At 47.1% G+C, this 69883-nt stretch overlaps 3 protein-coding genes across 8 annotated transcripts; 1 reads left to right on the forward strand and 2 right to left on the reverse strand.

Annotated features, from left to right (window-relative positions):
• The first annotated feature begins 805 nt into the window (after positions 1-805).
• Tekt1 (tektin 1) lies at positions 806-26367 on the forward strand. 5 transcript variants are annotated; one of them, XM_041664797.1, is made up of 8 exons: positions 806-1249; positions 2807-3013; positions 11591-11756; positions 15682-15810; positions 16201-16344; positions 18748-18970; positions 25298-25494; positions 26131-26367. In XM_041664797.1, exons 2-8 carry the CDS (start codon positions 2824-2826, stop codon positions 26339-26341), a joined length of 1260 nt encoding a protein of 419 aa, XP_041520731.1. In that variant the 5' UTR covers positions 806-1249; positions 2807-2823; the 3' UTR covers positions 26342-26367. The 5 variants fall into 5 exon arrangements, with proteins under 5 accessions (XP_041520731.1, XP_041520733.1, XP_041520735.1 ...); XM_041664799.1 differs by having other exon boundaries at positions 806-1205; XM_041664801.1 differs by lacking the exon at positions 806-1249 and adding an exon at positions 2574-2709.
• A 6988-nt stretch (positions 26368-33355) lies between these two features.
• Fbxo39 (F-box protein 39) lies at positions 33356-36915 on the reverse strand. The gene is made up of 3 exons (XM_041664796.1): positions 35890-36915; positions 35008-35184; positions 33356-34433 (listed from the first exon to the last, which is right to left on the reverse strand). The coding sequence occupies exons 1-3, from the start codon at positions 36913-36915 to the stop codon at positions 34305-34307; spliced, it is 1332 nt and encodes a 443-aa protein (XP_041520730.1). The 3' UTR covers positions 33356-34304.
• An 8195-nt stretch (positions 36916-45110) lies between these two features.
• Xaf1 (XIAP associated factor 1) lies at positions 45111-56534 on the reverse strand. Of its 2 annotated transcripts, XM_041665182.1 has the most exons (7): positions 56522-56534; positions 56129-56200; positions 54371-54506; positions 52310-52505; positions 51288-51370; positions 49262-49582; positions 45111-45798 (listed from the first exon to the last, which is right to left on the reverse strand). In XM_041665182.1, the coding sequence occupies exons 2-7, from the start codon at positions 56158-56160 to the stop codon at positions 45757-45759; spliced, it is 810 nt and encodes a 269-aa protein (XP_041521116.1). In that variant the 5' UTR covers positions 56161-56200; positions 56522-56534; the 3' UTR covers positions 45111-45756. The 2 variants fall into 2 exon arrangements, with proteins under 2 accessions (XP_041521116.1, XP_041521117.1); XM_041665183.1 differs by lacking the exon at positions 56522-56534 and having other exon boundaries at positions 54371-54643; positions 56129-56202.
• Between the last annotated feature and the right edge of the window lie 13349 nt (positions 56535-69883).

A 69883-nucleotide genomic window follows, 5' to 3' on the forward strand; every position in this document is an offset into this window, starting at 1 on the left:
CTCTGTGAGTTCGAGGCCAGCCTAGTCTACAAAAATTAGTTCCAGGACAAGCTCCAAGGCTACAGAGAAACCCTGCCTCGAAAAACCAAAAAAAAAAAAAAAAAAAAAAAAAAAAAGACGTTCTACCAGAATTAAAAACATACATATATGAAAGGTGAGTGAGTGCTAATTTCAAATAGGTCTTTCAGATTTGAGTCCTCACCTTAGGTGTCTCTTTCTGGTGAGCTGAGATGACAGGCGTGGGCTGCCTCACCCAGCTTGTTACTGCTTTTACACTGTTTTTAATAGACATTAAATTTTATGCCTTTCTTTATGGTTGCTTTCTACCACACTGCCAGCTCTAATTTCCCATTTCCAGTAGTAGTGCAAAGTCTTTTAAAATAAACGTACTGGGGGGCTGGAGAGATGGCTCAGCGGTTAAGAACATTGCCTGCTCTTCCAAAGGTCCTGAGTTCAATTCCCAGCAACCACATGGTGGCTCACAACCATCTGTAATGAGGTCTGGTGCCCTCTTCTGGCCTGTAGGAATACACGCAGACAGAATATTGTATACATAATAAATAAATAAATATTTAAAAAAAAATAAAATAAACGTACTGCCTGTAAAATGAACGTGTTTCAAAGCGGTGCTTTTGACTGTCCTAAAACTCCAGACCATGGCACTGAATGGTTGACGTCCCAACCCAACAGTTTCAAGATGACTTAGTAGTGCTATCTTGACCGAGGAAACGCTCATTTCTTGGTGAATTTTACGTCTTTGGAGAAGGTATCTGGCTGAAAACCCACTCTTACCTACCCCTATCTGGAGCCATCGTGCACTGTGTGTGTCGCCAGGCTTGCATGCAGGTCTCTCTCCTCAAAGCTCCTTCCGAGCAAGCGACTGGGAGCATTTACCACACGCAGAGCGCACTGTGTGGCTTGGTGATGCCGGGCTGTCTGCAGCTGGGGCATCGCCACGTTCGACCCCGCAGTACAACTGTAGTCAGAGACTCAGGGACCAGGAACAGCGCGTGACCCGGCCGCCTGTTTGACGTTTTCCCAGCAGCATCAGACTTCGGAGTATCCGTAGTCAGCTCCAAGTTTGAACGGGTCTCCGTTTAGCAACGAGCGCGCACGTTTGCGCTTGCGCAGTCTTCTGACCAGGCAGCCTTCCGCGTGCGGTTGCCATAGAGACCGCAGTTTCCCCTCCAGGATCTTCAGTTGGGGTAAGGAGGCCCCCACCTTAGATTGTGTTCTTGGAAACACTGAGGTAAGCGAACCTCGATTCACCTCATTGATCCCTTCTCACTACCCACAGCCGTGTGTCGTGGGATCCGCCATCAGCCCTGATGGTTAGGTTTTCTCTCTGAGACTGCTTACACTTGTTCAAAGTTAAATCTCAGGAAGTCATGCTGAGATAGACTCGGGAGAGGCCGTAGAGAGGACTAGATTGGGGAGTTCAGGAGTGTCCAAGGGGTCTGTGTGGGGTTTGGTGCTCAGCCTAGTCAAGATCCGACTCCATCCGTGGTTGTGAAGGTTTCAGAGGCACCTAGGACCGGTGCTAGGGTTGTAGGGCCCAGACAGGGAGCCCCTCAGAGTTCAGCTTTGTCCATGGAAGGCAGGTATGACAGTGGTTCTTTGTAACATAGTCACAATGCCCAGGCTTTGGCTTACAGATGTCACACCTGTTTATTCCTTAGAGGACATATCTGGGCTCATGTATTTGGAAGAGCACTGCTTGTCTTACTTAGGGTTTCTGACTCTGTGATAAAACACTATGACCAAAAAGCAAGCTGGGGAGGAAGGGGTCTATTTAGCTGTTCATCATCGAAGGAAGTCAGGACAGGAACTCAAACATGACAGAAACCTGGAGGCAGGAGCTGATGAAGAGGCCATGGAAGGGTGCTGCTTACTGGCTTGCTTCCCAGAGCTTGCTCAGCTTGCTTTCTTAAAGAATCCAGGATGACCAGCCCAGGGATGGCATCACCCACCATGGGCTGGGCTCTACCCCATCAATCACTAATTAAGAAAATGTCCTACAGCCGGATCTTATTGGGGCATTATCTCAACTGAGGTTCCTTCCTTTTAGATAACTGTATGTATCAAGGTGACATAAAATTAATCAGGACACCGCTCTGTGATCCAGCAAGACCAATGAAAATTCCTTGTTTTCAAAAGACATACAGGAGAATATTAATAGCATTCTTGATAGCTTTAACTGAGAAGAGTCCACACATCCATAAACAACAGAAAAAGGGTGATTTTTACTTAGTCATCTGGCACACTACCTAGCAGTGAGAATGGATGAGCTACATTATAAGCAGTCAGACCACTGTTAGGAACATGATTTTAATAAAAGGCATCAGATGCAAAAGAATATACTGTGAATGGTTCAAAACCAAAGGAACTTATAGGTAACATTAAAGATCAAATTAGGGGTTATCCTGTGTGCTTAGGAGTGGCCATGAGGGACCAGAAAGGCTTGGCATATTGATAATATTGATTTCTTGGTCCAGTTTTTTTTAAATATTTATTTATTTATTATGTATACAATATTCTGTTTGTGTGTATGCCTGCAGGCCAGAAGACAGCACCAGACCCCATTACAGATGGTTGTGAGCCACCATGTGGTTGCCGGGAATTGAACTCAGGACCTTTAGGAAGAGCAGGCAATGCTCTTAACCGCTGAGCCATCTCTCCAGCCCCCCTTGGTCCAGTTTTTGGTTTGTTGTGCGTTTCAATACAAGTGTCACAATTTGATGATAGTGACAATGGTACAAAGAACCCACCTCTTTCAATTAATGCAAAACGGTCTGTGTTTGATCAGGACATTGGATATCCGAAATGGCCAAACTACTGCAGTCTCCACCCAGGTTCCTTCCCGCAGAGTGGTATATTGCTAACAAAAGCCAGTACCACAGAGCAGAGGCCCAAAGGTCCCGATCTGAACGCCTGGTGGCAGAGAGCCAGAGGCTTGTGGATGAAATCGAGAAGACCACCAGGAAGTCTCAGAGTGATGTGAATAAGAAACTCGGTAAGACAATGTGCTTAGTATATTTGTAACCGCATCCTGATGAGGCTATTGGGGGCTAGCGATAGTGTCATGTTTGAAGTATGGAGTTGGGCAGAACGTGTTCATTCTTCAGATTCTGTGTTGAAGACCAGTGCCGTAAGACAGACACAGCAAGACCATCTGATTTTCAACCATCTCTCATTCACTCACCAGTCTGACTCCCATTTATTGATAGCTTGCAGGGACCATACACTGGGACCACCACAGGGGACGAGCAGAGTCTGTGCTGTCATGGGTTCCCACCTTGAAAGGAGAAGGGTGTGAAATTCATCGATCAGTACAGAGCCAGATGTGCGCTGAGTGAAGAGAGCTAAGCCAGGCAGGGCAGGCACGGGAGAACTGGGGAAGTTCCTAGAGATAAACATTGGACCTGGGTCTTGTAGGAAGGACAAGTAAGCCTTGACAATTTCATGCTGAAAAATAGCACCTAAAGAATGTTTGGTCTTGCCAGGCATTAGGTGGCCCACTCCTTTAATCCCAGCATTTGGGAGGCAGAGGCAGGTGGATCTTTGTGAGTTTGAGGCCAGCCTGGTCTACAGAGCTAGTTCCAGGATGGCCAGGGCTACACTGAGAAACCCTGTCTCAAAAAAACCAATAAATAAATAAATTAGGAAAGAAAGAATGATGATCTTAAATCAACAAATGTAAAATAAAATGGACAGCGATCAGCCAAATACTTATGTACAAGCCAGAGGCTATCAATTTGGGTGGCCAATGAGCAGCGAGGTAACACAGGAGATGAGGTAAAACAAGAGGGAGGGATGAGGACTGATTTTCAAACTGCATCTTAAATGTCATAGATTCATTGAATGGTTTAAAAGTAGCTGTTTTCACTGGCATTAAAAAAGTTAAGTTCAAGGCCAGCCTGGTCTACACAGTGAGTTACAGGACAGTCAGGACTATACAGATTCTGTATTAAAAAAAGAAAAGAAAACAACAATAACAATAACCAATAAGCAAAAGCCATCAAGGGGCTGAAAGATGACTTGGCTAGCCACCTGAGTTTGGTGTCCAGAACCCGGGTGGAAGTGGGAGGAAAAAGCCAGCTTAACAAACTTGTTCTCTGACATCCACACGCATGCAGTGGTACATGTGACCACGTGCACACCTCGTGTATACTCACAAATAACTGCAGCACAGAACAAAAGAAAACAAACCGGAGGGCTAGGGTGTGGCTCAGTGGTAGAATATGTTTCTCAGGCCCTGGGCGCTGCCCCAGCACTGAAACACAGCAAAGCCTGTGAAACGCCTCGGAGTAATGCTAGCCAAAGGTGTGCAGAAGTTCTTCACCGAAAACTACGGCCCATTACTGCACCAAGTCAAAGAGGTCAGAAACAAACGCAGGATGTGGAAATCAGTGCATAGAAAAATTCAGTATCTTTCTCGCCCCGTAGAGTGACTACAACCTGATTTTCCGTGCTACAAATTGACCCATTGATTCAATACAATGCCAATTAAAAATACTACCAGCCTTCCTGCTGAAACCGGCAAGCTTCTTCTAAAGAGGTGGAGAGGCGTGGCCGGCTTGAAGGAAAAGTTACACCCCAACCCCTGCCTCGTTACACACATCTGCAAAAGCAAATCTAGCTGCGAGCGCGTCTAACTGGGAAAGGGTAAAGCCATGAAGCTTTCAGAGGAGGGCTTTTTTTTTTTTCTCAGACAGATTGTCACTCTGTAGAGTAGGCTAGCCTTGAGTTCTCAGTGGTTCTCCTGCCTCAGCCTTTTGAGTCCTGAGATTATAAGAAGGAACTATAATTGAGAGGATATCACACACCCACAGGGATGGCTAGTGAGAAAGAGGGGAAGGAAAAGAAAAGGAAAAGTGCCAAGTGTTGGGGAGGAGGTGGAAAGAGGAGCGGCAGTTAGAACCGGTTCGCTGCAGTGCAAGGCCCGATTGGTACGACCACTTGGGGAGGCGGTGGTGGCACCTGCTAAGGTTGGGTGTGTATAAACTTTCACACTGCTCTTGTGCTTTTATCTATGAAGCCCAATGTCTGTTTCCTAAAGATCCCTGCTGAAGTGTTCACCAATAGCGGATGGGTAAACAGTATCTCCCCACATGCAGCAAGAGCTGGCGGATCTGCAGCTTAATGCAGAGGAATCTCACAAACCCAGGAAGATGTTCAGAAAATAAAAAGGAATATACAAATGGGTACAGACCATATTCTCTCTCTCTGTCTTTTGATTTTTCAAGACAGGGTTTCTCTGTGTAGCCCTGGCTGTCCTGTAACTCACTCTGTAGACCAGGCCTTGAATTCAGAGATCTGCCTGCCTCTGCCTCCCCCGGCCTAGGATTAAAGGTGTGCGCCACCACTGCCTGGCCACATTATTTTATTTTTATAAATCAAAGAAAAATTAATTCGCACTATGAGAACTCAACAACAGTGTATGTGGAAACGTGGAGGGAAAGAGCCAGGCAGGACCTTTCTGGGTGCTGGTAGTGTTTCCTGCCCTCATTGCATTTTATAAACATGCATACTTTTATAAAGAAGAATTTTCTTTTTCCTTTTTAGTTTTTTGAGACAGAGTTTCTCTAGCTTTTGGAGCCTGTCCTGGAACTAGCTCTTGTAGACCAGGCTGGCCTTGAACTCACAGAGATCCACCTGCCTCTGCCTTCTGAATGTGAGGATTAAAGGCATGTGTCACCACTGCCTGCCTTTCTTCTTGAAAAGATAGATTTTTTTTTATTGTTATGGGTATGCTTGTGTGTCTGGGTATACTTTGTGTGTGCAAGAACCCACAGAGGCCAGAAGAGGTCATCAGATCCCCCAGGCCTGGAGTAACAAACAGTTATGAGTTACCATATGGGTGGCTGGCTCCGAACTCTTAATTTCTGAGCTGTCTCTTCAGCCCCAGCCCTTTCTGTTCCTTCTCCCCTGATCACTCATTAGAAACCGCATCACAATCCTCTTTGTTTTACTAATAGAAATTGTCCCTATCAGAATTATTTTTTTAATTAATTAATTAATTTATTATGTATAAAATGTTCTGCCTGCATGTATGCCCCAGATCACATAGATGGTTGTGAGCCACCGTGTGGCTGCTGGGAATTGAACTCAGGACCTCTGAAAGAGCAGCCAGGGCTCTTAACCTCTGAGCCATCTCTCCAGCCCCCCTATCAGAATTCTTTTATGGAAACCATACTGTTTGCCTTATATTTTTACCTATATTGCTTTAAGCACCTCAAAATAAATATGTCCCAAGATGAATGCGCCAGTGTCCCTCAAAACTTGATTGTATGGCTCCCTAGCTTGGTGAGTGTATCTAGGAAATTCTCTCATCGACTTGATCCTTCATCTATTACATATGGCCAGTATTGTACTAGATGGTTCCTAGGAGAAAGTTGATGAAGACATACTCATTCTAGTATAAAAGAGCATTAAAACCTCAAAAGACCACTAAAATTACCCTGAACTAAGACAGTGGCAGTTTAGATGAAGGGAAGGTACACACTAATTAGCAACAATAATTTATAGATAAACTTTAAGAATAGAAACCGAGGATAAGCTGACAGGCAGGGTGTGGGAGCTGATGCCCAGGGTGCAGAAGTGGGAGCGGTGAATGCCGGGTGAGCGGGAGGTGAGGGAGCCAAAGCTGTGGCAAGACTGAGGGACCTTGACTTTGGACGGTTCAGTCCAGTAGGCAGTCGATAAGAAATTAGGAGGAAGCGAGAGGAATCAGGGCGTCCTCGCCCATAGTGATGGAAGGTAGCAGTCTAGATGGGGTTGGTCAGAGAACGTAGTGAAGGAGAAAATGGGGGAAGGGCACAGCACATGCGCCAAGGGTGGGAACAGAAGAAGCCGTGGAATACAGAAAGTGAGGGCGTTGTGGGTGAGGATACCTCCATCTTATGGTACTCAATCTAAGTCCAGAGGAGGCTGAAAGGCGAGTGGGAAATGTATTTGACCTGGTGACTTGAAGATCACTGGTGGCTTCCTAGGTAGCCGGCCTAGTAGGGCAATAAAAGATGCACAGTGGATGGGTGGAGGCCAGTTGCAGAGCAGGGGGGAGGGGCGACGGACGGGACTTTAGTTTGTGTGACAGATGCAGGCCCTGAATACAGGATTTCTCCCTTATTAAACTCCAGCCAAAGTACGGTAAAAGACTCTTGAAGGCTTTGCCCCTCGGACAAGGATGGGTGGGTGGGGATGAAGCAGCGGCAGAAAGTGATGAGCATTTGATGTTGGAAACTGGGAAACAAAAAAGCAGCTGGACACATAGGAACTATGGACAATTGGGGTGGGCCAAGGACACTGGACTAATTGATCCACGCTGCAGAAACCTTGGAATATGCAAAGCTGGGTGCATCCGACTACTGCTGAGGCTGAGGCTGGAGACTCAAGACAGAGCTGGAAACAGAACAGTGTTGGAAATCTTTAGAAGGAGCCCCTCTCCATTCATTCCAGCTTGCTCTCATGCCCCAGAACACCTGAAGTCGGACTCAGTGACTGGCTGGTTCACAGGACATTGGTAACCTGGCCTGGACATGTCTTCCCACCTGACAAGGGATTGGAAGATCTTTCCATGGAGAAATTAACTGACTTGAAAAGAAGGATCTGCAGATATGCGTGTTTGGAGGGCCTCCAGGGAAACGTCTGGGCCCCACTTCATGGCTCTGTACACAAAGATTCTAGTGGACAAGCACTGTCATCACAGACAGAGCTTCCTAGCAGCATTTCAGCACATCTGTTACACACCTGAAGAAGATTTTTGGCATGGCACACACATGCACATGCATACGCACACACGCAAACATGGAAACTCAGGAGGCAGGACATCACGCAAGAAACAGATCCTCCAGACTCGAGGAAGATGCTGCAGCCTTGAAAGAGAGACATTGAAAGAACAAAGGGCTTTGAAAATGAAAAGCAGGAAAACAGGAAAAAGTTAGACATCAAAAGAAGCTTTAAAAGATAAAATTGCATAATTCTCCAAGAATAATGAAAAAGGAGAAAGGAGACAAAAAATAGGAGAACTAGAGGCTCAGTCAGAGGCTCAGGGATCAATAGGGATTCTGGAGTGTCAATAGAAACTAGGGAAGGAGAAGAAATTATCCATGAAAACCATTTTATTAAGTTGGTGTCTGTTGTCCGGTGCAGTAAGATTGGCAGCAGTGTGAGATGTCAGAGCACAGGGAAGATGGAGGAATTCATAAGATTGTTCGAGAAAAAGAGACAGAATGGGGGTCAGCAGCATTTCACTCTGGTCCACAAAACTCTGAAAACTAGAAGGAAGCAGAGAGACATCAGAAATGGGAATGAGAAGGGCTCACGTACTATAAACCTGAGCACCACACAGCGCCAGTGGTCAGGGCAGAAGAAGGGGTGCTCAGGCTTGCAGCTTTTCAAAGGCTTCAGCTCGTAACATGCGTGTCCACATGGGTGTCTAAGGGAGTTCCTGGAGGGTGTGCTTGTGTGTTGAAGGGGTGAATGGAAGAGAAAGAAGCACAGCTCAGGAAATGGGACGCCAGCATCTGAGAAATGCACGGGAGGCTCCTGCAAACAAGACCAAAGGGCCATGGCCTGATGCAGTGGTGTGGAGAAAGTCCTCTGGTCACAGCAGGGGGACAAAGGGAACCACCATCAGTAGGTTACTAGGCTAGTTGGGATTGATTGACAGGACACTAGCAGTTGCGTCAGAAAGTTTGAGGAGGCATTAGTAATTAATACAAATAACATGAAGGGGTTACTTTAAAAAAGATTTTACTTTTATGCTTGTCTGTGTGCCTGTGTATGCACATGTGAGTGCAGATGCCTGGTGGAGACCAGAAGAGGGCATCAGATCCTCAGAACCGGAGTTACAGGCAGTTTTTAGCACCTAATGTGGGTTCTGAGAGCTGGACTCTGGTTCTTTGCAGGAGCAGCACTGAGTCATCTCTCCATTCCCAAAGTGGTTGCTATAGTAACCATCTTACTCTCTATATGTTTCCTATAACTCAGATATGCACAATCTCATCTTCTCCGAGAAAGAAGTTTTTTGGGCTGGGGAGATGGCTCATCGTGTAGGATTGCTTGCTCTGCAAGCATGAGGAAATGAGTTCAGATCCCCAGAACCCACATAAAAAGCCAGGCACTGTTTTTAACTCCAGCACTATGGGGGGCAGAGAAAGAAGAATTGTCAGGGCTCGCTGGCCACCAGGTTCAGTAAGAGAATCTATGTCAGAGGAATAAGGCAGAGAGTCATAGAGCAGGACACTCAGCATTGTCCCCTGGCTTCTGAGTATGCATAACATATGCACATACCCACACATCCACACACGTGTGCATATATATACACACAGCACGACATGGCATACACACAGACATGCACATGTTAATGCTTATGTTATTTTAAGGAGAGGACATCTATAATTACATAATTAGAACCTAAGACGTTTAAGATTCAGATGTGAAGCTACTCATTCTGCATTTGTTAGCTATTATGCAGTCGGCTTTTGTATCAGCCATCTTTTCCTCGTACTGTTTAATAAATTGGCCTTTAGTCAGATATGATGGCATAGCGCATAATCCCAGCCCCTGGCGGCTGAGGTGGGAGGACTGAACAATTTAGGGCCATTTGCTGGGTGTGGTGGCTCACGCATTTATTCCCAGCACTCAGGAGGCAGGGCAGGCAGACCTCTGTGAGTTTGAGGCCAGTGTGGTCTACAGAGTGAGTTCCAGGACAGTCAGGGTTACACAGAGAAACCCTGTTTTGAAAAACCAAAAGGGGGGAAAAAGTGGAAATTAAAGGCCAGACTGAATTATAGAGTGAGATACTCTCTAAACAAACAAGCAAGCCAACAAAATTACTTCTTTGTCTTACCATAAAAATGAAAACGAAGTGGGGTGAAGAGATGGCTCAGAGGTTAAGAGCACAGGTTGCTCTTCCAGAGGTCCTGAGTTCAATTTCCAGCAACCATATGGTGATTCAAAACCATCATATAATGAGATATGGTGCCCTCTTCTGGTGTGCAGGCATACAGGCAGGCAGAACACTTTATATCTTTTTAAAAAATAAAATAAAGCATTAATGCAATTATAATCATGCAAAAAGAAAGTTATGCAAGAAGTTTATCATAATATGCTACTGGATTCAAGTGTAAATAATGTTAAAAATTCAGTAGACAGTGAGCTAGTGTTTGATAAAATGTTGATATAAATATGCGGGGAGATGGAAGAAGGCTGTTGTTTTGAGTTGCTTTAAAGAAATCCAAGGACAGAGGACACAGCTCAGCATTATAGTGCTTGCTTAGCATGCTCAAGGGCCTGGGTTCAGTCCTCAGCTCTGAAAAAATGCAAATCATTATCTTTCATCATGAAAAATCAACATAGCATTAAATTGATGTTGAAAGGACACTGGTAAGAGCAGACACCAGAGCTAATCATGGGGGTATTGAGGTCAGCGCTCTAAGAGGTGGCCATGGGGAGGAGGGGTGTGTGGGGGGGAGTCAAGGACTCCTCAGACTGGGTCATGCTGCTTGACTTTCCAGACGATACACATTTAAGAGTTACAGGTTGAGAGCGATAGCCCAACAGCTACGAGTGCATACTGCTCCTTCACAGGACCCAATTTCAGTCCCTAGAACCATGTCAGGTGGCTCCCAACTACCTAAGACTCCAGCTCTGAGGGGGATTAGACCCCTCAGGCCTCTACACACACAAACACACACACAAACACACACCCACACACCACAGAGAGTTATCAGCTAGGGGTGGTAGTGCACACTTTTCCCCCCAGCACTCATAGGCTGAGGCCAGAGGAAAGAAAGTTCAAAGGTAACTTGATCTACATAGCAAGATTGAATCATAAATAAATAAATAAATAAATGCATGTTATTAACATTAAAATAGTGAGCAACTGAAGAATTGGAGTTTAGAGTGTTAAATATTACGTTGAGTGTAAGAAGAAATATCTCACTTTCCTTTTGCTGATAAACATTTTTATATCTATCTTTGAGACAGTGTTATGCAGGTTGGTTTAGACTTACTATGTAGCAGAGAGAGAGAGAGAGAGAGAGAGAGAGAGGAGAGAGGGAGAGAACAACCTTGAAGTTATGATTCTCCTGCCTCCACCTCCCCAGGCCTGGGATCACAGCCTCCTGCTACCATGCCCAGTTTGTGTGGGTGCTAGAAACTGAACCCAGGGCCTCCTACATGCCAGACAAGCTCTTACCAACTGAGCTACAGTGTTCACCATTACTGATCAGCATTTATAAAAATGTCACAAGGGCTGGGTGTGGTGAAGTACATCTTTAAGTCCAATACGTAGGAGGCAGAGGCAGATGGATTTCTTTTGAGTTCCAGGCTAGCAAGGGATACATAGTGAGACCCTGCCTGGAGGAGGAGAGATGATGGTAATTCTCCAAGAAGCACAGCTCTAAGAAATGAGAAAATCTCAGGTAGCGTCACAGGGTAGGAGTGGGGCTGGGAAAGCAAGCGAGAGTCCTGGATTCAGTCTCCAGCGCCACAGCAAACACACACACACACACACACACACACACACACACAGTTGCCTCCACCGAGAGCAGACAAACCTGGGAGTGACACGTGTGTACTTCAGAGCAGAGACTCGAGGAGCTCAAGTTCTGGAAGAAGGAGTTAGATGACAAACTTGAACAGCTGGTGCACCAGACGGATGATCTGCTCACCTATAAGATTCGCCTGGAGAAAGCCCTGGAGAGCTTCAAGGAGCCCCTGCACATCACCGAGCGGTGCCTGGCCTACAGGTTAGTCACTGCGGCGGAAGTCGGTGCGAGGCAGCAAAAGCTGACTGCGCTAAACGGTGGGGTTGAGCAGGCGAACCGGCAGGTGTTCTGTTGGGTCTGAGATGGGGCCCGTCGTGCCCGTGGTGTCTGTGGAAGGCGTGCAGGTTCATGCATGGACTCTGCTGTCCTCTAGCTAAAACTGTGAGTTAGGGCTCAGTTTTCTGTGAGTGTCAGTTACAAAATCACAAGATTAATCTTAAAATGTTTCCTCTTCTGTCCCCAAGAATGTTTTGAGATTTATTTTTATTATATATAATATTTATTATATAATAAAATCACTACATATTATATGTATGTACGTGTGTGTGTTTTGCCTGCATGTATGTCTGTGTACCAGATGTGGGCAGTGCCAGAAGAATCCAGAAGAGGGTGCTAGATCCCTTCGGAACCAGAGTTACAGATATTTTTAGCCACAATGTGGGTGCTGGGAATTGAACCCAGGTTCTCTGGAAGAACAGGCAGTAGCCAGTACTCTTTAACTGCTGAGTCATCTCTCCAGCCCCCTTTCCCATGACTTTTAAGTCATCTAGATAGGCCAGTGTTTTGTCGTTTTGTTTTTCCCCCTTTGGAGAGAATTTTATTATTTTTTAGAGGCTACAGAATATGATATACCTTTTTTTAAAAAAGAAAACAAATTATTTTTTTTATTTTACATACCAATCCCAGTTCCCACTCCCTCCTCTCCTCCCATTCCCTTTACTTTTCTCCCACCCTGCGTCTACTTCTCCGAGAGGATAAGGCACATTGCTTTGTCTTTTGTCCAAGGCCCTCCCTACTATAGCTGGGCTGAACAAGGTATCCATCCAAAGAGAACAAGTTCCAAAAAAAGGCAGTACAAGCAGTAGGGGAAAATCCTGGTGCCACTGCCAGTGCCCTGCACTCTGCCCCGGTCATGCAACTGTCACCCACATTCAGAGGGACTAGTTTGGACCTATGCTGTTTCCTTCCCTGTCTGGAGGCCAATGTTTTGTTGCCTCACAGAACACAGGTCTTAATCCCTAGGCTACCTCATGACTGGAGATGGCAGCCCAAGCTCCAGACATTGTTTCCCCAGCAAGGATGAATAAGTAGAGGTTGGCATTCACCATTTCTCTGTACTTGCGTCCACTGGCCAGAACATAATCACACGACTACACCAGTTGAAGCCAGGAAATGGTTGTCTTCAGTTGGGGCAGCCAGGGGCTCAGCTAAAGCACCAGAGGCTCCATTTCCAGGAAAGAGGGTGAGAAAGATCCCACTGTAGCTGCTGGCTGGGAGACATAAGCTTGCTGGGACTCATAGAGTACCCTGCTGTTGGTGCCCTAAATCCAGGAATAGGATTCTTCTCTTCTTAGGCGATGCCAGTTTCTAGACCTCTTTTCTAGTTCAGTTGGAGAGTTATAATGAATTGAGGAGTCTGGGTTTCTCTTTAGGCAGGGTCTCACTTTATAGCTCAGGGTGGCCTGGCAACCTAGGAAAGTCTAGAATGGCACATCTTCCTGCCTCAGCCTCAGTGCTGTCCCACCCTGCTTGGCTTTCCTGGGTGGTTTTGCTCCAGCAGAGCCCTTTCCAACCCAGTATATTGTTCACATTGACTTTTTCATTTTCATAAGAGGCTTGTGTAGCCCAGGCTGGCCTCACATTCACTATGTGGCTGAGGATGGTTTTGGATTCTCTTGCCTACACCTCCTGAGTGCTGGGGTTGCTGGCATGTACCAACATGTCTAGTTTACAGGAAGTAGGGACAAACCCGGGGCTTCATGAGTGCTAGGCAGGCATTCTACTGTATTCCCAGCCCCATACTGACATTTGAATGACCTTCTCCAAGTCTTGAGTTTTACAGGTCACCCCAAGCTTCAAACCTTGTAACTACAGCCCCGAGTCCCAATAGCCACAAGATAAAGTTCAAGGCCCTTAGTTTGTCCAGTGAATTCTCCAGGCCCTGAAAGAGAGGAGCTTGGGAGCCCTGAGTCCTCTGCAGGTTCCCAAATATGTGGTGTTCTTCTCAGGAGAAGCCCAGTTCCCCCATAGTTAGCCCTGACCTTGTGCAGCAAGCAGGCAGTGACCAGGCAATGGTCCCCAAATAGTTTCAGAGAGTATATGAAGGCAAAGGGCGGTGACAGGCCACCTGCAGTGTGCTCCTAAACCCGAGGCTAACTCTAATGCAGAGGGTGCTGAATTACTGAGCATGTACTAGGTACAGGGAGGGGTGGGGTGATGGAGGAAGGTCATTGGCTAATAAAGGAACTGCCTTGGCCCATTTTATTGGTTAGGACATAGGTAGGTGGAGTAAACAGAACAGAATGCTGGGAGGAAGAGGAAGTGAGGTCAGACTCGACAGTTCTGCTCTCTGGAGCAGACGCCTCAGGGAGACGCCATATTCCCAGCTCCCAGGCAGACATATGCCATGAAGCAAGCCGCCAGGTTAGACATGTTAAACCTTTCCTGGTAAGACGGGTGCTCATCGATTATTAGAGATGGGTTGATCGGGATAACAGAATTAGCCAATGAGGGCTAGAACTAAAGGGCCAAGCAGTGTTTAAAAGAATACAGTGTTCATGTAATTATTTTGGGGCATAAGCTAGCCGAGCAGGCAGCCAGGGTGCTGGGGACGCAGCCCCGCCGCCCCTATTATTACAGAATGGTGCCCAACGTGGGGCATCAATTGTATCCGCGCAAAATAAATACAATACAGATATCAAAGAATATTTACCACTTTAATGATAAACTTACAGAACCAGAGTTCCAGCGTAGTACAGGAGGTAGGGAGAAAAAAAAGGGCCAAGCCGCCTCCCCGCGCGCCCATTTATTGGCAGGCATTCACCGGAAGCAAACCCCGCCCCCTAAAGGGGCAGTCTTAACCCTACAGTGGGGTGGGGCAGGAACACTGCTTTCTGTCCTGTCCTTGGCAGTACTATGAAGTACTAATAGTTGTTCCCATTTACAGAAGGGGACATCAAGATACAAATGTTACAGAATACACCTCAGGTTCCACAGCAAGTGGCTAGGGGATCCCCCAAACCAAGGCCTACCAAACAGTAGAAGTAACAACGTATCTGGCAGTGGGGTGGTTTTGGGGAGTTGTGTAGCAAGTGATGCTGGGTAAGTTACTTCACTCCTCTGAGACTCAGCTGTCCCATGTGTATTTTAAAACCCGAGCAGAAGGGTGAGGGGTATAGTTCAGTGGAAGAAGCACAGTTGACTAGCGGGCTCCAGGCTGGGTTCCTTTAGAAGGGAATCAAACAAATCAAGAGGGAATATTTACCTTAAAACAAAACAAAACAAAACAAAACAAAACAGTGCCTGTCACACAGCCAGGGGGGAATCAAACAAATCAAGAGGTAATATTTACCTTAAAACAAAACAAAACAGTGCCTGTCACACAGCCAGGGCTCAGTGGTGTAATACCAATGTCGGGATTATTTGTTACTAATACTGAAACAGAACTATTTTTTGTTCCTTTCTGGAACAAAATTAATTTTTTTTTGTTTTGGTCTAAAAACAAGTCTAGGACCAAGGAAAAAAACAGCTGTCTTTGAAATTCTAGGTTAAAACAGAGTTGTTTGCAAGGAGTAAGTGCAAAGGGGAGGACTTCAGAGCAGTAAGGGACAGCAAGCAGGATGGGACCGGCCCTAAGTCCCAGCACTCAAGGCTGAGGCAGGAGGATCAGGAGATCAGCCCGGGATGCGTAGGGAGACTCTGTCTTAAAAACCAACCAACTAGAGAGCCAGCAAGCCACCAAACAAACAAAAATCAAACAAAACAAAGGGCGGCAGGGTGGGGAGTGGGGATGGGGGTGGAGGGTGTTTATGTGGGGTTTTCAGGCCAGGTTTCTGCACGTGTTTTGGATATTTTGAAGAGACACAGGCACAAAGTAGTGTCCCACGCTCTTGCCCCTCCCCGCCAGGGAGAAGCGCGTGGGCATCGACCTGGTGCACGATGTGGTGGAGCAGGAGCTGCTGAAGGAAGCCGAGATCATCCGCGGCGTCATGGCTCTGCTGCAGCGCACGCTGGAGGAGACGACAGAGCAGATCAGGTACCGCAGACCCCACCCGAGTTGGGGGAACCGGTGTGCAGCACCCTACAAGACGATCTGCGCCCCCGGTGGAACGCTGGCATGGAGTTCGGGTTCCTGCCTCCCCCACTGACGACCCCTGGTGAGGGGAAAATTGTGGTGGCATCTCATCAGGGTGACTAACTAGAGTCCTCTGTGGCCACGCTGACCCCTCGGTACAGTTTCCAACTGAGGCTTGGTCTCCGGGCATCCAGTGGCACTTGTGTGCATTGGGGACGTGGAAGTGGGGCATGAGGAGAGGCCGTGCTGAAAGGACCTAGTTTCAGCTTCGTTTTCCAAGGCCTCCCGTGACCCTGCAGGTGTCGCCAGGCCTTTCCCAAAGGAGAAACCTGGTTTGCCTTCTTCCTTCAGGCTGAATCGCTCTGCCAAGTACAATTTGGAGAAGGATTTGAAGGATAAGTTTGCGGCCTTAACTATCGACGACATCTGCTTCTCACTCAACAATAACTCACCAAATATCAAATATTCTGAGAATGTTGTGAGAATCGAGCCCAAGTGAGTGGGGTCCTGCGACTGGTGTAGGTGGTGCTGGGAAAATCCGGTCCTCTCTGTCTGACAGGGCCAGGGGATGCATCCTGTAGCTCCTCCGAGCCAGGAGGCTTGGGCAAGGTATCTGCTGAGCAGCTTTACCCTGCCCCTGCCCAGAGCCTTCTCTCACTTTAAGAAAGACTGGCACAGTATGTCCGGAGACTTACAACTCATTCCTTCCTCTATTTATAATTTAACACGTGGAGGACTGTAAAAACTATAGCGATGGGTGGATAATAACTCCCCACTCCAGCCCTTCTCTGAGCTACCACAGATCCACAGAAACACACGCACATCTGACACTCAGCTCCATTTTGTTTAGTTTGCAAAAGTATGTGTCCTTTTTGTAGCCTCTAATTTGTATTAAATTAAATGTGTGTATTAAATGTGCGTAGATGGGTGGGGACACTGGTGCCCACGTGGAAGTCAGAGGACAACTTGTGGGGGGTGGTTTTTCTACAATGTGTGTCCCGGGGAATCCCACTCAGGTTAGTAGGCTTGGTGGTAGTCAGTTTTACCTGCTGAGGCCACTCACTGGACATTTAACCTGCATTTTCAATTAGTGTTAAACTGTAGAGCTAACTCATTCCTGTGTGTGTGTGTGTGTGTGTGTGTGTGTGTGTGTGTGTGTGTGTGTATGTGTAGCTTTTGGCTGTCCTGGAACTTGCTCTGTAGACCAGGTTGGCCTTGAACTCACTGAGATCTGCTTGCCTCTGCTTTCCAAGTGCAGGAATTAAAGATGTGCACCACTACCACCCAGCCCCTGATTTTTTAAATTAAATATATATATATGAAATACATATAGTAAATACTAAATACAAAGTTCAATTATCATTGTATTTGTATCTTTTTAATGTATAAAAACATAGAAAGATAAAGAACCCCCAAACTTATCTTCTTAGAATAAATAATAAATGTTTCTTATCTAGTGATCTTGGGTAGGTTGAGAGACCAGACACAGCTTAGCTGGCGGCCTGGCTCAAGGTATCCTTAGGTGTACATCAAACTGGGGCTGGGACTGCACCCATCTTAAGGCTCGACTGGGGAGGAGTCGACTTCCAAGGTGACTCATGTGATGATGTGGACCTCAGTTCCCAGCTTTATGAACTTGTCCAAGGACAGCTCACGACATGGAAGCTGGTGCCTCCCATCCTAAGTGATGGAAGAGAAAGCGAGGCAAAGGTGGGAGGAGAGGGGTCTAAGAGAAGCCATGGCGCCTCAGAACTGGCATCTCATCTTTGGACTCGTGAAGAACAAGTTGGCAAATTTGTTCTCATCCTTAAGGCAAGGGAGGCAGGGACCTCTGGGGACTAATCAGAGGCTGCCGCTAGTCCCAAAGTGGAGAATCCTCAGGTGGTCCTCAGGGATACAGGGCAAGAAATGCCTCCACTCTACTCCCATGGATACCTTTCTGCCTGCCCCTTCTGCTCCCTCTTTCTCCTCTTTTTCCTCCTCCTCTTCTGTTTCTTATTCTTGAGACAAAAAGCTTGTGATGTAACCCAGGCTGGCCTCAAACTGGAGATTCTCCTGTCTCAGTCTCCCTCAGTTTCCTTCTGCCTGATATGTTTTTCTACTCCCCCAAAGTGGATACTCTCTTGAATTCTTCTAATAGGGCTCACCTGCTTTTCTTCTTCTTCTTCCTCCTCCTCCTCCTTTTTTTTCTAAATATCATCATATATTCTGTGGTGTGTGTTCATGAATAACAATTTTTAGAAACCAGAGAGATGGCTCAGGAGTTAAGAGTGCTTACTAACTCTAACAGAGGACCCAGGTTCTAGTCCCAGCACCCATATGGAGGCTCACGAATTCCACTGGATCTGATGCCCTATTCTTGCCTCTGTGGGCACCAGGCACGCATGTGGTACATAGACATATATGCAGGCAAAGCACTCATACACATAAAAGTAAATCTTCAAAAAACATGTATTAAAATATCTATCAAGTTTGCTAACAGTTCCTCATCAAACTAGTGATCTGCAGCTCCTGGTTCCTCCTCACCCAGAGTGCTAGGTTGCAGCTGTGGTTGCTCTAGTATTTTTCTATTGATGTTCATTGTCTCCAGCTGTGAGAGCTTGGCTAAGTTCATTCCTTTCTCGGAGCTTGTTTTCTCCTCTGGGAAGTTGGGGTCTTAAAAGCAGCTTAGTAAGCTTCCTGGGGGAGGAAACGAGGTGGTTCCTTTAGGTGCCAGCTCAGTGTCTGGCACAGACATGGGAGGTTTCCAAAGATACTGCTGTTGGCAGACTGCCACTGGCTCTGCCCAATCATGGAAAAACATCCTACGTACTTGTGGGGTTGGAGGTAGCTTAGTTTCTAGTCATACTCAGCGGTTGTTCCTGCTACCCCAGCCCAAGGGAGAAACTTGTGTTTCAGCTCAGTGAGTCTGGATGACTGGCTGGACTTCTCTAATACCAACGTGGAGAAGGCGGACAAGCAGCGGAACAATTCGATGGCGCTGAAGACCGTGGTGGACCGCATCCTGTCCCAGACGGCCAATGACCTGCGCAGACAGTGTGACGTGGTAGACACGGCATTCATAAACGGGCTGAAGGAGACCAAGGATGCCAGGGACAAACTGGCTGATCATCTGGCCAAGGTGAGGTCCCTGGGGGCACACTGTATTCACGAGGGCTTCTCGTGGAAGCACAAATGTCTGTGTGTCCTGGGCCTCTGCTGGCATGTACTCTGCAGAGGACAGATGGGCAGGAGAATGGAGGCTGTGATCTGGGCATGGCCTTGGATACTCCTCATGGAACACGCAGAGGAGGACCCTGAACTCAAATGAGCCGAAGTACCCAGTCTCTCCAGATTCAACCCCAGCTCCTGCTCAACTGTCCCTGCTAGTTACTCAGTGATAACTCAAATGGCTTCTAGGAGTCAAAAACAAGTCTCTGAGGTGTAGAATTCCCATGGTGTAAATATGCCCACTGTGACCCATTTCAGAGCCCCTGGTTAACAAAGAGCTGGCAGAGTCCCTGCAAACTTACCCATCCGAGTCCACGGGATCTAGCTCCCACACAGCTTCCTTGCTTCAGGACCTGGTGTCCCCAGCGCAAGTGGTCAGTCAACAGTCTGAGCTCAGAGACTTGGAGAAGTAGAGTCTAGTGGGATAGGGCTTCGCTTTGAATGTAACAGATGGAGACCCACGTTAGAATCTGGCAGTGGTGAGCTGCAGGACTTACGCAGATCCTTCTAGCTCTCTGCATCCCTTGGCCACGCCGTAATATGGGGATCATACCAGGGCTTCTGCAGCTGAGAGAAACTGAGGCTTTAGTGCAGCTATGGCTGGGGGTGAGGTGGGGTGGGGGTGGGGGGTGGGGTGGGAGTGGGGGGTGTATAATACAAGCCATGTTTCTCACCTATGTCTTCTAGTAGCTCCTTCTAAGACAGTAAAAAGAAGTAGGTGAAGCCAGGCAGTGTGGTGTACCCCTTTAATCTCAGCACTCAGGAGGCAGAGGCAGGCACAATCTCTGTGAGTTCAAGGCCAGCCTAGTCTACGGAGTGAGTTCTAGGACAACCAGGACTGTTTCACAAAGATAACCTGTCTTGAGAAAACAAACAAACAAAACAAAACAAAAGAAAAAGTGAATAAAATTGATTTTATAGTATTTTACTTAACTTTCAATATAAAAATGATTTTAGCATGTTATTAGGTAATTAACTCTTTGGGGCTGGGAGGTGGCTAAATAGGTAAAGTGTTTGATGTGCAAGCATAAGGGATGCCTGAGTTTGGATGCTCAGCATCCATGTTAAAGGTGGGGGCATGGACCACACTGTAGTGGATGCTGATGCTGGGGGGTGGTGCTGGGGGTCTTTTGTGGAGATTCAAGGGTATGGAGGACTTATTGGCCAAGTAGTCTAGCTGGAGTGGTGAGGTCCACATTCACTGAGAGAGCCTGTTTCACAAAAGAAGGTGGAGAGCAATAGGGGAGGACACCCAGCATTGACTTCTGGCCTCCATACATGCACACATGGACATGGGCACCTGCACACACACCACACATCACACACACACACACACACACACACACACACACACACACACACATCTTTAAAATCTAGTAATCTAATGCATACAGGACCCAGTATGGTGGCATATGACATTAATCTTAGTACTTGGGAGGCAGAGACAAGCAGGTCAACCTGGTCTACATAGCAAGATCCAGGCCAGCTAGGGCTACATAGTGAGACCTTGTTTCACAAAGCAAAACTCTAACATATACAGTCTCTTAGTGTACTACAAATCAGTGGCTCAAGTTCAAAGGCATCAAGAATTTGTGGGCAACCATTTTTCTGTCTTTAGAGTCTCCAATTTCAAGATCCAATAGAGACACAGCCGCCTGAGTGTGGGCAGAGTTACACGGACAGAAGAATAAGCAAGCATGGGCGTTGAGTGACTCTGGGGTCCCACATCCTCATTTAGAAGCCTTGGACCTAAGTCCCACGAGGAAGGGGCTCACTTGGCCTCCATTTGGTGGGGTCATCCCTGCCCAGGAAGAGACTTTGCAAGTTGAAAGGACTATGTTCAGCTTTCATTTTGTTTGCAATGAGACAACTGCTTACTTAGAGGGTAAACCGTGTTTAATCCTCTGAGAGATTTATGATTAAGTAATAGTGTTTAAAATAACCAGATGCATAGGTGGTAAATATTTTTCTATAAAAAAGTCAAATAGTATCTATTGTAGGCATTCTGGGCCAACAGGCATCAATCACTGGTGTTGTGGTGGTATTTATACAGCAAGGAAGACAACACATTTCCAAAAATTCTTCACTGACAGAAATTCAGTAGTAGCAGTAATCACAGTGATGGAGTGTAGTTTTTAAACACTGGTCTCCTTCTAAGAGGAGAGGAATTCTGTTGTGAGGAGATAGTGGCTTGCTTTGTTCTGATGCAAAGTTAGTGCCTCCTAGGAAATCCCATACCGATCTGTATCGAGTTGTTACATAATTCATCTAAAAATATCATTTCATTCAGCTCCGTTCTGCCAGATGCTAACAAAATGTGCGAGCAAATGGCTTTAATTGGTTGTGTTCGTTTCTAGGGGGAGCGCTTGCGCATTCCTGTCAACTGCTTCTCCTGATACCTGCCTTTTAGCATAAATCTCTCCCAGCCCAGGGTGAGGTCGCTGCTCCTTCACTGGGCTGTAAGTGACCTCTGAAATGTGAACAGTTCCTTTGGCTTGCTTTGAGGTCGGAACCCACTGCTGGGAGTTGGAAAATGTCGTTGAAAAGCTAGGCTTTAACTTTGATAGCCCTGAAGTCTGAGAGAAGCTTGACCCCAGGTGCAGGCGAGGTGAGTGCATCCTAAGTCCTGCACCTCGGGGCTGCCTTGCCTGGAAGCTTTAGGCCAGGCTCAAGGAGGACCAGGCTCAAGGAGGACCAGGCTCAAGGAGGACGGCTTTTGAGGTCACATCATAAGCTAATTTCCAAAAGCATCCAACATTTGTTAGCAATGGTGGAGGGTTCGTCTTCTGATTCGGAAAAATTCCAATCTTAGCCCTGGGCTAAAATAAACCACGAGGAAATGTAAGCATGGCGAATTCACTCAAGTGCAGGGCTGTGGAGCCCACAGAACTGCTGAGCTGCTGTTTCTAAAGAAATGCATGACGGTGGAGAAATAATCAAGTTCACTGTGGAAGTTAGTGCAGCGCCACATGACAGGCCCGGCTGTTTTATGCAAAGTACATCTGAATATTACTGTGTTTATATGTGTGTGTAGCATATGTGTACTTGTATGGATGTGTGTTAACCACATGTGGAGGTCAGAGGTTGACTTTGAATGTTTTCTTCCATTCCTTTCTACTTAACTTTCTGGGACCAAGGCTCTCACTGAACCCACTGACTAGCAAGCTCTGGGGAGCCTCTGATCTCTGACCCCCACCCCAGTGACGGGGTTACGTATGTGCTCTGCCACACCTGGCTTTTTACGAAGGTGTGCGATGGGGATCTGAACTCAGATGCCTTCCTCTATTACTCTTCCCTTATGATTTTGAGGTCTCTTACTGAACCTGGAGCTTGGTCAGACTGGCCGGTATAAATTTTGAAAGGGACACAAATATTCAAACCAAGGCACGCTGTGTGTACATTGTACTAAAACAGGAAAACTGGACTCTAGTGTTACACGCTGGAGGCCCAGTGGAGCATTCAGCGTGTATGGGTTAGGGGTAGAAACAACGACCCTGCTGTGCAGTGACCCAGAATGACAGCACTTCACGCTGGCATCGTTAGACCAAGCATCAGTCACGATAGTCTCAACTCCCGGAAATCGATGATCAGAAAATCCCATCACTGCAGTGTTTCAAAGCAAGAGTGAGGCTGCACGCGAGGGTTCAAGCCGTTCGCCCACTGGCCGAACAGGGAAGCCGTTCCCGGCTAATTGCACCACCTTTGATGGCAGCAGCTATAGGAAATGTGTCCAAAGGACAGAAACTTGAGATTATTCATTATGGGAAATGGTTGTTCAGAAAATAGTCCAGGGACTACAATAAAGTCAGTAATCACTTTTTTGTGTAACAAATAATCAGTTTCACATGGTTTTCTTTTCCCTGTAATGAGCTGTTTGGCGTTCTAACACTGTTCAGAGCTGTTCACTGGAGAATGTCAGTGTGAATCTCTACACGATATGACAATTTTCAAAAAGCTGATAAAACAGGCTGCAGCTCAGTGGTAAAGGACTTGCGGGCAAGCCTTGGGGCCTGAGGTCAGATCCACAGCACCTACACAAAAGCCAGGAGCAGAGGTGCTCTTCTGCAACCCCAATAATGGGAATGGTCACAGAGACTAAGGGTGTGTGTGTGCGTGTGCGTGTGCATGACAGCCTCACACCTACATACATGCACGCGTGCATGGCGGCCCAGAGGATAAGATGCGGGAAGCCAGTTCTCTCCTTCTACCATGTGGGTTCTGGAAAACTCAGGTTGTGAGGCTGGACTGCAAGTGCCTTAACCCCCTGGGCTGTTTCGCTGGCCCTGAAATTTTCGACAATATTAGGATATTTAAGAGAACATATGATTCATCTTTTTTTGTTTTACTAATTAGATTGGCAAAAGGTTTTCCTATTTAAGACATTTAGGTATCAAAATATGCATCGGTTTATAAATGCAGCTGTAAAAGACCAAGGGTCTTAGCTAAGTTTGAAGTTGAAGTAGAAGAAACAATCGCAACAAAGTAAAAGGGATTGACATTTGCTAAATTCAAAATAATCATTTATTTATTTTATGTGTATGAGTGTCTTGCCTGGATATATGTCTATGCCTAGAGCCCACAGAGGCCAGGAGAGGGCATCAGATAGCTAGGAACTGAAGTTGCAGAGGTTGTGAACAACTATGTGGGTGGTAGGAACAGAACCCAGGTTCTTTGAAAGATCAGCAAGTCCTCTTAACCGCCAAGCTGCCCTTACATTTGCTAAATTTCAAATATTGTAGTATCTTTTTAAAGACCACTTTCAGTTTTATTTATGTGTTTGTGTGCCACATGCGTGTGAGTTGCCTGAGGAGCTGAAGCTACAGGGTTGTGAGTCATCTGATGTGGGAACTAATGTGGGTGACAGACAGACTGTGCTCTGGGGGTGACAGACAGACTGTGCTCTGGGGGTGACAGACAGACCGTGGCTGGTGAGGAACTGTGCTCTCGGGGTGACAGACAGACTGTGCTCTCGGGGTGACAGACAGACTGTGCTTTCGGGGTGACAGACAGACTGTGCTCTGGGGGTGACAGACAGACTGTGCTCTCGGGGTGGCAGACAGACTGTGCTCTCGGGGTGACAGACAGACCGTGGCTGTGCCACATGAAAAGCAGAATCCTTATGCTTAGAGACATAGACTCAAATATTTGACCCTGAAATGATGTAATACGTGATATTTACTTTAAAATAATTAGGCTGCAGCCAGGTGGCAGCGCACACCTTCAATCCAGTACTCGTGAGGCAGGGGCAGGTGGATCTACTTTGAGGCCAGCCTGGTCTACAGAGTGAGTTCCAGGACAGCCAGGACAACACAGAGAAACCTGCCTTGGAAAAACCAAAATAAAAATAAAACAAAACAAAACAAGTAGGCTAATGGGTAGGGGTGGGGAGAGAGACACGTGGATGAAAGAAGATTGGGTATCTTTGTTTGTTTGGATTTTATTTTTGAGGCAGAGTCTTACAGTGTAGTCCTGGCTGTCCTGGAACTCACTACATAGACCAATCTGGCCTCGAACTCACAGAGATCTGTCTGCCTCTGCTTCCCAAGTGCTGGGGTTAAAGGCATGTGCCACCATGCTGAGTTAGGCTATCTATTTATCTATAGATGGAAAAGAGGTTCATTAGCCTACCTACCTTTCAGTATGTGTGCAATTTTTCATCATGTAAAGTTAAAAAAAAAACTCAAGGAGAAAAATATTTATTTTTGGCAGGACTAGGGATTGAAGCCATGCAGGCTGAGTGCCTCCTGTCAGGGAGGGCTTGATGGCAGGATCAGGAGACTGATCTCACATTTTCATCCCCACACAGAGTAGAAAGAGAGAAAACAGGAAGTGGGATGAGACCATAAGCCCTCAAAGCCTGCTTCCAGCAAGGCTTTACCTACTATAGGTTCCATAACCACCCAAACAATACCATCCAGGGACCAAGTGTTTAGTTTTTGAAGGGCGTTTCTCATTCAAATCACAACAATGGCCAATCCTTTGCTGAGGACATTCTCCGGGAACTCAAACCATTTGTGTGAGTGATGATGTAAGGGAAGGGTGGGGGAAGCGTAGTCAGATCCGCTTGGTGCTTCCCGGGGTTGGGTTCCATAGTTGGGCGAGCATCTCTGCTTTGGCGACACGTGATCAGACTGTCTGGGGTTCTGCTTAGGTGGGAAAGCGAGGCTGGGTCTTCTGAATGCACCTGGTCACTATTTCCAAGGAGCACAGCCTCACTGACTCCAATCCTTTCCGTCAGGTTATGGAAGAGATTGCTTCCCAGGAGAAAAACATTGCCGCTCTTGAGACCGCCATCTTGGACCAAGAAGGACCTGCTAAGGTCGCGCACACGCGCCTGGAGACCAGGACACACCGGCCTAATGTGGAACTGTGTCGGGATGTTGCCCAGTATCGGCTGATCAAGGAGGTTCAGGAGATCAACCAAAATGTTGCCAGGTGGGCCAGGCCCTGCCGGGATGTGACTTCAGACCATGTCGTAAATTGCAGGGAGGGGCATGGCCAAGGGTGCTGCTGGCTCTGTCAGGTTGCAAGGATGTCCTTACTAGACACCAGGCCTGATAACTCCAGCCAAGGTTGTATTATCCATGAAGCAGATCTCAACCCCACGACATTTTGTTTTAAAGTCCAAATGCAGATGTTTAGATAATATCTGCTGCTCTAAATTTTGGCTTTTCTCCCTAGTGGTGAAAATAAAGCTCAGGGCCTTGCGCTCACTAGGCAAGAACTCCACCACTGAGCAGCGTCCCCCAATTCTTGTTATTTTGAGACCAGTTCTTGCTAAGTAGTTGGGACTGGCCTTGAACTTTCTATGTAGCCTAGGCTGACTTTTAAGTCCTCATCCATCCCTTGAGAGCTGGGTTTACAGATAGTGTCCCACTACATCCAGCAAATATGTGTCGTAAGACTGCTGTGCCACCAGCCAGAAAGCAAGGACATGAGCGCTGTCAGTTTGGCTGACTATCCAAGCACATCACCCTGCCCCTGGAGAAAGTGGTACAGAGCAAGTGATGGTTCTCCATGCTCTCCTCCTCCTCCTCCTCCTCCTCCTCCTTCTCCTCCTCCTCCTTCCAGGTTAAAGGAGACCTTGGCTCAGGCTCAGATAGAGCTGAAGGCGCTGTACCGCAGGCAGCTGGCCCTGCAGGAGGAAATCCAGGTTAAGGAGAACACCATCTACATCGACGAGGTGCTGTGTATGGCGATGAGGAAGTCCATCCCCCCTCGCGATGGCGATGACCATGGGTCCTGGGAGGGGGGCATCCGAGCGGAGGCCATCTGCTGTTAGGTACTGTTCAGATTCTCATTAAACCACATCATACAACAACAGTAGCACCAAACTCGTGTTTTGTGTGGGCAGAGCTTTGGGGAGCCTGCCACGGCCTCTTGGCAGGACATCTCAGGCCCTCTAGGGTCTGTGACTTTGGGGACAAGGTTCTGTCCTAGCGTGGCTGTTGATGAGGTTGATATTTCACAGTTCTATGCTATGTATCAGAACCAGCCATGAGGAACTCACAGGACTTGGGACCAGGAGAGAAAGCCATTGGAGATCCATTCTACTCACATGATCAGGCTGGGTTTCCTACCCCAGGCATACCCTTTGCTTCTCATGGGATGCAAACACTTCTCAGGGGTCTCGACACCCATTTATCCTAGGAAACAATTTGCTACAGGCTTAGATGCCCCCTCCCACCTCCTAGCAGTTCATTGCAAGTCTATGCAAGTGTTACAGAAAGAGATCAAAGAGAAGGTGGTTAGGGGCTCTTTTCTCCGAGTAAGTAGAAGATAGGCTAAGGTCAAGTTTAGTCTGGGGGCAGGGACCAGTAGTGGCAAGGACAATCGCTGGTGCCTGTGGTCGTGAGGTCAGAGAGGAAATGTCCCTGGCTCAAAGGCTCGGGGAAGGTTCCCAGAGTAGCAGTGGTGACTTTGTGTTTGCTGTAGGATTCCGACACACAGAGCCACAGTTTCTGACAGACAGCTGGGAAAGACAGCAGCCTGGGCTGGGTAGGGAAGGCAGTGGCATCCTTCAGCGCCCCCATGTGGCAGCAACAAGTTTTACTCCTTTATTTTTTTTTTTTTCCTTCCTGGAGGGAAACTCAGTTTTGGCTTTGATTCTAGACTACTTAGTACTCACTGGATTGTTAAATTTTCATTTTTAAAATGAGTGTCAGTAAAGGTAAAGAAAATTCTAACTCATGCTACAGATTCAAATCTCTTTTCTCTCCTCTCTCTCTTTCTCTTTGACAGAGAGTTTACTCTGTAGTTTTAGAGCCAGTCCTGGAACTAGCTCTTGTAGACCAGGCTGGTCTCGAACTCACAGAGATCCTCCTGCCTCTGTCTCCGAGTGCTGGGATTAAAGGTGTGTGCCACCACTGCCTGGCCCAGATTTGAATTTCTTAAGAGTGGTTAAGCGTATAGGTATCTACGGGCTGGCAAGATGACTCTGGGTGGAGGGGAAGGCACTTGTGGCCGAACCTAAAGACTTGTGTTTGGTACCTGAGACCCACATGAGAACTGGCTTTAACAAGTTGTCTTCTAACTTCCACTCTTGCCCCATGGCACCCTTGTGCTGCTTCCCAAGTAGTGTGGATGGATCTAGTTAAAAACAATTCTCTTTAGAGAGCAGGCATTGGGAGGGGAAGGGCTGGGGTGATAGCTTAGTGGGTGAAGTACAAGGACCTGAGTTTGAATCCCCAATACCCATGTAAAAAAAAAAAAGTCCACACATAGCCATGTGTCTGTGATCCCAGTGCTGGGAGATGGAGACAGAGGGATGCTGGGACTCACTGGTGAGTCAGTATAGCTATGCCAGTGAGCTCTAGATTCAGTAAGAGACTCTCTCTCTCTCTCTCTCTCTCTCTCTCTCTCTCTCTCCTCACCCTTCCACCCACCCACACTCCTCAATGTTTTGGCTCTGGCGGTATCTCTCAGTAGTGAAGCTCTTGTAAACACATATAAATTCTTGTAATTCCTACAAACATGCATGCATATACACATGTAAGTTCTGGAGTCAGGCATCCCTGATTGGAGGTCTCCTACGATGGGTGGATGGAATGAGAGCCTGTATACAGGATCCCATGCCCAGTCTGAGTCAGAGGGATGCAAATTCTCTTTCTGCTTTTTTTGTTTGTTTTGTTTTTTTGAGACAGGGTTTTTCTGCATCTTTGGAACCTGTCCTGGAACTTGCTCTGTAGGCCAGGCTGGCCTCGAACTCACAGAGATCCACTTGTCTCTGCCTCCCGAGTGCTGGGATTAAAGGTGTGCGCCACCACCACCTGGGAAGCAGATTCTCAATAACCACAAGCTATTGGAACACCACTTTCACATTGTCACAATTCCGACTGCTCAGAAACAGTCTCATTTTTAAAGAATAATCATTTTCTTCCTGATTGTGTGTTGCACCCTTGCGCCACATTGCTACATTGTTCCTGCCATGATTATACACCTCTCAAAGGTTCTGATGAAGACACTTTCCCCACGGCTGCCATTCTTTTCCAGCGAGAGCTCTCCCTTAGACAGCCGTCTCTTCTGAGACACAGCCGCCTCTGCGGAGACACAGCCACTCAGGAGTAGGTCTGCGTGGCTGGGAAGGAAGAGCATTGGCCAAGGGACACCGCTTACCCATCATTCACCTGTCAGCTAGGAAGGGCTGGCCTCCTCGGTGTCCGTCTACACAGTGAGCTGCCTCTGCTCTCTGGGTTGACTTTTGGTGTCCTGACACCCAGGGGACAGCAGGTGGTGAGCACATACCACCAACCAGAAAACCAGGAGACCTGGATTCTAGTCTTGGCCAGGACCACCCGTAGAACGAGAGGGTTGGCGTAGACGGCACAGAGCCCTTCGATTTCTGACATCCCCCAAATCTGGTGCCAAGGGGCACAAGGCCTTCTCGGGCTACGGACCCAACACCCAGGAGTTTAGGAGTTGGGTATCTGTTCTCTGCTGTCATCAAGTGGCTAAGCTGAGATGGAAAACCCTTTCTGAAGCCTAATGCCTGCCTTGTGTTCTGTGACTCAACCCCTCAGGGCCTGAGCACCACCCTTCGGAATGCCTTTCGCACCCTGAGTGAGACATGAACCCCCTGCCCCAGGGCCAGTGGGAAGTCTGTGGGTACTCTGCTGCTCTGACCTGGAAGGGAAAAAATATCTCCTTTTCCGGCTTGGAGGGCAGATTTAGAACTCCTGCCCACTCAGCACAGGGATGGGGCCTGGCACAGCCAGCAACATGACAGAGAAATCATTCCTGAGCACAGGGTTCCCGGGCTCAGAATTTGTTCGGTACCAGGCTCTGCACTTAGGTACAACTTGGAGCGGACCCATCTGTCAGCCTGCGGAGGACCCAGAACAAGCTTCACAGCTTCCTGAGCCTTAGTTTCCCCAACTATAAAAGCCAGGCCAGACCTATTTAAAAAAAAAAGGGTCACTCAACTCACTGTTAGGCAGGCACTGTCATTGTGGGCAACATTTCAGTTGTGGCAGATACCATTTATTAAAATATAAATATGAAACTCAGGAGCACCAGCTTCATGAGAACAAATTTGTCTTTGTTTCCCTGTTTGTTAGCACTTGTGTGGAGTGAGGACATTCTGTCAAGAGCTGTTCTGGTCTGTTTCACAGGGGTGTCGGCAGTAGTTGACAGTTGTCTGAACCTTTGTAGCTACAAAGTCCACCTGTTGCAGCCTCTCTGTCCACTCAGCCAGAGAAAATAAACCTTATTCTTGCCAGGCGCAGTGGGATACATCTCGTGAGGTAGAGACAGGAGATTGAAGAGTCCACAGCTAGCCTGGGGTATATAGTGAGTCTAAGGTCAGTCTAGACTGTAAAGTGAGACACCGTGTAAAAAACAAACAAATAATAAAACTACTTTTAAATCAGGGGTCATTTAAACTTGAATCTTTATTAAAAGAGCTAAAGCTGATCTTGTCCATAATCAGCATGAAAGAAAAACAGAATTAAAGTTTCACCTTTCAATAGTTCAGTTAGCAGCCGCAGAGAGTGGATCAGGGTAGGAAGTGGGCTCTTTGGGAGGTAACAGGTTTGAGCTGACGTCACGAAGGCAGAGATTTCCTGCATGGGATTACTGACTTTAAGTGTCCTTCCCCTCCACGCCCCCACCCTGTAACGAACTGGAAAACGGGCTTTCATCATATGCCACACCACTGGCTCCTTAGCCTTGCACTTCCCATTTGCCCAAAGTGGGAGAAATCAATGCTTATTCTTAATTATTGCTGTTGTTTCAGTTTCTCAAGCCAGGGTGTCTCTGTAGCGCTGGCTGTGGCACTCACCAAACGACTGACACTTTCAGAATCCATTCCTTGACAAGGTCTGGTGCACTGCCTTGGAACATGCTCATTTTACAGGCAGTTTACTTTAAAAGACCGCACTGCTATTGGAAATGGGAAATCAGAGCTGTGTGGTAGAAAGCAACTATAGAGGTGAATGAGGCAAAACAAAGGCATGAAACTTAATGTCGATTAGAAACATTGTAAAAGCAGCAAGGGGCTGGGTGTGGCAGCCCACGCCTGTCATCTCAGCTCACCAGAGAGAGACACTTACGGTGGGGACTCAAATCTGAAAGACCTATTTGAGAGCTTGTGTGGAGGTTCTACCAGGGGAACGCGGCTACTCCGCTATCTTCCACTGAAGACTGGTCTCCTCTATTCCAGGAAGGTCGTCCTCTTTGAAGAATGCACAACTTCAGGAGGGATGAACGTGGAACAGGGAGGGAGGAAGGGGACGCTTGTCTAGCCAGTCAGATCAGCTGAATCGGCGATCCACAGAGTGACAGACAGGGCAGCCAGGTTGCCCTCACATCCAGAAAGACCTATTTGAAATTAGCACCTACTTTTCATGTATCTATATTCTGTTGTTATGAGACTTGGTTTCTCTGTGTAGCTCTGTCTGTCCTGGTACTTGTTCTTTAGAGTAGGCTGACCTTGAACTCAGAGATTCGTCTGCCTCTGGTTATAAATGTTTGTTCTTAAGCTAACCAGTCAGGATATTCTTAGCTTGAGCTAAATAAACATAGAGGTTTAGAGAGGAATCGGGGGTGGGGGGGGTGGGGGGACTTCAAAACTCAGGTCCCCACAGAGTTTCCAGACAGCTGCCCCTGAGGCCACGTTCTAGCTCCCCTGGTTTTTTCTCTGAGAACCAAGCAGTGCACACAAAAGTCTCTGCTGTCACATCTGTAAGACAGTCTGCTTTCCCTGGCAGCTGATCACAGTCTGTGCCCTAGGAATCAGGATTTGGAACCTGAAACACATAGAGATGTGGAGTATCTAAAGGATGCAGGAGGAGGCAGATGCCCAGGTCCTCTCATGCAGATAACAGTCCTTTCTGTAAGATGCCCTTTCTTAGTTGAAGCTTCTAGAAGTTTATATCATTTGCTCCTTTAACCAATATGTTTGAATGGCCCTGCTGAGACCAGACAGTGTGGGGACATTGCAGGGCCCCAAGAGAGCAACAGGGTGTCATCTTGCTTATTCTCTTCGGTGGGGAGTTCCCTCCTCCTCCACGCTGACCCAGCAGCCCCCAGGCCTCTCCTGTTTGCTTCCCGCCACAGTTGACTGGGCCAGGAGTGGCTGCTAATGGAAAACTGGGTCAAGAAGTCCCTCTCCTGAGGAATTTGGGCTTGGGAGAGAAAGCCACCTTTCCGTCTGGCTGCTCTCGTGGATGGCAGCTGTTCTCTGCTATGTGAACCAGAAACGAAAGAGAAAACGTGGCGGCCAGTGTACCAAGACAAAGTGACAAGAGCAGACTCACTGCCCCACCTCTGGAGCGCCTCCTCTTCTTCTGCAGGCATTCTGAGATCCCCCCTCCCCCCATCACCTCATGTTGGGCATCCCTGTACCTCCTCCTTCCAATTGCTGACTTCCAGGGAGTTTTCATGTCTCTCACACAAAGAACTGCCACAGGCCATGGCTGCCTGACTAGAGGAGCAGGCTGGGAGGGTGGGGTAGGGCTGAGGCCACTCGTGAGTGTGATCTCAATAATAGCTGCAACTTGGTGGAAATGGAAGGGACATCCGACATAATGGTATAGCATACGCAAAGTCGATGGGGCAAAAGAGGCTGATGCTGTTTTTAGAACAGCAAAAACTGGGTCTATTTGGGTCCCTAGGAAATATTTTATGATCTCAAATCCAAGCCAAGTTGGGCTTTGGATAGGCTTACACGTGTATTGTTGATAATGCAGCCACTAACACCCGTGGGGTACTTGCTATGTGTGGCAGTGCAATCTGTGATCTCCATTTTATAGGTGGGAAAACTGAGGCCTGGGAGGGTACCAAACATAGGATTCATACTCAAGTAGGCTGCTGGCCCCTTAGACCCATAGTGGAATTTAGTAGCAAGGGTGCTGTGGGTGGGAAAACTGTGGCATGGTCGGCAATTAGCTCATTGTGGCTGAGGTGTCAGAGTTAGAGTCTGAGTGTAAAGTTTCCAGATCCGACCTGATAGTCTAATACCTTAATCCCAGGGAGTGACCAATCCTTCAAAGCCCTAATCCTGGGGAGTCTGTTTCCTAAGATGACTCACAATCCCTAAATTTAACTCTGCCTTAAGTGAAGGGGGTGGGTAACCACAGTCCCAGGTGAGTGCAAAGCAGGTCTTTATCAGTGACTTAGCTTTCCCGATGCTAACACCACACACACCACACGTTAAGCGAAACCAGCAACTCAGTTCTGTGAGCTGGCTGCATTTGTAGGCTTTCGGATCAGCTCAAATTGTGGTGCACTTGACTGCGGCCTGTGCATGCCTTCTACCAGCGCAGTTCCTCCCCTGATGCTGAGGAGGATTGTGCTGGTGAGAACTGAGTCCCCTAGTGCCTCTGTGTGCAATGGGGAGCAGGCATTTTGCTCAGGGAGACCTGTGAGTATACACCACCGTTGGCCTAGGCTGTTAACAGTGGGATCTGCCTCCGCCATCTCTGGGCTCTGGGCATGTTTGAAACCTGAAGAGGCAGAGTTTAGTGAGAGGTCTTTAGGTCACTGGGGGTCACTAATGACCAGAGGCATATTAGATCATGTTCTTAGCTACCAAAAATGGCACATGCTTTTAATCCCAGCACTGGGTGGGGGGGGGGCAGAGGCAGGTGGATCTCTGTGAGTTCATGGCCAGTCTGGTCTAAAAGAGCTAGTTCCAGGATAGGCTCCAAAGCTGCAGAGAAACCCTGTCTTGTAAAACGAAAACAAACGAACAAAAACCAAAGCCAAAAGCCAAAAATGACATCATCATTGTAGAAAAGTTGAAAAATAAAGGGAAACAAAACAGACAAAAAATACCCAACAAAATTCTACTCCCAATCAGTCTTTATTACAACTCTAACAGATTTTAAAAATGTCTTTAGATGTGTTTTATATGATAGATATAATTCTAAATGTAGAGATTGGTGTTTTTCCCCCAACTTAGCATAGCATCAGGGCACACTACATTGCAGATTCATTATGAACATGGGTGTAACTGCCACTTCTAGTCTGTCTTTGCAACTAAAAGGAGACATAGGTCCAGGCGAGGCAGGATTCTTTCACAGGGTTGATAACCCGGCATCTGAGTTCCTTCCTTCCGTGAGTAGTTCTGTCTTAAGGAGGAATAGGCCTGCATCATCCATGGACTGGTGGGTTCTATTTGTGTGTGGTCAGGCCCAGACAACCTCAAGGTCGGGAGGCTCTGACATGAAGGTCAGCCAGGACACAAAGCATTTCTTGTTGTTGTTGTTTTGTTTTTCCAGGGTTTCTCTGTGTAGCTCTGGCTGTCCTGGGACTCATCGTGTAAACCAGGCTGGCCTTGAACTCAGAAATTCACCTGCCTCTGCCTCCCAAGTGTTAAGATTAAAGGCATGCATCACCACTGCCTGGCTACAAAGTATTTCCAAATGGGTAAAGTCGACTTGAAGAAGGTTGGTCCACTGTCTGGCCACACCTACTCCGGAAAGCAGGAGTCAGACTCCCTTAGCAGAAAACTGTGGCTAAGTGGAAATGTCTAAAACCAACCAAATCAAACCAAACCCAAAACTACACCAAATGACAAAAAGCAATCAGCCGGGATTGGTGGTAAAGATAGCACTTTAAAGACGCTTGGGGCCTTGCCATCACCAGCAGGTCCAGCCTTTGCCAGGCTGTTCATGAGGGTGTGGAACTGACAAAGAAGGAGAGAAGAAAAAGGGATGAGAGCATGGGAGTCCCAAATGTAATTCCCTGAGAACCGCGTTTTCAGGTTAAAGTGCGTCTAGATGTCTTCCTCTGGAAAGCACTCTTTACATCATGGGGTAGGCGATGACAAAATAGTTAAGTTCTGAATCGATCAGTTTTCTGTATTTCCTGTAAATTTCCCGCAGGGTCCTGTCCTCTTCATTTGTCTCATATCGGTTTGTATAAATTCTCACCTGTGCCGATAAAGAAACACCAGACACACACATACACACATGCATACACACACACACACACACGCACACACACATACGATGACTACATCACTTAAGATCTGACAGCCATCCAAATGCATCTACACACACAACTAATGGTTGAATCAGAAAAACCCCAAGCACAGTTTCCCTTGGTACCCATGAGGGATTGATTCCAGGATCTCCTTTAGAATCCACGATGCATGCATGGATGCTTAAGTCCCTTATGGAAAATAAAACAATGCATGCAAATTATCTCTGAGTTGCTTATAATTCTTACTATAATGTGGATGTTATGCTTAGGGAATAATATGAAAATGTACATCTTCAGTAAAAATAAAGTTGGCAGGCTTCATGGATGTAGAGCCCCTGGGAGACAGAGTGTAAAAGACTTCCAGATCCTGCCTGTGGGGCTGGTCATCTCCCATGGACAGATGCAGGGGACAGTGTCTGTCTCGTATGTGTTTCCTGTCCCAATTTCCACCCTTCATCAGAGCAGACGTGCCAAGTCTAGGTGTCCCTGCGTCAACCCATGCGAGCAGCTGAGGGTCCTTACCTTTAGTGTGCGCAGGGAGCACTGCCTCTCCTCCTGGCTCTTCAGGATCCGCTCCACAAATGTAACGTCCAGGAAAGCCCAGATTTTGAAGTAAAACAGTTTTCGACAGGCCAGGATGAGGAGGTGCAGGTGCTCGTCTAGCGACTCGTGGTTGTTGTTGAACTCGAATGTTAGCTTCTAGACAAGCATGGGAGGGAGACGGTGGGGAGAAGGGCTCAGAGGTGCCGGCACTGCCCAGACGTCTCCAGTGACCTGTCAAGTTTGGTTCTTTTCATCTCCGCTTATTGCCGACCCCAGGAACCAAGGGGCCACCTGTCTACTGCTGTGAGCCAGTGGGAAGAGGCTGCCTGTTGCCAGCAAGACACCTCCTGGCTCAGGCTTCACAGCTCGACAATAGGGGAAAGGAGCTCTTTTTGGTGGACAGCCAGCCAGGAAGTTCCCCAAGTCCCGCGTGTAGGCAGTGAATAGCTGTCTTGCAAGGAGATGCGTGGGAGGCCCGAGAGTGTGCTTGGGAACATGTAGAACTTTGATAAAGAACCAAGTGAGCATGTAGTGGGAACAGGAATAGCTATGTAAAATGAAAAAAGATTATATTAAAAAATCCTAATTAGAGGCTGGAGAGATGGCTCAACGGTTAAGAGCACTGGCTGCTCTTCCAGAGGACCCAGGTTCAAACACTCCCAGCACCCACATGGCAGCTCGCAACTGCTTGTAACTCAGTTTGGATCAGGAATCTAACACTCTCATACAAATGTGCTTAAAATTAAATTATAAAAAAAATCCTAATTAAAAAAAGAAAAAGAAGAAAAAAAGAAGCCTAGCCAAGAACAGGTAGGTAGCAGGCTTTCCTGTGAACAGTAGCTCCTCATAAGCCCCAATTACCTGCAGTGTGTTTCGGAAGGCAGGCAGGAGATCCGTCAGAGTGGGCCGCATGGACCAATCTGGGTCACTGAAATAGCAGCTTCTTAGGCTGATGCTCCTGACTGGAATCTCTTGCAGCAAGATCCGGGCCAGGCGCTCATACTTCATGACTCGCTCAAAGAAGAAGTTCACCTTCAGGTTGCTGGCCTCCCTGGCCAGTTTGGCCCAGGACATGCCCCAGACGACCTGGCCATGGGGGTCGTGAACGTGGCATTTGATGTTCATGGTCCGGAGGGTGCCAGCGTTGTTCTCACTCAGGGTCTCGAGCAGCTCATCGGAGATACAGTTGTAGTTGAGGGTTAGGAAAGTCAGGTTGTGGAATGTGGCCATGGCCTTGTTGAAGTGGGAGCTGCCATAGACGGCCAGGTGATGGCTGAAGAAGTCCTCGATGTTGAGCTCCGAGGCCAAGTTCTCATTCCGAAGGTAGCTCAGGGAGTTGAGGATGTGGCAGCCTTGCTCCACTGTCAGCCGGGCTCCTTTCAAGCTAAGATGGTCCAGGTGTTTGCCCATTTTCTTTAAGAAAAAACTCAGGCTCTTGATGAGCGAGCCTCTGATGCTGTTTCTCCAAACCATTCGGTCCAGCTCCAGGTGCTGGATAGAGAGTGACTTCAGACGGTTGTTACTCTTGCCGAGGCATGACAAGAGGCCTCGCATGGTGACCTGGAACTTCTTGGTCAAGACGGCATTGTAAGGATTCAGGAACTTGATTTCCAAGTGTTCCAGGTAGCGGCCGAATTTCTTAACATACCAGAGCGCTGACTGAAACTCGGATGCGTGTACCCTAGATGGCCTCCCGCTGAATGTGATGGTCCTGTATCGCCAGAGGTCAGCTGAGTACATTATCTGGTTCCACTTTCTGCAGACCAGGGCAGCTCTGGACCTGTCCCTGTCTCCCAGCCACCAGAAGATACGTCGCAGGCACACATCTGGCAGAGTGGCCCAGCAGCTCTGCTCTTGGGGTTGGATTTCTTCACCTTCCTCGTCCATCTAAGAACCCAGATGTACAGGGTAGTAGTGTGGTGAGCAGGGCTTCCCAAAGCGGGGAAGGAAATGCAGTCACGTGTTCACTGTGAGGGGTAAAAAAGGAAGACTGTTACCTGCCAAGCAGAGCTCAAACTCGCGTGAACAAACTCTCTCTGCACTTGGACTGTTCTGGATCAGGCACTGTGCCAGATGTAGGTGGTTCATTGGTGAATCCAGGACAAACCCCACACCTGTGGAGACTGCATATAGTTCATCCAGGGTCACAGGTCAGCACCCAACTTCAGCACAGCGAGAAGCTGCCTGTGGTGGCATTCTCCTGTAATCCCAGAACTCAGGAGGCTAAGGCAGAAGGAACAAAAACTCAAGGCTAGCCTGGGCTACACAGTGAGTCCCAGTCACCCTGGGCTATGTAGCAAGACCCTGATTTCATTAAAATGAAACAGCCAGCGAGTGTTAGCCCAGCAAGAGAAGCCAGGGGTGGGGATAGCACAAATTAAGTGACTAGTTTTCCTGTAAGGGGGGGCTGCTCCAAGGAAGTGACCTTGGAGTCAAGCTTTGAAGGATGGATAAATTTGCAAGGCAGATTAGGAGAAGCTGATTGTGTTACAGGCAGAAGAAACAGTGTGTGTGAAGCCACAGAAGTGTGAACACGTGCAATGCATACTGGGTAACAATTGAACTTGTAAATTCTATTTAACAACAACAACAACAGTGACCCAAAACTTTGCTTGTGAACAAACTGTGGTCAAAAGGTAATATGGAAAGATAAAAACAAAAAACAAAACAAAAAACCAAACCCAAAGCTGAGGTGTTGCTTGGTCTTAGAGTGCTTGACTAGCTCACTCAAAGTTCAGGGCTTGATCCCCAGCACTGCATAAACTGGGCACGTAGTGCTTCCCAGACGGTGTGTGTGTTTGTGTGTGTGTGTGTGTGTGTGTGTGTGTGTGTGTGTGTGTCAGGAGCCAATTTCCTCCTAAAATCATTACAGGAACCATCACCCTGGGGAGTCTGCAGAGAACCCCACACCCCTAATTGTGTTAGGAATCATTCTATTGACAGAGCCTACCCCACACCCAAATTGGCTGTTAATGGAGAGCTATCTGTTAGCGGAACCCACCCCACATTCCAAACTATCTAGAGAACTAGGTGTGTCATCTCCTAGTTGTGACTTCCTGGCCTATGTGACCAACAAGAACCACGTGACCAACGTGAACCACGCGGCAAGAGCCCAGGCCCCTGTGCCCACCCCCAACTCCTTACCCTATATAAGCTGTACCCCATCTCTAATAAACGGAGGCTTTGACAGGAACCCCAGCTTAGCCTCCTTGTCTCCTAGCCCATTATCTTCCAGATAGTGCCTCTCCGGGACCCTGGAATAACTGAACTGCCAGGCGGGTTACTAACCCTAGACTAAGTAACCCGCCAAGGCAATCTACAGTGGCACCCGAACAGGGACCAAAAGCAATCAACAGTGGCGCCCGAACCAGTGACTCGGAGCACGGCCAACTATCGGACGACTATCGGACGATGACGCGCAGTCCCGGGACAACAACAGGAAGAAAAAAGAAGATTCTGCGGCTGTAGAACTCAGACAGATCTGCAGAATGAGGTAGGCGCAGGATCACTGTCATCCAAAAAGATATGGGACTTTCAAAGGAAGAGAAATTCATACAGGAATTTAATCAATCAATCAGGGAGAGAGGAGTAAGAGTCAAAAACAGAGATTTATGTTTGCTTTATGTGTTTGCTTGCGGACTCAAAAGGGAGTCCCTCGAGATGCGAGAAGTTAGGGTACAATCCACACAGCTACGCCTGCCAAGCAGGCTGGCTGCTAGGGCTAGAGAGCCTATGTCTTTAAACCCCTGCCATATGGAGTGAAAGCTGACAGGCAGGTTTGCTATACAGAAATCTAGACTCAAAAAGCTGCACCTTCATTTAGGACAGTAAATATGCTTCTTTTCCATTTTAAAAATCTTGCTTCTTGGTCAAAAATCTTTAGTTTGTAGGTATATAAGTTTATATCTAAGGTAGATTAATTTCAGTACTGTGTTTCTGTAAAAAAGTTTTAAAATCAAAGACTGTGATATATTCAGAGGATTTTTAGAGTTGTTTAGGCTATCCTGAGTTTTTATTTCTTTCTTATAAAGTTGAGGATTGTTCTTTTGAGTTCTGTGAAAAGTTTTGCTATAATTTTAATGAACATTTACATTAAAATCTGTATGTGAGTTCTGTGAGGAATGTTGCTATGATTTTTAATGGACATTTACACTGAATCTGTAAACTGCTTTCAGTGAAATTGTCATTTTTGCTATGTTTCTTCTGCTTTCCCAAGAAAGTAGGGGATCTTTCAAGATTTAAAGTTCTTATCCTACAAGTTTTTCCTTTTGTACAGCCCACTCTTGGGTGGGAGTTTCAGCTTGAGGTCCTTTCCTGCTGCCAGGTGTGGCTTCAAGGTGGAATGCTGAGACTCAGGCTTCAGGCCTCTTAATTAAATTTATCAAGGGCCAGAGTTATACTCTAACAAATGATAATGGTTAAAAATAAAAAAATTCTGCCTTCACAGGCAGAGATGACAGGACCCAAAACTTCTGTCCTGCTTGCTTGGAGTTACTCCAAGATATTTTGTGTTATTCATGGATATTTAAAAGGATAATGTCTCATTTATCCTAGGTGTAAAGGAGATACATTTGGATTTTCAGATTCTGGCTATGGAAGGGTAATTCTGCTGTAAGCAAGGCTGAGCACATGGTCTTATGGTTAAACAACTTTGTATTTAGGCCCAAAGGGGAATTACTAAGTTTTGAGGTAGATATTTGCCTAATTTTAAAAAATAGACAAAATGAGGGTCCCTCAGTGCTGGGGAGACTCTCACTCAGGTCTAGGGATGGCACCCCCCCCCACCCCTGCATGGCTCGCAGGAGACCGTCCCTCCTTGCTGAGGTCATGCACGTGGCCTTGGTTGGCGCGTAGGAGTTCGGCCCTGAGTGACCGGGAGAAAAAATTTTTGAGAAAAGGGACCACAGCCCAGTGGTCCAGGAGGGTCATAAAATTCCAAAATCCAGTGGTGGTTGCAGGAGGACAGCTCCCCGCCTCGGGACCACTCCCAAGGTCGTAATCAGCTAGTTCCTCAAACAGTAGTACCTACAGGGGGAAACTCCCTGTTTCTCAAGATTATTCTCAAGATATGGTCTGACTTTCTCTTAGGCTAGTTCCTAAAACAGTACAATGATAATCTCACTGGGGAGACTCACTGTTTCTCGGGATTGTTATCAGGATTGCAGTCTGGTTTTGTCTTCAGCTAGTTCCTGGTGCAGGGTCGCTGAACAGGCTAGTCCTGGATTTTTGGTTCTTCTCTTCCTGCTGGGAGAGTCTGGTTTGTTCAGGTTTTTCAATACTATATATGATCCAAAGGTGACTGTCGGTTTACACTTCCAGCAATGAAGTTTTTTCTTTAACCACATTTTCTTAAGCATAAATTGTTAACAATAATTTTTAATCTTGGTCATTTCTACAAGGATAAGGTAAAATCTCAGAGTTTTGGTTTGCATTTCTCTGACGGTTAAAGGATGTTATGTTTCAACATTTTTTAAATGTCTCTCAATCATTTTTAAGCTCATCTGCTGAGCGTTTTCAGTTTAGGTCTGTAACAAATATTTTTATTGGATTAATTTTTAATAACTAATTTCCTGAGTTCTTCATATTTTTGGAATGGATTTATGATAAGTAAAGATCTTTTCCCACTCTAGCCTTGTTATACAAAAGCTTCTCAATTCAGGAGATATAACTTATGGTTTCTCCAAATGTTTATGTCACTGAGGCTGTGTTTGAGATGTGGCAAAGTGTGCTTCAAAAATTTTTTCTCTGTGAGATTCAACATAATTTTTATATGCTAAGGCCTTTGGCTCATTTAAACTTAAGTTTTGTACATGGAGATGGATGTAGATCTATTTTCATTCTTCTACATGTTGGTGTCTAATGAGGCCTAAATCATTAGTTAAAATGCTTCCTTTTTCCATTTTCCTATCTGCAAGGCAGACTTAAAACTTAAGAGGATAGCTTACAAACTTTTAATTAGATATACAATGTTAAAGCCCTAGTTATAATATTCTTATGGGAGACCTTGAGCCGCTAGGTAAAATTCTTACAAAAAAACAGTTTCCAATTGAAAGAAAATAAAGAAAGCTGCCTAAACTCTTAATTTAAAACAGTAGCCTGTCTGATACAAAAGGGCAGGATAAAAGCTGAAAAATGGTTTGACAAAATGGTGACTATGATCAATACTTCTTATACTAAACAATAGATTCATTGATAATTTTAAAATTGATTTTTGGACAATTGTCTTTGCTCAATTCAAAGGCAAAAACAATAATCTTTCCCCGGATCATTGCTACAATTCACACAACTGTATTTTGCTAATGTTATAGCAAAAAATCCCTTAAAGGATTTTATGCTAAATTTTACAAATGGCTCTTCCAATGGAAGAACTGCATATATGGCTAATAAAAAAAAATGTGGAACGTAACAAGGCTCCTTGAAAGCAACTCATAAAAAGTTGCCAACAGATCCTGATGCAAATGGATCTGGCGTGATAACACCAAGCTAACTTTTACTAGGGCAAGGTGGAAAAGCCCTTACAATGCATTATGAAAAAACCCGACCTATATATATTTGGGGTCGAGGATATGTTTATGCTTTTTTCACAGAAAGAAAATAAAAGCTGGATCTGATGTCAGGCTGCAGACGTCCCACAGAGGAGTTCCAGAGGCGACTGGGGAGAGGTCCTTGGTCCAGCCTTTCCTGCCCCCAAGGAGAGGAGTGCCTGATAACAGAACCTGCTACACCACTCTGCAGGGTGTCAATTCTGCCCCTAGAGAGTCCAGGGAGACCCGCCTGAGATAAGTGCCAGGATGTGCTTTGGATAGCTGACTCCAGCTCACCTCACTCAGGAATCCCACCTGCCCTGAAGCACAAATGCTAAACTGCTTCTGCAGTTTGAATTATGGTTTGCTTTGGAGTTAAGGTGCAGACTAAACATCAGACTGTTTTAATCTTTGGAACACAAAACTCATTTTAATTAAAATATTAATGCCTCTTCACTTAAGAAGGGGGAAGATTGGGGGTTCCTGTCACTGTTGCTCAGAGACTGGAACTGGTGGTATTTGATGACAACAATGTATATCATTGTTCTCTTACTGCAATTGATCTAATGATATTTGTAACTGCTTATAGATGTTGGAAAAGGTTTGACACACGCTGTAAAGTGTTTGTGTTTAATGCATATGTTAAAAATTTTAGATTTAGATCCCTTTTACACTGCCCTAATTGTTGGCAGGCAGCACACATAATTTTATGTGGAGTAGGCATTTAGGAAGGAGGATGTACCAAAGGCCAGACTAAAAGGTGAATACTGGGTTTGGAAAACACCCTTTCTTCTTGTCTAGAAGTTGGAGTTATTGTTGCCCAAATTATATCATTATATTTTGTTTGAGGAGCTCCTCACAGCCTTTTCATTAATGATAGACGCAGGGGCCCAATGACAGGAGATATTGTGGACCCTCGCCTGAACAGCACACCATACAGAGGTTGTAGAAACTGGCTCAACATGGGCATGGTACCAGGCACGAGGGGTGCACTCCACATGGCCTAAGACAGGGTGCCCTGTGATCTGCTTACTTTAAATCTCGCTAGATACCTTTTATTTGAGGAGCTCCAAGGATGGGTGACTTGTGGCAGGACATCCCCCAACCTAAGACAGGATTCTGGGAATCCTAGGACGGGTAAGGGGGATAAAGACCTGGTCCCCACTCGACCTAAGAATCATAAGGCACCCCTCTGTTCCCAGGAGAGGTAAATTGCTTCACCATTCAAGAGGAGGGTCTCTCCTTGTCCCAGTCCCTTCTCCTTTGGATCTGACACCATGGTTGGACTCTGACCTGGTGCCCTCAGCTTAATAGCTGCCTGTCTTTATAAAAGAAAGGGGGATCTGTCAGGAGCCAATTTCCTCCTAAAATCATTACAGGAACCATCACCCTGGGGAGTCTGCAGAGAACCCCACACCCCTAATTGTGTTAGGAATCATTCTATTGACAGAGCCTACCCCACACCCAAATTGGCTGTTAATGGAGAGCTTTCTGTTAGCGGAACCCACCCCATATTCCAAACTATCTAGAGAACTAGGTGTGTCATCTCCTAGTTGTGACTTCCTGGCCTATGTGACCAACGAGAACCGTGTGACCAACGTGAACCACGCGGCAAGAGCCCAGGCCCCTGTGCCCACCCCCAACTCCTTACCCTATAAAAGTTGTACCCCATCTCTAATAAACGGAAGCTCTGACAAACCTATCATGGCCTTCTTCCTCTCTCTCAGCTCATATCTTCCAGATAGTGCCTCTCCGGGACCCTGGAATAACTGAACTGCCAGGCGGGTTACAAACCCCTAGACTAAGTAACCCGCCAAGGCGATCAACATGTGTGAATGCTGAATGTGGAGGGGGAGTTGATAAATCACACCCAGGTAAAGTTACAGGCTAGAAGACTGTTGGTGGGCTACAGAGCTACAGGTGTGTGTGTGTGTACACGTGCTGTGGTGTATGTGTGGAGGCCAGAGGACAGCCTCTGATACAGAGTTTTCACCTTCCACTGTGTTTAAAACAGGGTCTTTTGTGGGCTTTCTTCTGTTTACAATTTTTAGATAGCCTGGATTAGAACTACAGGTTTATATGGGTCTTGGGAATGGATTTGAACTCATGTCCCCGCACCTGTACGCCAGTGTTTTACTCACTGAGCCGTTTTCTGTTCCTGAGTTAGACTTTTTTTTTCTTTGCAAGGATTCCCCAAATAATAAATGATACTCCCACTGGCAGGAGATAATGGGACCTAGTGGCCTATCAATTGCTACTGTGATCTTAGTAAATTTCTTTGTGCCTCAGTGTCTAGTCTGTTAATAGTCATTAATAGTCATTCCTTTCTCCCAGTTTTGGGAAATTTAAATGAACTGATGCAGAGAATACACCTAGGAGGTAGAAAGTGCCGGAAGCTCTGTAAATTGGGGTCAAGGTACTTCTGCATTTTCTCAATGAAGACAGGGAACACGCGCATTTTGCACATAGAGAATCAGAGGGCTTTGGGAGGTTAATAAAGGTTCCTAGTGAAGAGGGTATTCTAAGTGTAGGGGTGTGGGATTCGAACCTACGCTAGAATTCCCAAACCTGGGCTTGGTCCACCATAATATGACATAGCTGCCAACCAGCGAGGTAAACTTAAGGCTGTCCCATCACCCGGCGCCCCTCCCAAGCGGGCCTCGCGGCTGCGTGGGACCACAGCTGCCCGCCAGGTGCGTGGGTGCCTCGCGCCGCCCGTTACCGGCTCGCTGCGCCCCGCTCGGGCTGCAGGGACGCCGAGCGCGCCTGCCCCTCCGCCCGCGCTGCTGCTCCCACGCCGACTCCGAGAGCAACCCGGGCGGCACCCTGCGCTCGCTGCGGCCAAACCCACGGCCGCCTTTGTGACGCGCCGCCACCCACTGGCTCTGTTAGAGCCTGCCAATCTCTGCTCCCAAAGTCTGGGTCCCAAACTCGGAGTTGCCAGAGCCACTGCTGGCGAGGGAAGAGGGCGGTGAGGGCGCAACTCAGACCCATCTGGAAAGCGCTAGGCGAAAGCAGGAAACTGGAGGTAGGCGCATCTTGTGGGGCTCGCCAGGTGCCCTGCTCTTATCTCTTCTAGCATCAGCGAAGAGGTCTGTCCCAACTTGTTGCTCAGGGTCGTTCTCCCCAATTTCCCTCCCTCCGGAAGCTTTGGGCTTCCATTCCTGTCCTCAGATGAGGATTCCTCCTACCCCCACCTTAGCCGTGGGCTTCCACTCTCCTATCCTCAGATGAGGTAACCCCTCACCCCGAAAAGGTGGGCTTCAAATTGAGTCAGCAAGCAGATCTGACTTGAACCTAACAAAGCCTCAGCTTAGTTCCGTTTCCCATCTTCCCCAAGGTGGCGCACACCTAACCCCACCCACCTTGCTTGGTGAGTAACCTTTTTGCTGAAGCTCAGGGCTGCAAGTTGACTATTCTGTCTGTCCCCAGTGAAGCTGTCACTTATCCCTTATTTTACTGCTAAAGGCTTCATCTGCACACCTCCCTCCCCACCCTACCACCCCCTTCACTTTGTCGCCCCCCCCCCAAAGTGAAAGACACACCGCTCACTTCAAAGGAGATGAAGAAATAGTTTATTTTGGAGCCAAATATGAGTGATCATGCCCCAGAAATTTTCTGAAGCCCAATCACTAAAGCCTGTCTCTTTTCCTAAATAAAGGCCACCCAAAGTGCTGAGAGTGACATTGCATACCCTGCCCTGAACTAGAATGAGACACCGTCACCCCTCCAAGGCCCAGGGGACATTGTGGAAGATGGGGCAGAAAGCTTATGAGAGCCTGGGGATTAGGGACTGGGTAGAACGCTATAAAATGTGTTCTTCTGCATCTAGCATTTCCATGGCTGTTGCAAACATGGGCACACGTCAGCTGTGGTGACCTGCGTAAGACCTGCATATGCATGTGTGTGCTAGCATGTGCATGCACGCATGCAAACACGCACGCACACAGTAGGAAGGGAGCTGCTGGGAAGAAGAGGGTTCACAGGAGTGGGGTGGGGATGAGGAAAGGCAATGGGATAAGTATGCTTACAAGACCTTTGTAAACATATGAAACTGTCAAGAATTAAAGGAAAAAAAATCAATTACAGAGATTGGTAAAGAAAACAAAGTTGCGACCATCACGCAAGGAAGCAGGGAAGCCAGGGGAAACTGGAAATCTTCTGAGTCATAGGGTCTCTTTCTTCCAGAGCTAGCTGCTCCTCCTCAATTGTTTTTCTTTTGATGAGCTAACCTCAGGCACTTCTCCTAAAGAAATGAAAATAGATGTTAAAAAGTTTCAAGTGGGAGACAAGTTGCTGAGTATGGACTGGCTTTTCTGTTGTTTCTCCTCACCCGCTGGGGCTACCCAAACCTGCACGCTACCAGCTACATCTTAGTCCCTCAAATGCTGCTGGTCTCTGGGTGTTCCTGTCCCTTGTTCCAACGCTTGCATGACTGAGATTGGGATGAGACTGCATCGAAAAGACTTGGGGTAGTGGTTAATGAAGGAGCAGGCATCATGGACGAACAGGAAGAGGTACATGTAGGGTTTCTGTGTAACCACTGAAATCAGTGAGCCACATTGTTTTCTTGGTTAGCACTAAGTCCTAGTACTGAGGTATAGAAGAAAGTGTATAGCAACACTCCCAAATACTCATGTTTGCATATGGGTATATCACAGGGCTTTTGAGTAACATACTCATTAACTTTCGGTTGCTGTGTGAGAGACAATGATGCTCCCTCCATAACAATCATCTTATGGGGGGCGGGGACAGGACAGGAAAGTACTGAAACAGAAGCAGTTTTAGGGCTCTGCAAAGTCTTGAGAGAAAAGGTGAAAACGGCTAGCGGTCTCTTTGGTGCAGAGCAGTGGTTTTTATAGTTCCCAGGTGTGCAAAATTCCTGCCCACCTTTCCCACAGGTTGATTCTTCAGTTAGATTTTTCAGTGTAGCTCCCCAACCCCAGGGGTGGTGATTGAGATCTGCTTCTGTCTCCTATGGGGGCTCAGTCAGGTAGCAGGTAACTTAAACACATAAAGAAGGAGCCCCCAGGAACATGGGTGTCAGTTGCTGGCCAGAGAAGGCACGGGGCCTCCTGCTTCCTCGCAACTCCGTGGTGAGCTCTAAATGCATTTTCATTCTGAAATGCATTTTTCATACTAAAAATGGACCATAATGGTTGATTTCTTACAATTTCTCAGAACATGCTTAAATTAAAATTTTATTCCTTTGAAATTCAAATTTGATTGGGCATAACGTATTTCTACTTGCTGTGTCTGGCAAGGATGGAGAAAGTATGGAAGGAAATACCCCACTACAGATGAAATTAGTTCATTTTTTATAAAATTTACACATGCATAAATAAATTAGAAAAAAACCCCTTTCTGAAGGACTGCTCATCTTATAAAGTAATAAAAGCAAATGGCAGAGTAATAAATATACTAAGATAACACACGGTCGACAGACAATTCAACCCTGTGGCACGCGGTAGAGAAGATAAGGCTTTGAAAGGACACCTGCAGGCTGCTGAAATTGCTTCCTCAGCGATGTGACTGGGGACATGGAGCAGGTGGGGAGATTTAGCTTGTGTGTGTATGTGTGATGCTGAGGAATAAATCCAAGGCCTTAAGCATGGTGAACAAACGTTTTATCACTAAACTGTATACCTAGTCCGCTCTCCCCCATTCTATTATCTATCTGTCTGTCTGTCTGTCTATCATCTATCTATCTATCTATCTATCTATCATCATCAACATAGGATCTCACTATATAACTTAGTTGACCTTGAACTCACCATGTAGTCTGGGCTATCCTCAGACTCAGGGTCCCTCTGTCTCAGCCTTCCTTTATTAAAAAACTGTGTGTGGCGTTTGCATGTATGTGCAGATATGTGTGTGAGGGTCTTTGATATCTTCTTAATTGTGTCTCTGCTTTGTTTTGGGCCAGGGTCTTTCACTGAACCTCAAAGTCACAATTTCAGCTAGACTGTCTGGCCAGTGAGTGCCTGGGACCCACCTGTCTCTGTTCCCCTGGCACAGAGGCTTCAGGCATGAGTCACTGTGCCTGGCCTTTGCATAGATTCTGCAGATTTGAACTCACATCCTCATGTTTGCCCAGCGAGCTCTTTAACCATCAAGCTACCGCCTCAGCGATAATGGTCTCAGCTTCCCTCAGTGCTACGATTACAGGAATTCACCACTAACCCTGACTGACTGCTGGTTAGTTTTTTCTTAACTTGACAGAGCCTAGGGTCATCTGAAAAGTGAGACCTTGATTGATAAAATGCCACCATCACATTGGCCTGTAACAAATCTGTGGGCTCTTTTCTTGATTAATAATTGTGATGGGAGGTTCCCAGTTCATTTTGGGTAGTGCCACCCCTGGGTTGGTGGTCATGGGCGCTTTAAGAAAGGAGGCTGAGCAAGCTTTGAAGGGAGCAAGCCAGCAAGCAGCATTCCTTCATGGCCTCTGCATCCATTCCGGCCTTCAAGCTCCTGCCCCGACCTCCCTGGATGATGGACTACAAGCAGTAAGGTGAAATAACCCCTTCCCTCTCCAAACTGATTTTGGTCATAGTGTTTTGTCGCAGCAAACGATGACACTGAGGTAGTTTGAAAACTAGCTTTTGGTTGACATTACCAAATAATGTCTATTATAACAAAATTCAGGCTTTCTAAAAGACAGGTTCTCTTTATGTAGTCCTGGCTATCTAAGAATTCTCTATGCAGAGCAGGATGGCATGGAACTCACAGAAATCCACCTGCCTCTGCCTCCTATGTGCTAGGGTTTAATATTTGTGCTTTTTAAAGTGGCAAACAACCGAGTCTCTAGCCAAGAACTTAAGAGCGTGCACTTTGGAGCCTTACATTGTAAAGTCCCCCAAGTGGTTCTGCATCCCCCCAGTTTCCTCATCTGTAGAATAAGGGTAAAGCAGCCTGTACTGCCTATAAGGAAGGTCAGCCATGGCCGAGCACTGCAACACTTGTTACATATTGTAACAATTGTAACATACGCAATGGTTGACCTACTTCTAATGGCAACTCGCATTATTACAAGAAATAGTCTTGGGGGCCCAGAAGGTGGCTCAGTGGGTGGAAACGCTTGCTAAACCTAGCCACAACTGGAACTCTTAGAGGTGCAGGAGATAAGAACTGACCCCACAGAGTTGTCCTCTGACCTCTGCATGCTTACTAGTGTGGCCCTCCTCCTAATAACAATAAAATTGAAAGAACAAAGCTTTCTTTAAAAAGATGATGGTCTGGGGTGGGGAACTCAGGATGAGGGAGCCGGCTATAAACCTGGGTGTGCTGGAGGCAAGCCACCAGCTGCCTTCACATCTGGAGCCAGACTCTTCTGCTCTCGGGCCTAAGCTGCTTTTCTCCACCTGGAAAGAGCTCACTGACAGCCCTCAGTTTGGCTCATTCACTCCAGGCCTTGGGGTGTTGCCCTGTGGCTGGGACTGGTACAGTTGCTGACATAGAGAGGAGAGATCTAGTTGTACCCTCAAAGGTGACCCAGTGACTGGGAAGTGACACAAACCAGGTAGCAAGGGCTGGAGAGAATGTGGCTGGGCACGCAGAAGCAGGAGGAAGCATGGGAGGAGCTGTCCGGCCACCACACTGATACATCATCCCTCCACCCTCCACCCCTCCACATCCCCCATCACCCTCCCCCCAGGCTGGGTAAGATGAGGTGAGGAGGCCACAGGGTTGAGGGGAGAGCAAGGTACCTGGTGCAGATTTAGGATGGGCAAGGGCAGTAAGATGCCACACTGACGGCACCTCCGTAGGATGTCATAGGCTGCTGCTTCATCGCCCGTAGGAAGAGCAGCCCTCTGCTGCACTGCAGACTTCAAAGGCAGATCCACGGTGCCATTTTGGTCCTTTGTTTTTTGCTTTCTTGCACTGTTTCTAGTTTTTGTCTTTGGGCGAACATCTTTCTTCGCTGAGGATGTTTGATTTCCAGTCACCTGACTCGTAAGGGACGGAGGAAGGATTTTTGGCTTTCCATCCTGAAGATATGTCACAGTCTTTGAGGCGGGGCATTGTTTCTGCAAATGTGAGTGATGTGTGAGCTATAAAAAGTGACCTCACCTGTAATAACTAGTTGGGCAATACTGCTGAGATAACCTGAAAGGTTCTCCCTATAAACACTTAGAAATGCTGGAGAAGGGGCAGTAACGTGGCCCTGTGAGTAAGAGTGTTTGCCGTCGAGCTGGAAGACCTGAGTCTGATTCCTGGAGCTCACGTAGCAGAGCAAAGGAACCTCTCTCCACAAGACCTTCACTCAGCAAATACACACATGCATGCACACATGCACACATGCATGCATGCACGCAGGCACACACACACGTCAGTAAATGTAAAAAGATTTCATGCTGAATAATACAAGGCAGACATTCAATGTTATAGCTGACTTTGTTAAAAGAAAGAAGACTCAGGTTGCAAAGATGGAGGTCTGAACGTGTCCCTCTAGAATCCAGGCTTGGGGGACAGGAGAAATGGCTCAGACATAAAGGGGACTGGCTGCTTTCGTAGAGAACGCAGGATGGTTGGTTCTCAGTACTCATATCAGGCAACTCACAATCATCTCTAACTTCAGTTTTAGGGATACGATACCTTCTGGCCTCCACACACACTGCACGCATATGGTATATATTGTACACATACAGACAAGCAGGCACACACACACACACACACGTATATAGAAATTCGTCATGATGGCACATGCTGTTATTCCCAGCACTCGGGAGATAGAGGCAGGCAGATTTCTGTGAAGTCAAAGCTAGCCTAGTCTACATACTGAGTTTCTGGACAGCCAGAGCTATGTTGAGAAACCTTGTCTTCCCTGGTCCCTAAAAAATAAATTAAAATCCAAATGTTACACATATGGTCATAGGGGGCTGCACTTTCAGGAGGTGAAGGTCATAAAGCCCCCTCCCACACGAATGGAACTGTAAAAGAGGCTTCAAACAGCCTAGCTAACTGCTAGCTTGCTCTTCTGCCTCTGCATTCAAGGCAGCAGCAAGGCCCTCCCTGGACGCCAAATACCTACACTCTGATCTTGGATTTTAAGGCTCTGGAACTCAGAGCTCTGCCTGCCTCTGCCTCCCGAGTGCTGGGGTATTCTATTTTTCTTAAGAAAGAGAATTTCCTCTCTGTTCCGGGGGGCGGGGTAGGAGGGAGGAGACGAGTGCCTGGGAGAGAAGCTGTGGGGTGGCTCTATAAGACAAGAGGTCGCTTGGCTCAACAACGCACTAAAAGGCATTTAAGGCTATGGAGGGCTAAGTCAGGCAGTACTCTTCCGTAAAAGCAACCAGCCAATCAGCTGCACCATCGGACATCTTCGGAGTCCCCTTTTTATACTCAGTATGCTGTCAGAAACTATGGAAAGATGGGAAGGCCCCTTTAGTCACATAGGGGAGTTCACGGCTAAATAACACATGGGCAGAAAGTCTAAAAGTTCAGGGCCCATAGAGGACTCATTGCAGAGTCTAGGCCCTGAAGGTTGGTGACTGCCAGAGGTGACCAAGGCCATCAGGAATTGTCAGGGCTGCTGCTTGACAAGCTAGGCACAAATAAAAACCAACTATGCCTGCTAAACTTGCCTAAAGAGAACCTTGGGACATAGCGAAACAAAACTAAGTGAAACCACAGACGTTAGACCCTTTGATAACTGAGCCGCGCAAACCCGGAACTGCGTTGCACACTTTGCTTTCTGGAGCATGCACTGGCTGCTGGACAACTGCTACTCACCATATGGGAGACATACTTATTTTCTGGAATCATCTGTTTGCAGGAATCACACTGGGTTCTTCCAGGAGATACATTTCCCTTCCCTGAGTGAACACAGAAACACCACAAATAACTGTTCTTGACCACGGCGGGCCCACCTCTCCCCTGGATGCTCCCATGGCCTGTGTTCATGAGTGTTAGCCATGCCTAGACTAGCCTGGTCTTGAGTTCCTTACCCCCCAGCACCCACACGGGAGAGGACTGGCTGGACAGCCATTTTTATCACAATGACACTGATGAAGAGCCCTTGGTTAGCTCATGAACTGGAACGTTTGGTTCTTAGCTACTAATGCTGTTTTGGCAAGTTGTGGCACCTTTATGGGTAGAGTCTCACTGGAAGAAGTGGGGTGCTGGGTGCAGGCCTTGAGGTTTCTTAGCCCATCTCCAAGTCTTTGTTCCCTTCTGTTTCCCACTGTGGGTTCAGAGTGACAGGTGCGGTGCCCACCGCTCCTGCCGCCATGTCTTAACAAGACTGTTATTTCTCAAACTGTAAGCCTCAGTAAACCCTTTCTCCCTTAAGCTGCTTCTTACCATTTTTTTTTAAAAAAACACATAATGGTAAAAATAGGCACTACACTCTGGTGGAAAAGGAGGAGCCAGACTTGGTGCTGGACGTGGAAAAGTCCAGTCTTATTTTTTCCTCCCGATCTCTTTGTGTATTTTTCATCTATAGGATGATTTGGGTAGCCCTTACCAGGCTAAGATTGTCTTTGGCATTTAAAGAAAGCCCTTCATATTTAGAATTCCCCATGGCTTTCTCTTCTTCTCTGTGGCTCTTACACCCCACCCCTTGCCTCTAGTTTTCCCGGGATAAGTCATTGTGTGCAGACACACAAGAAGGCTACTCCAGTTTAATGGAAACATACAGAATGGATTCTCTTCTCTCCTGTGCTGTTAAGGGTCCCTGTCATTGCATCCTGCCCAGGAGAGCTTCTGGCCCTGGAAACTATCCCTTCCCTCTCCAGCTTCTCCCTGATACTCACCTTCCTCAGGCTTGGCCTTTGCACGCAGACACACAGCTTTGTGCTGGGCCAGCACTCGGAGAACGATGGGCTGGTTGCAGTGTGGACAGCGCTCCGTCCGGCTGCCGCAATGGAACTCGTGGACATCCAGCTTGTTGAAGTGCACTGCCAGGTCACAGAACTTGCACTGGCCAGGGTGCTGCTGGATTTTCTTGGCCTGTGGAAAGATGGAGGACATGGGCCCAACTCCCTAGGAAACTGAAGTCAATCAGAGAAAGTGCTGGCAAGGGTCAGAGGCAGAGGTTGTCCTTGGGGATCGTGAAGTCTCTAGTTTGCTTTCTGTTGCTCTGAGAAAGCAACTTGGAGAGAAAAGGGGTCATTTCATCTTACGCTTCCACATCACAACCTATCATCCAGGGAAGCTGGGGCAGGAACTCAAAGAAAGAACCTGGAGGCAGGAATCGAAGCAGAGACCATGGAGGAGTGCTCCTTACTGGCTTGCTCTGATTTGCTCTCTTTACAACCCAGAACCTCTTGCCAAGGAGTGGTACTGCCCACAGTGGGCTGGGATTTCTCATATCAATCATAAGGAAAATGCCCGTCGACACCCCCACAGATCAATATGATGGAATTCTTCAACTGAGGTTCTGTCTTCCCATGAGACCAGAACCCGTGTCAAGTGGACAAAAGTTAAGCCACACACGCATGGATTGTGGAGATCTCCACATCAAGCATGTATGTGGGGTTGGAGGAATTTGAATCTCTGGGGTGGAATGATCTCCACAGTTCTGGCTGCTCAGGTGGGAGAGGCAGTAATCAGGGCTAGGGGAATCTTTATGACTGGTCTCTCCTCCCCTCTCTGCCTCTTTCTCTCTGGTTAGCCTGCTTGCACATAGAGGAAAAAAATCAACTTCAGCAGGGGAGGGCTTGCACGTGCTGGTGACATAAGACGGGCCACCCAAACTGTGCTGGCTGGTTTTATGTCAACTTGATGCGCGATAGAGTTATCTGAAAGGAGGCGGTCTCAACTGAGAAAATGCTTCCAAAAGATCTGGCTGTTGGACATGTTTTTAGTGATTGATGGGGGGAGTGTCCCTGCCATTGTGGGTAGTGCCATCCTTGAGCTGGTGGTCCAGAGTTCTAGAAGAAAGCAGGCTGAGCAAGTCATGGGAAGCAAGACCGTAAGTGGCACCCCTCCATGGTCTTTGCTTCAGCTCCTCCAGGCTCCTGCCACGCTTGAGTTCCTGTCCCGATTTCCTTAAGCCAAATAAACCTTTTCCTCTCCAAGTTGCTTTGATCATGGAGTTTTATCAAAGCAGTAACTCTACCTAGGATACAAACACATGAACACAGAGATGTGGGTTCCAGTCCAAGCCCCTGGCCTCTCCTTACACAGGCTAACCATGTTTCCCATTTGAGTCCATGAGATCCTAGAGGAGGGAGACCAGATCCAGAATGGCGACCTCAGTGTTCCTCCAGCACCTAGTCTAGAGCTCAGAGGTGTTTGTAGGATCAGCTTGAATCTAAATGCCTGAGCTTGATCCTCAGGAAGATAAAGCGCAAGAGAGACTGACTCAGAAAGGCAGGGAAGAAAACTGGGGTGGGGCCATCTGCCTCCTCCTTACAAGTTTCTTTTTTCTTTTTCTTTTTGGTTTTTCAAGACAGGGTTTCTCTGTAGCTTTGGTTGTCTGTCCCGGAACTAGCTCTTGTAGACCAGGCTGGCCTCGAACTCACAGAGATCCGCCTGCCTCTGCCTCCCGAGTGCTGGGATTAAAGGCATGCGCCACCACCGCCCGGCCTCCTTACAAGTTTTTAAAGAATGTTTAGCTTTTTAAAAAACGGATCCCTTGCCTTGCCAGACTCATAGTCCCGCAGCAGAGAAGTAGAAAGGGAAAAACAGCACAGCTTCAATGTAGCACACACACACACACACACACACACACACACACACACACAAAAAATCCCCAAAACAAAAAACCTTTCCCCAAACTGGTGGTGCTAAATGAGTTACCCACAGGGCCAGGGAGGACTGGATTTCAGCTACTGACCCCCAAAACTCTGTCCTGATTGCCACCTGCTCACCTGTTGGTGCACAGTGTCCACATGCTCCTTCATCTTTGACCGTGGGACGGGTTCCTCACATTCTGGGCAAACGACCAGGAAGCTCAGGCAGTGGGCCCCGTGGAGGGTGCAGTGGGCAGAGGCCACATTTCTTTTGCTTCAGGATAAAGTGGGGGAGAAAGAAAGGCTCATTGTCTTAGCAGAAAGCAGGAGGCCTTGCTGCATACCTAGGGCACGCTCTTCCCAGGCCTGCAGCAGTGACACCGGCGATGCCCTCCTGCCTTGCTTGTGCTGCTGAAAAAGCAGAAAAATTCGCCGTCATAAAATAAGTATGAGGGCAGTCTACGGAAGTACCCCGCTGCCCAGGAGAGTGGGTGGGGAAAGAGTGGTAGGAAGGTGTTACCAGGGCAACAGGGTAGCAGGAAAACTTTCGAGAGTGCTGATAGGTTTATTTCCTAGGTTGTGGGATGCTTTCACAGATAAGTAACGTATGTCAAAGTGTCTACTTTAAACATGGACAAGTCAGTTGGGCCTGTTGACACAGGTTTGCACTACCAGCTGTTCATGAGACTGAGACAGGAGGATGGCTAGTTCCAGGCCTACCTAAGCTATAGGGTGAGTTCAAGATCAGCCTGGACAACTTAGTGAGACCCTTAAAATGTAAAGTAAAAATAGAGCTGGGGAGTTATAACTCGGTAGAGTGACTGGCTACTCTGCAATACCCTAGGCTCAGTGTCCAGTGCTTCCCCCACCTCCACAGAGCTGGGGAGGGAGGAAGGTACAGCTTATCCGTTTCCAGTTATCTCTCAGTAAAGCCATCTCATGGCAACAAAATAACCAACACAACAGTCGGCATGGCAGCCCTGCAGTGCTAGCACTTCCTACACCAGTGGACAACTTTTAGAATCTCAAAAGGTTTCCCAGCCCTTTATGAGCGAAAGTCCCCTCAGCTGTCTCCTGTCCCTGGGCTCTCCTGAATCTACCCAGACAGGGGCTGAGACCCCAGAGACTCTGCCAGAGCAGGGAGTTCTCTGATAAGTTAATCACCAGAAATGCTGAATCTTTCACCCACTTACCTGAGCAGCTGAGGAGAAAGGAAACTGGAACTACATCCCTAAAAGGCCAGGCAGATGCCCCAGGGCCTGAGCACTTGGGTCATGGCCACAGAGGGACTGGAAAACCTCACTGCTGTCAGCCTGATCAAGCGGTCCCCATGGCTGCACAGGGTGACATTCCCTTGCTCGGCTGGCCCTCTCTGTTCTGCCTGCCTACAAACTCAGCACTTCTCCCAGAGTCTTGGAGATCCTGAGGAGGCTTAACCCAGTTACTGCAACAGGAGGGTTCTGCTGGGAGACAGGCTCCCTGTACGTGGAGGTGTGGTTATTATTACTCTCTGCTCTGTCCTGCATGTTCTCCTTTGTCGGGTGGATGGAGGGAATAACCCCAAAGTTCCTTTCAAGGTCCCTCTCACAGATGCTGCCAGGGCCCCCACACTGGGATCTAAGCTCCAACAGGTATGAATACCCTGTTAGGGACAAGTCCCTGGCTACTTAACTTCATGGCTGACCTGCCAGCCTGAAACACCGTGCTGAGGGCGTGTAGTGACACTGAGGTACCACTGACCGCTCTATGCAGAGATCTAGTTTTGGGCTCCTCACCCCAGGGGTCCCAGTCCCTCTGGCTTTCTGTCTGGTGTGCCCCTCATCCCCTTCCCTTCAGAAACAGCTTTCTCTGCTTTGCCCCTCTCCCTGGCCTGCCCTGGAGAAAGTGTTTCCTTACCAGTTCTGGCACACCTGGGAGTCAGCCTCCATAGTCAGCTCCTCCGGGAGGATTCCTGTGAAGTTTCCTCTTCTGCACACAAGGAAACAAAACTGAAAGTGTTTCTTCAGTCTGGCTCACAGCGGCAGGGAGGAGGGGACTTTCACAATTCTCCGCTTAGGGCTTAGGGTGGTTCCCGGGTCCCTGCAGCTGGACACTCCCAGAAGGCCACTCTGCAGCATGCCCTGCCATGTCCCCCAATCTGTGCTGTCCCTGAGCTACTGTTACTGTGACCTCCAGGGTGGGGGTCACCGGGCAGGTCTCCTCTGGGTTGTACAATGGCTCCTTCCTCCCTCCCTCCCCCTTCCTCTCTGACTGGTTTCATTCCATCTGGGTCCCCACCCCTTTCTCAACCTGTGACACCACTCCTCCTCTCTGCCTCTGTCTGGTCCTGTCCTCCCGGTGGTGTTAAACTTGAGTCTGCATCCTGAAGAAGCAGCCCCTGCACCCGCACCCTGCTTGGGCTCCAGTTTGTGGTGACTGAAAACAAGGTCTGTGAGGAACTGGGTGGGGGTGGGTGGGTGGTGCAGGGTGCTGGCTGCTCAGCCGAGAAGCTTTGGGGCAAGTGTTAGGAGTGGCCATGGATAACTCCTGAGTTTGTCCTCCTCTGCAAAAAACAGTGATGGCAAACACTAACATAAGCCCAAGGTGACAGGCACTACAAGGAGACCTTGTCATCCTATCCTTAAATGGCAAAACTGACGTCCAAGGGACTGAATAACCTGCACAAGTTCCCAGACCACGTGACCCAAGGTGTGAGTCCTCTGCCATTGCTGCAGTGCTGGGGATCTGCACTCAGATCCGGGTCATCTCAGTCTCCCGGAAGCTGTTTCCTGGCTGACTTGGTTACACTGGGGCTCCCAGGGGACTTAGGGTCCAGGTGTTCCTAGAAGTTGCATGCGAAATCGCTGTCATGTCAGGATATGTTTGCTCTCAAGGAGGGACCCACAGCCCCAGGGAGTTGGCTGACAAGACTAGCTAACCTCATGTCTTTGAATCTTTGGAGCTCAAAGAAACCAAATTCTGTTAAAGGCAATCCATGTCCAATTATTATATGGCATAATGGAATCAAATGGATACAGAACAGTTGCTGGTTTCTTGTGTTTGTTTTCTCTTTTCCACCTGCAGGAAGAAGCAAGGCATCGTTAATTAAATGAATAAAGATGATAAAAGGGGTTTGGGGAGGGATAGATAGTGGTATGGCACTTGCCTAGAATGTTTGAGGCTTTGGGGTTGGTCTATTACACACACACATACACAAAATAGTATATCTCCGTGACAACTGATACATTCACAAATACAGCCATGCACCAAATATTGACATTTCTGACAACAGTGGAACTGTCTGTGAGACAGTAGCCACATAAGACTACAGCGAGCTGAAGAAGTCCTGTCGCCCAGTGATGAAGCAGCTTTTGAATGTCACAGCAGTGAGACACTTGTGTTTGTGCTGACCTTGGCGTGAATGTAGGGTGAAAGAAGGTGTGTGGATATGGCCAAGTTGCATTATATACATGTATTAAAATGCTAAATAAACAATAAACAAAAAAACATCGCACACGCTGGGATGGCTCACGCCTTTAATCCCAGCACTCGGGAGGCAGAGGCAGGCAGATCTCTGTGAGTTCGAGGCCAGCCTGGTCTACAAGAACTAGTTCCAGGACAGGCTCCAAAGCTACAGAGAAACCCTGTCTCTATAGAACACAAAATTATATACAGGGCAGTTTCAGTGGGTAAAGCATCTGCCACTAAACCGGACACCCTGAGTTCAATCCCCGGGACCTACATGGTGGGAGGAGAGACCAACTCCCATGAGTTGTTCTCTGACCTCCACAGGCACAAAATAAATGTTTTAAATATTATGCATAGTATTTGATAATCACAACAGACAGCTTTATCACTGGTTTGAGAAGTTACTATACTTCCTATTATCATTATAGAATATATTCTCCTTACCTATAAGCAAACTGTTTAGGGCTGGGCAAATAGCTCAGTAGTACACCACTTGCTTAGCATACACAAGGCCCTAGGTTCCATCCTTAGTATGTTTAAAAGAGAAAAAATAAACAAGAAATCACAATGTTTACTACTGACATTAAAAACAATGACAATTCAGAAAGAAGAATTGGTTTGTTCTGAACCAGCTTGAATTACCTACCACACCTTAGAAGTATAAACAAATTGACACCCCAGTTCCCCAAGAACAAGGTTCTCCAAGAACATGTACTACCCTTTTATTGTGTTTGTTATTTTGTTTCTTGAAACAGGGTTTCTCTGTGTAGTTTTGGAGTTCTCTCTGTAGACTTGAACTCACAGAGATCTGCCTGCCTCTGCCTCCCTGATGCTGGGATTAAAAGTGTGCGCCACCACCACCCAGTTGTATTCCCCTTTGAAGGTGATGGTGTCTGCTGCAGACTGTTTGTGTTTGAATACTCGTCCCCCAGCTATCAAATTGTTTGAGAAACTTGTGACACCTTCAGGGAGCGGTGCCTGCCTAGAGGAAACAGGTCAATGAGGGGTGGTTCTTGAAGGGCATAGGCCAGCCCTGCTTCCTGTCTGACCACTTTCTGTTCTTGGCTCTATGTTGCATGGTCACTGCCGTCTCTCCACACCATGACAGATTAATGTTCCTTTGTATGAGTTACTTTCTCCATGTGACAAAATACTTGACAATTTTAAAGAGGAAATGAGAGTTTGGGCTCACAGTTTGAGGGTCCAGTCCATCAGAGTGGTTAAGGATGGTGGCAGGGGCATGAGCTGCTGGTCACATCTTCCGCCTCAGTCAGTCCTCTAGAAACACCCTCACAAAGCCCAAGGTTCATTTGCTAGGTGACTCTAAATCCAGTCACAAAGGCAAGGTAACCATTCTGCCCTTCAAACTGGGGGCCAGCAGAAGCCCTTCCTCCCTTACGTCACGTTTCACAGGTATGTGTCACACCGAGGAAAGAATCCAGCTCTCTGTGGTCCCGTTAGGAGCTGCTTACAAAAACCTGTCACAGTGGACAAACCTGTCACAGATCCACATGGTGATTAAATCAGGAAAGACATCCCTAGCAGGCTTCGGTTGCTGCCTCAACATCAGCCTTAAGGTTTGAGAGCCTAGAGAGGCTGTTAACCTGCCGTACATTGTATGATTTGGTTCAGTAGCCACAAAACCTGTAGTTAACAGAAGTCAGTGCTAACTGGCTGCCAAAGGGGCCTGGAACAGAACAGCCCAGCCCAACCTGGGCATCGCGACTCCTGGTAACTTCAGTATCATCAAAGTCACAATGTGACTGTGATCCTGGGCTATCAGGAGGTGTTCCAAAGAGACACTGTGACCCTCCCTTCAGCCATAACACTGTCATCAAAATTAGAGTGCTTGAAGTTGACCCTCAAGGAAAGTTGTGAAAGGCTTCAACATACACCTATTTATTATAGGAAGGGACCTAGGGACAAAGACGCTGAGGGGAGTTTCCATCTCAGGACACACCCCGAAGGCTTGCTCTTTAAAAATGGAGGAATTGTTAAGACCCCATTTTTCTTGGCTCAGACATAATAAAAATACTCTCTGTAATGGAGAATGGAGGCAGCTTGGAACCCAGGTGCCCTCCTTCCCGGGAAAACACAGTACTGTGCTTAAATTTACATGGGTTCTAGACTTTGTCTCCTGGCTTTCTGTAAGTTATAAGGCAGCCTCAGACACGGAACAGGATTAGACTTCTCAGTTCTTATTGACCAAACTGTGAAAAAAATCCAGATTCTTCTACTAATTTATGTCAATTTTTTTAAAAGTCAGGGTCTCTTGTAGCCCGGACAGACCTCAAACATGCTCTAGGCCTTGAACTCCTGATCCTCTGTTGATTGCCTTTGGGTGGGCTACTCAGTCTAGGGGTTGTAACCCACCCTGCAATCAGTTATTCCAGGGTCACGAAGAGGCACCACCTGGAAGATAATGGGCTAGGAAAGTGGAAGGAGGCTAAGCGAGAATTCTTGTCAAAGCCTCAGTTTATTAGAGACGGGGTACAACTTTTATAGGGTAAAGAGTTGGGGGTTGGGCACAGGGGCCTGGGCTCTTGCCGCGTGGTTCACGTTGGTCACATAGGCAGGAGGTTGTCTTCGGTCAGGTCACTGTAGGCCAAGAAGTCGCGAGTTGACACACCTAGATCCCTAGATAGTTTGGAATGTGGGGTGGGTTCCGCTAACAGATAGCTCTCATTAAAAGCCAATTTGGGTGTGGGGTAGGCTCTGTCAATAGAACTATTCCTAACACAATTAAGGGTGTGGGGTTCTCTGCAGACTCCCCAGGGTGATGGTTCCTGCAATGATTTTAGGAGGAAATTGGCTCCTAACAATCCTCCTACCCCTACCTCTGAGCGTAGAGATTAACAAGCGTGCATCATCACACCCTGCTCCTAACAAGGGAACTGGGTGTACCAGTTGCTGTCTCATTGTTGCAACAAAATATCTGACAAAAGGAACTTAAGCGAGGACGGGATTGATGGCCGACAGTCCCAGGGATACAGCCGGTCATGGTCAGGCAGGACCGAGGCAGGGGCAGGAGGTGGCTCTTCAGATGTCCACACCATACCCATGAGATCTGAGAATGATGAATGCTTGCACTTAACTGACTTTCATTCTTAAAAATTCAGTCCAGACCTCCCAACCCCCATGAGACAGTACTGCTTACACTTCGTATAGGTCTTCCCACCTCTCAAATCTAGACACGCCCAGATATTTGTTTCCATGGTGATTCTAAGTCCCACCAGGTGAATTAGGCAGACAGTTTATGGACCTGAGTGTATCTGGTAACAAGAAGGCTCCAGTTGGTGAGATTTAAACCTGCTAGAAGCTCTTGACTATGAAGGGGATCTCTCTGAGATGCTTCTGTTCACACCAAAGAGGTTCCTCTGGGAGCAGCCTCTCACTTCTACTTTGTCCTGTGTCTCTTGACCTACACTGTCCGATACTGTAAAACATGCTCTGATGTCACAGATTGACACCTTTCTCAAGATGCATTCTTGTCCTTGAGTGCTGACAACTGCAATTGTCACTCCATTTGAAACCCAGGGGACATCGTTGTGTTGTAAAGGGGTGAGCCAGGATAAGCATGAAGGCATCTTAGGAATCCCTGCCATGCTTCTGGACAAATTTCTTTGGGTGGGAGAAGAGGTGGCTTCAGGGGTCAGGCATGGAGGCATCAAGATGAAGCAAAGACCCAGTCTGAATGTTGGAGTTCCAGTGGGTAAGCTCTGGAGAGCTCTCTTGAGCGGAAGAACATCAGGCGAGCTCACATAGAACAGGCCAAGGGCAGTGCCTGGGAAGAGACAAAGGAGTAGCCGGCAGGGCTGGTGCCATAGGGATATGAGAACAAGATCTGGGAGCTGTTCATCACCAGCCCTTCTCCCCACACTCTATCCCCCACCCCTTACCCTCCTGTCCCCCTACCACCACTCTCAGCTCAGTTCAGATGTTCAGTCTACTGTCATGGTGGGACATGATGGTATGCAGGCAGACATGGTGCTGGAGAAGCTGAGAGTTTTACGTCTTGCAGGCCACAGGAAGTGGTCTGTCTTACTGTGCACAGCTTGAGCAAAGGAACCTCAAAGTCCAACCCCACATTGACACACTTCCTCCAACAAGGCTATACCTCCTCCAAGGAAATTGTTCTACTGTGTGTCACCCACCCTCATCCTCAGGTTTGTAAACTGAAGTTTAGTGGGGGAGGGGCCCACACCTGTGTTAGAGGTTTCATAAAACCCAATGATGGCTTAGCTACTTGTGAGCGTAGAAAGAATGTTGCCTACCCAGAGTCAAATTACCGGTGCTATTTATTATTAGTCCCCTTAATAGCCACTCATTACCCACCCTTATGTCTGGCCTCACTTTCTTTTGGCTTGTAGGTGAAACCTTTAAAATATATTCTTAGCAGCCACTAGCTTCCACCAGTTCAAAAGCTAAGGGTGTCATCAGGTAGCACGTAAGACCTACAGCGTAGCTTCCCCCACTTTGTTGTAACCCACCTGCCTGTGGTCACCGACACTTGGTGTTTTGGGTTAATGCCTTGATTAAATGACCCACTTTGTTCTGAAATGACTAAGCTCTCACAAGATTGTTTCCACACTAGAACACGTTGTTCCAGGCAGCACGAATCTGTGCTCCTGGGTTATGGTTACTGGTCACTTATGTTTGGCTCAGAGGGCTGTGTTTTGCACTGACAACTTCTTAGAGTTTTCCCAGGAGACAGAAACAGTTGCACTAACACAACGGCTTCACCCTGCCATCTGGAGCCACGATGAGCAGACCCCGAGGATTCTTGTGGAGGCCTCTCTGAGAAGGGAAATAGGATTGGACAGACAGCCCAGCCTGGGCCTCAGTCTCCAGGCAGACTCCATGACTAAGGTACTAAAGGAGAGAGAGAGATAGTGCGTGGGGATATTGGCCAGGGTTGGGATTTTAGGCAGGGACTACATCAGTGGCTCCATTCTTCATCTTATTGATAGGAAAGGAGACCCAGAGAGGTCAAGTTTCTCAAGGTCATGGACCTAAGTCCATGAGTGTCAGAGTTGGGATTGGAACTGGGTTGATCTGATTCAGGTGACCCTGCTTGACAATTGATTTGTATGGTGTGTGTGTGTGTGTGTGTGTGTGTGTGTGTGAGAGAGAGAGAGAGAGAGAGAGAGAGAGAGAGAGAGAGAGAGATAGATCTTCCTGGTAGGAGAGAGGATATTATAAAGAGACACTTGTGGTCCTTCCTTTGGCCATCAGACTCTTGTTAACAATGGACCACAAAGAATTAAAATTCACCCAGGCTGGGCAGTGGTGGAGCACGCCTTTAATTCCAGCACTTGGGAGGCAGAGGCAGGCAGATCTCTGTAAGTTTGAGGCCAGCCTGGTCTACAAGAGCTAGTTTCAGGACAGGCTCCAAAGCTACAGAGAAACCCTGTTTTTAAAAACCAAACCAAACCAAACCAAACCAAAACACACCAAAACAAACAAACAAAAAAAACCCCATAAAATAAAATAAAATTCACCCAGGACACCCCATGCCAGGGGAAGAGAAGGGCTGGTGCCAGAAGGAGTAACTTGCCTTCCAGGAAGAGATGCCACATAGCTCTGAAAATTTGTTGGAACTTCTTGCAGGAAAGACGGGAGCTGAGACAAAAATGGTTGTAGTTTGAAAGAAAATGGCCTCCAAAGAAAGTGGCACTATAAGGGGGTATGGCCTTGTCAGAGTAGGTGTAGCCTTGTTGAAGAAAATGTGTCATTGTGGGGTTGGATTTTGAGATCTCTTTTGCTCAAGCTACTCCCACTGAGACAGACCATTTCCTGTTGCCTATAAAATGTAGAACTCTCAACTTCTCCAGCACCATGTCTGCCTGCATGCTGCCATGTCCCACCATGATGATAGTGGATTGACTGTCTGAACTGTAACTGAGCCACCTCAATTAAATGTTTTCCTTATAAGAGTTGCCACAGTTATGGTGTCTCTTCACAGTGATAGAAACCCTGTCTAAGACAATGACTGTACTTTGATAGTATCTATCTATCTATCTATCTATCTATCTATCTATCTATCTATCTATATCTTGCTTTTATTTTGGCCTAAGCCTCATGTCGGTATCACCCAGACAAGGCCACTGGGCCCTTCATTTATTATTCTCCCCAGTATGGGCCACTTGAACCAACTTTCCTGCTCTTCACTCAGCTCTTTAGCTGAAGTGCTGGGACCGTGGCTGAGCATAGCTCTGTGGGACTGCCAGAGCCCAGGATTTCACCCTAATTTTTTAAAATACTTATTTATTTATTATGTACACAATGTTCTGTCTGTATGTACGCCTGTAGGGCAGAAGAGGGCACCAGACCTCATTACAGATGGTTGTGAGCCACCATGTGGTTGCTGGGAATTGAACTCAGGACCTTTGGAAGAGTAGGCAATGCTCTTAACCACTGAGCCATCTCTCCAGCCCCCACCCTAATTTTTGTTTTTAACCAGGAAAATTGAGTCAAGAGTTCAGAGAGACCAAGGCTGGCATCTTGATCTCAGTTGGGCAAGTCCCTCTGACCTTTGCTGCCCACTCCTGTCTTTCTCCAGATGTCTGTGACCATTAAGAACAATAAAACCCCAAGGAACTCTGATAAACTGTGATCTGCCAAAATACCTCCAGAAAGGCTGGAGATGGGAGAGATGTCAAAGAGGCAGACATAAGGGGAACCGGCCTCCATGAGGACAGGAATCTGTGACAGGGATGGGAAGGGCAATTAGAAGTGATCTTGAAGCTTTGTTGTGGTTTGTTTCTGGTTGGTTGTCACCTACAATGTCATCCTTCTTCAGTGCTTCTCTCGCGCTCCTGCCCTCCCTTCCTGTCAAAATCCCAACTGGACTTCAAGAGTGAGCCCCCTGCTGTCCCTGATACAGGACCCATTTCTTTTTCCTTTCTTTTCAACTTTTATTCTTTGCTCATACATTATGTCCCAACTGAGTGTTCCCTCCCTCTACTCCTTCCACTCCTTCTCCCCATCTTCCCTTCTCCCCCAGATTAATTCCTCCTCTGTTTCAACAAAAAGAGCAGGCCTTCCAGGGAAGCCACTGAACATGGCCTGATGGGGACTCACTTCTTTTATCCTTGTACTTTTTGTCTGGCTCATATCAGTTTGTCCCCAATAAACCACAGGTGCAGGGGACTTGAGAACAAACTTGGTCGAGTTTGGGATTTGAGTGTCCCCCTAACGCCTGTATGTTGAAAGCTTGGTCCCTAGCTCCGGGCACTACTGGGAAATAATATTTGGGTGTTATATAGGACTTAGGGCCTCGTGGGAGGACATTAGGTCATTAAAGGGGGATTGGAATCCTGGCCCCTGCTTGTCTCCCTCAGTACCTCCTGGTATCATGAAAAGAATAGTCCTTCTGGGCCGTGTGCTACCACAGGCCCACACAAAGGTACCAAATGACTATTTCAGGGCTCTGAAAACCTGTGCCAAATGAACCTTTGCTGCTAAAATGTTGTTAACCTCAGGCATTTTAGCACAGTGATGGACAACTGACTAACACCAAGCCCATTCTGATCTATCGCCTGCATTCCCAAAGGGACCCATGTGCCTTGGGCCTGGAAGGCAGTGACTTAGCTGTGGTTTGCATTGGTGGCATTCACATGCTGCTGACCTGAATGGATGAGGACGGCTGTGTGTTTGAGATAATTAAACAGTATGTCAAGAATCTCCTCCACCCACGCAACACCCTAGAACTCAAGGTTTCTCAAAGCAGCAACAAAAGCCATTTTTCTTTTGATTTTTTAGAGAAAACTTATAATTATGAAAGTATGCATGACTACATGTTCTTTTTAAAGAATGGGAATGTTGCAGATAAAACAAAATTTCTTTCTGCCCACCATGCCTGCTCCTGAGCCATTACTATTTTTAGACAGAGTGTAGATGAAGGCATATTCTGGTTGACACAAAACCGTCCCCATTCCTGCTGCAACTTGAAGCCTGGCTGGGGGTTTGCATGGCTGCACCCTTCTGTCGTCCTTCTGCGAGCAGCCGTCCGCCCTCCCCAATCCAGCCCCAGAGAAACGCTGCAGTCACCTTGCTGTGGACTTAGAATTCCTTTCTAGGATGCCATGGCTACCCGCTCAGAAGTTTGGCGGTCATCTGGAGTTTCTTGCAGTCACCCTGTGTTCAGCCTGTGAGTCAGGGGAGGGGAGGTTTGCACAGGCTTGTGAAGGTTTGCGCAGGGAACCAATCTCTGAGATACAATTTGGACAGGCTGCTGTGTGGTACTCTTCCCTGGGGCTCGGAACCCTGGGTTGGCATGAAGAAATGATAATACGTACTTCAACACGTTGATTTGACAAGGGAAAGAGGTGTGTGTGTGTGTGTGTGTGTGTGTGTGTATGTGTGTGTGTGTGTATGTGTGTGTGTGTGAGAAAGCTGTTTGAGACCATGAAGGACAGGAGAACACATTCAAGGAATATTACCGTGCCTGGTTTGAAGGAAGTCTTGTTAAGGCCTAATCTTTTCAAGGGATTGTTAGGCTAAGGGAAGCCCTGTAAAGACAGAGAAGCGCCCCTTCCTAGACAAAAATTACACATTGAAATTGCACACGCTCCCATCGGCTGTGTGGAAGGGTCATGTGGTCAGAGTGGGCCCGTGTTTGGGGAGACATGATCATAGATTGCAGTCTCCCTGAGTACAGCACATTTGAGTGGGAGTTTGTTTTTCAAACCACATGCAATTGCATCAAATGACTAGTCTCTCAGTAGAATCCAATCCTGGGGATATCCGTGACTGTGTTTGGGGCAGGCTTCAGGCCTGGCTGGTTCTTGAAATCAGAGAATGGCAGGCCTGGCAGCTCCTGCATAGTTGGCAAGAATAAGTATAGGAGAGGAACCTGGTCATTAGCCGCATGGGCGAGACCCAGAAGCTCCATCGCTCAGTGCTTTCTTTCCCATCCACTCCTGTGAGAAGTTGACTCTTGCACATTCTCAGTGCTTTTCCAGCTAAAGCACAGCGTCACCCATCCACACCCATTCCAGGCAGTCTGCAATCTCAATCCAACGTCAAGGACATTTCAAGGTCATTGGGAAGACCCTTCTACGTCTCCATAGAAGGTTTTCGTTTTTTTGTTTGTTTGTTTATTTATTTATTTATCTATCTATTTATTTATTTACTTATTTATCTGTTTTGTTTTGTTCAGGGCTACACTGGTTGCTGATCGAGTACTCTACCACTGAGCCACAATATCCCCTGCGATGCTTTCAGAGTGCCTTCACTGAGGCCATCTTGGCTGGTGTGTCCTCTAAACTAAAACTGCTACTTAATTACACGGTCAGGTCTGTACTCCAATCTCTACTCCGATCCTGACAATGTAATCAACTAGGCATTTTAGAGGCCTCAGCCTTTCTAGACTTCTGTGTTTCCTTATTTATTGAATGTCACTTGGGCCCGGGGGCACTTGAGAAGTCTAGGCGCTCCCAGAATATGTGCTCAAAATCTGCCGTGATATCAGTGTGTCCCTGTTCTTGAGAAAGCACCCACAGGCCCAGGCACGTAGGAATGACTAAGTTAGTTGAGTTAGTCTTGGAATCTTTGAGACTAAAAGAAACCAAGTTCCAATAAATGCAACTTGTGCCCAGAATTCCTAAAAGGTGGAACAGAATCGGGAGACTAGAGGGTGCTTGCTGGTTTCTTTGTGTTTGCTCTTTTAACAGGAACAAGCAGACTGCAGTGAGTAGAAGATGGCCCTAACCCTAAGGGAAGCATATAAACGTCTGGGGAAGTACTCAACATTACAGTGCTTGGCTCAACAAGTCATTGTTCTAATAATCTGGGCATTAATTTAACAAAAATGGTGATAACATATATTGAGACGATGCAGGGGGGAAGGAAGGGGAGATGCAAGGATCAGGCAGCAGGAGGGGAGGAGAGATGCAAGAACCAGACCCTTGGAATTTACCAGAGGAAGTCAGCAAACAGTCTCTAAACTGAGAAGTTGCAAAATCATAGTGTTTTGTTTTGAAGTGTGTAGGTAAACAAGCACTGGAAGAGCCTTCTGGAAAGCCGTGTTGCTAGTGCTTGCCTCTGGAGCCGAGTAGGAAAGGGTGGGGTAGGAGGGTGAGTCATCTGTTGTCCTGTCTTCCTCTGGGTCCTTCCTGGGGCCATCTCAGCTGACACAGACGCGCCCAGCTCTCTCAAGTGGCTTGGAGAGAACGGGCTGCCTGGGTGAAGGCCTTGACCAGTCAGAGGGACCACCATCTTCCCTTCTAGGGACAGGGCATGAAAGGGCGCTGGTGAGAACAGCAAGTGACACCATGCAGGCCACGCTGGCCTATTTTACCTCAGCAGTAGCCGAGTGGGCGGGAAGAACAATCACAGAATCCTCAGATAGATGTGTAGTCCCGGGCTCCTCCACGCTGCCTCCCTTTTCTCTTCCACCACGCTTCCAGAGACATCTCCATCACGCGCGGGGAGACGGTGTGCACTGCACCTGCCAATGTAACGTCCTTTTGGAGTTATGGTAGGAAAGGTCATTTTAGCCTCCTGGGAAATCCTGTCTCCTGCTTGCATAATTCCCTTGCTGTTGCAATTCCTTCTTAATTTTTTTTTTCTTGTATATCTTGTCCTTTTTGGTTAAAATTAAGCAAAACTAGAGTGTCTACTGATATCTTGTAAATGGCAACTGGGATTTTTGAGACACTTTCTTCTTATGTTTTTCTTCTAATTTAGTTAAGTAAAGACATGATTTTCACAGATTCCTCTCCATTTTAAATAAAACACGATCTTCCCACAAACTTTAGTTTTGAGCTATCGTCTCATTTACTTCACATAAGTAAAAATATTATTATAAAAACATAATATTTATCTACCTGTAGCTTGAGAAACAAAGTATTAGAAATAACAGCTTCTCGGGCTGGAGAGATGGCTCAGCGGTTAAGAGCACTGGCTGCTCTTCCAGAGGTCCTGAGTTCAATTCCCAGCAACCACATGGTGGTTCACAACCATCTGTACTGAGATCTGGCACCCTCCTCTGGCGTGTGGGCATACATGGAAGCAGAATGTTGTATATATAATAAATAAATAAATCTTTAAAAAAAAGAAATAACAGCTTCTCACATTCTTCATTTCAGCATTCTTTCCTCCCCATGTTTGGAGTTTATTATTCCTTCTATATGGTTCAAAATATTGTTACATATGTGTGGACCTATTGCGTATATAATACTGTTTTTGTATATGTTCAGCCTCTTGTAAATAAAATGGAAATATTTGTATCTCTTTCATTTTTTCTCTTCCTTTGGCTTTAAGTTTTTGAGATCTGTCCACATTTGGACCTAGAGTTCTATATTGTTCATTTTAACTTCTGTCAGATACTCATTTAGGGCCTAGAGAGAAGATTCGGAAACTAAAAGCATTGCCTGCTCTTGCAGAGGACCTGGATTGATTCCCAGCGCCCACATGATGAATCACAGTCATCTCTAACTCCAGTTCCAGGGGCCCAGCGCCCTCTCTGGTCTCCAGGGGCGCTGACGCATGTGGTGCAGATACACACACAGGCAAAGGACACATACACAAAGTACTTCTCTTTTAACTTAAAAATTTTAAAAAGAGCCGGGCGATGGTGGCGCACGCCTTTAATCCCAGCACTCGGGAGGCAGAGGCAGGCGGATCTCTGTGAGTTCGAGACCAGCCTGGTCTACAGAGCTAGTTCCAGGACAGGCTCCAAAGCCACAGAGAAACCCTGTCTGGAAAAACAAAAAACAAAACAAAACAAAAAAAAAATTTAAAAAGATATATATTTATACAACTGTGTGCCCAGCCATTAATCCATTCTTCTGTGAATTAGGATTTATATTTTCCATGCTTTTTGATCATTAATAATGATACCATAAAAAAAAAAAACCTGGTGAGGTGGCTCTTGGAAGTGCTTTCCATGCAACCCGATGGCCTGGATTTGATTCCCTGATGCCACATGGGAAGGAGAGAACTGACTACTGAGAGTTGTCTTCTGACCTCCACACACGTGCTGCGATGTATGTGTGCGTCCACATACATATACACACGTATAAAATGAATAAATAGTTTTTAAAAAGAACTGGCAGTAATACATTCAAGACTTAAAAATTGTTTTATTTTTAGCGAAGTGTGTGCATGCGTCTGTGTGTGGGTGTGTGCATGTATCATCTGCACATGTTCTCTGTAGGCTAGAAGGAGGTTTTATTCCTCCCCCCTCAAAAAAAAAAA

The sequence above is a fragment of the Microtus oregoni genome, unplaced genomic scaffold, assembly GCF_018167655.1.
Source record: "Microtus oregoni isolate MIOR12 unplaced genomic scaffold, Mior012 000015F_ref0000493, whole genome shotgun sequence".
NCBI lineage: Eukaryota > Metazoa > Chordata > Mammalia > Rodentia > Cricetidae > Microtus > Microtus oregoni.

What these genes read in the sequence shown, in the direction of transcription:
- Tekt1 (XM_041664797.1), top strand. Translation starts at nt 2,824, where the DNA reads ATGGCCAAACTACTGCAGTCTCCACCCAGGTTCCTTCCCGCAGAGTGG. An exon ending in GAGCGGTGCCTGGCCTACAG is followed by an intron (nt 11,757 to 15,681) that starts GTTAGTCACTGC and finishes CCTCCCCGCCAG; the next exon opens with GGAGAAGCGCGTGGGCATCG. An exon ending in GAGACGACAGAGCAGATCAG is followed by an intron (nt 15,811 to 16,200) that starts GTACCGCAGACC and finishes TTCTTCCTTCAG; the next exon opens with GCTGAATCGCTCTGCCAAGT.
- Fbxo39 (XM_041664796.1), bottom strand. Translation starts at nt 36,915, where the DNA reads ATGGACGAGGAAGGTGAAGAAATCCAACCCCAAGAGCAGAGCTGCTGG. An exon ending in CCTTCCGAAACACACTGCAG is followed by an intron (nt 35,185 to 35,889) that starts GTAATTGGGGCT and finishes ATGCTTGTCTAG; the next exon opens with AAGCTAACATTCGAGTTCAA. An exon ending in GCTCCCTGCGCACACTAAAG is followed by an intron (nt 34,434 to 35,007) that starts GTAAGGACCCTC and finishes TTATCGGCACAG; the next exon opens with GTGAGAATTTATACAAACCG.
- Xaf1 (XM_041665182.1), bottom strand. Translation starts at nt 56,160, where the DNA reads ATGGAGGCTGACTCCCAGGTGTGCCAGAACTG. An exon ending in TCCCAGGTGTGCCAGAACTG is followed by an intron (nt 54,507 to 56,128) that starts GTAAGGAAACAC and finishes TTTATCCTGAAG; the next exon opens with CAAAAGAAATGTGGCCTCTG. An exon ending in TGGACACTGTGCACCAACAG is followed by an intron (nt 52,506 to 54,370) that starts GTGAGCAGGTGG and finishes ATCTTTCCACAG; the next exon opens with GCCAAGAAAATCCAGCAGCA.